This window comes from Magnolia sinica, chromosome 6 (assembly GCF_029962835.1).
Source record: "Magnolia sinica isolate HGM2019 chromosome 6, MsV1, whole genome shotgun sequence".
NCBI classification, from domain to species: domain Eukaryota; kingdom Viridiplantae; phylum Streptophyta; class Magnoliopsida; order Magnoliales; family Magnoliaceae; genus Magnolia; species Magnolia sinica.
Window position 1 is genome coordinate 810,437 of NC_080578.1, and position 69,653 is coordinate 880,089.

The 69,653-nt window shown below is 41.2% G+C and overlaps 3 protein-coding genes across 3 annotated transcripts; 1 reads left to right on the forward strand and 2 right to left on the reverse strand.

Annotated features, from left to right (window-relative positions):
- Nucleotides 1-26,210: 26,210 nt before the first annotated feature.
- LOC131247864 (benzyl alcohol O-benzoyltransferase-like) lies at nt 26,211-36,945 on the reverse strand. Its single transcript, XM_058247775.1, has 3 exons — nt 36,839-36,945; nt 28,518-28,947; nt 26,211-27,369 (listed from the first exon to the last, which is right to left on the reverse strand). Exons 1-3 carry the CDS (start codon nt 36,928-36,930, stop codon nt 26,428-26,430), a joined length of 1,464 nt encoding a protein of 487 aa, XP_058103758.1. The 5' UTR covers nt 36,931-36,945; the 3' UTR covers nt 26,211-26,427.
- Nucleotides 36,946-46,836: 9,891 nt separating this feature from the next.
- Nucleotides 46,837-47,880, forward strand: LOC131249447 (uncharacterized). The gene has a single exon (XM_058250257.1). The coding sequence runs from the start codon at nt 46,837-46,839 to the stop codon at nt 47,878-47,880; it is 1,044 nt and encodes a 347-aa protein (XP_058106240.1).
- A 7,429-nt stretch (nt 47,881-55,309) lies between these two features.
- Nucleotides 55,310-59,166, reverse strand: LOC131247865 (benzyl alcohol O-benzoyltransferase). The gene is made up of 2 exons (XM_058247776.1): nt 58,465-59,166; nt 55,310-56,390 (listed from the first exon to the last, which is right to left on the reverse strand). Exons 1-2 carry the CDS (start codon nt 58,900-58,902, stop codon nt 55,464-55,466), a joined length of 1,365 nt encoding a protein of 454 aa, XP_058103759.1. The 5' UTR covers nt 58,903-59,166; the 3' UTR covers nt 55,310-55,463.
- Between the last annotated feature and the right edge of the window lie 10,487 nt (nt 59,167-69,653).

The following is a 69,653-nucleotide window of genomic DNA, read 5'->3' on the forward strand; positions in this document are numbered from 1 at the left end:
AGCAGGCCACTGTTTCCAAATCGAGCATAGAAGCCGAGTATCGGGCGATATCCGCTGCGTGTAGTGAGTTCATCTGGTTATGTGGACTTCTTTCAGACTTGAGCATTCCTCTACAGAATCCTACTCCACTCCATATCGATTATCTCAGTACCATTCAAATTGCCTCTAACCCGATTTTTCATGAACAGGCGAAGTATATTGAAGTTAACTGTCACTTTATCCGCAAGAAATTTCAGTTTGGGCTCATTTCTCTTCCACATGTTGCATCCCATGATCAGATTGCCGACATTCTCACCAAGTCCCTCACTTCTGCACATCACTCTTTTCTAGTTGGCAAACTATTACTTGTCGATGACCAGCATTAGTTTGAGGGGGGATGTTAGACAGCTCACATACCTTGTATAACTAGCATACATTGTATAGTTTGTTTCCATAGGTAAATGATTCTGAGTTTATTATTTTCCTTGTATAGATGGTTGTAATCTCTATATATTCAACCCCATTGGGTTGTCTCAAATACAGAAAAACCTTTTGGCTTCACTGTTTTCAGATCAGCCAAACACAATTAAATTGCACTAATTGTCACTTGATCAAGTTCATTCCAATCTTCTTTTTTCACAGATTCTGGGTGATGCACTCTTACAATGAGTGCATACTACACCCATTGCTAAATTAAGATGGAATTCATCTTCAATCTTCATATTTCAAAGTTGCTTCTACCTGTGAATTTTTTTTCTCGAACTTCACATTCAATCCTCTTGACTCCATATCTAAAATCCAAGCTAACAAACCTTCCTCACTCTGATACTACTTGTTAGAGATCCGGCCATGCAGAAGCACCTTAATCGAACGAAAGAAATAAGAGAACAAAAATCCAAGCAAAGATAAAGAACACACAATTTTTATATGAAAAATCCTTGTAGGAGAAAACGACACAAACCAATGATTAATCTACCATTTAGAGAAGATAACATAGATGGAGAGAATTTACAGTCAAAACCCTAACTCTCTTTTGGAGGCTCTCAAAAACTCAAAAAAAAATAATAAATTAAAATAAAAATTAAAAAAAATTATAACTTATTCTTAACCCTAATATAACTAACACTAAAAGTCATCATTTCATGAAAAAAAAAAATTAAAAATATCCCACCAAAGATTCACTAACACTTGGGCCTTTTTAGTATGCATTTGAAACATAGATCATATGGGCTCAAAAAAGCGAATAGATCTGATAATAATTTTAGTGTCATGATTTTAACAATTGATATATGTTCTCATCAAAGAAATAAATGTTTCAAAAATTAATGCAAATGCCATTTGGCAAAAGTAACCCCATAAGGAGTACTCGAGTAGTAATATTTATAGTCAACTAGAGATAAAATTGATCTTTCCACAGATCCCATGACCTATATAAAATAGGTGGGCAGGTAAATAGTTTAAAAATAGTAGGTTTTTAGTCCATAGCTTGAAAGGCAGAGGTGTTGATATGGAAAAATCCCTATTTACAATCTAATAGCACAATGTCCTAGGGAAGATGTGTGTAGATTTTGGAAATATTAAGGATACCTGGACACCCACAGTAACCTTGTCACCCGATGGCTATGATGTTAGAGTACCTTCATTGATATACATTAATAAGCCATCCTTTACGGGCTCCAGTTTCTTAGAGCAAGCGGTCATTTGATGATCATATAATTTCAGGGTAAATGGTGAAGAGTTTGAATCCTAGGAGAGCAAATATGCCTCGAGGGTCTAGAAATATTGTTGGAAATTATATAGATTAATGTATTTCTCTATAATGTGGAAACTGAAAATTGCAAAATAATCAGAAATCAGGACAGGTTGAAGCACATTTGAACGCTGTCCTTAAAGTGTTATTTGCCCCTACTCAAGTGAATTGAGTATGTTGATAGGTTACAGGCAAATAGCTTCTAGGATATGACGAGCCTGGTGTGGGTCTGCGTTCAGCAAACATGAATGCCCACCAAATGGAACTCAATTACACACTTTCTGGTAGTATTACAGTATAAAGGAAAAAATCCTAAGAGAAGAAGAAAAGAAGAGAAAAAATAGTTTCGACTTCTGCACAGGTCAGTTCAAATCTTCAGCCACTGGTTCAGTTGAACCGTCCTAGACCACACCGCTGGTCTGTTCTTCAAGCTAAGGTTTAAGCCTTGCTACGTTGCTGGAAACACTAGAATATATGAGTGGAGAGTGGCTGGCTGTCTTAGTTCGTATGGGTTAGCTGGAGTGAGTTGAGATGGTTTGGAAACCCATCCAGGTCCTCCTTTTATAGGCTATGGTGGCTATGGGGTTTTAGTCCAGAGACTTAAATTCTATTAAGCCATTTCTGGCTGTTGTAAACTAGCCGTTTTATGGCCGTTTTCTGACTGTTGTGCATGGGCCATTAAGCTGCTGCATGCTGACTGTTGTGAGACAACAGCTAGCCATTTTCTAGCTGTTGGGCTAGCCATGCAGCAGTTACAGCTGACCCCTGCACTAATGGCTCAGCTGTTACAGTTTCTGCTGCAATAGCTCTTTTCAGTCCCTCTATTTATACTGAGAGATTTCTCTCCCAGTCCTTTAGTCTCTCTGCTAACCAGCCACCCGCCATAGCTACTTAGTCACACCGCAACTCGCACACGTCTCGCTCCGATTCGCTTAAGATCGCGAAGGAGCGACCCTCTGCGACACGATGCGAACGTGCGAAGTGTAAAGTACGCCACTAACGCCTCTACAGCCACACTGCCTCACATGCCCACGCCCTCGCACTGAGCTCGTGCCCAAGACCGAGATCGAGACCGAGCCCGATGCTACGTACTGGAACAAGCAAGGTCCATAGTCCATGGACTAGGTAGGTAAATATTATAATACTCCACATCCTTCATATAAACCACAGTTTTTTCTCTTCTCTTTTCCATGTGGGACTATTCCCAAAAACCCACAGAAAAGTGTTTTTCAAAATAACTTTTTATATTATATATTATTTTATTATTGGAATATATTTTATTAAAATCAATATTTTTTGCAACAATCCCCCACTTGATTTTATAAAATTATTTTCTCGGTTAAACAATACTGCCAGAATAATCAGCTTATATGCATAAAGAAAGATATCTTTCGATTTAATTTTTCATTAGTGTAAGTACTTCAAAACTCTGTCGAAATAACTGGCAGCCGCAGCTTTAAACCAGTTATTCCTAAATAACAGAATTGGAAGTACTACACACATATTCGCTATGTGTTTGTTAGAGTTCCAACAATCTTGCTCAGCATAATTAATGGTCATGTGCTTATCCTAATTCGTGAACGATCTCAAGAGAAAACTCCTACCTCTTATGAGAGACGGCACCATCTCTACGTTCATATAGGTGAAATCCTTCCAGTGTCTCCGTTACTATAAGATACTTATCCTTATAGACTAGATTTCATTAAGAGTTCTAAGACTCAACCCTCTATCGTAACGCTTAGCACTTATCTATTATGGATGAGGTTTTATAATTTAGTGCTGAAAACTTTTCACATTTCAGTGACTTGTTCTTGCCCATTAAATCCAAAATTAGAGATTTTCTGACTTTAGGTTGGGTTACCATCACTGGTGGAACTTTAATTGAAGAGTTTCAACCCCATCCCTCTAGATGTAGCCTTTACTATCTCTCTCGGTAGAGGTTTAGTGAAAGGATCTGCCAAGTTATTGCTTTATTTCATATAAGAAATAACAATGATTCCATCTCGAATCAATTGTCTGACATAATCATGTCGAAGACTAATATGTCTAGACTTACCATTATATGTGCTGCTATAGGCTCTAGCTAATGTGGCTTCACTATCACAATGTAGTGACACAGCCGATATAGGCTTAAAAAGAATTTCTAATAGAAGATCCCTTAGCCACTCAGCCTCTTTGCCTGTTGCAGTCAGAGCTATAAATTCAGACTCCATAGTCGAATGCGTTATCAAAATCTGTTTCTTGGATCTCCAAGATACAACTGTACCTCCTAGGGTGAATACCCACCCTGTAGTAGACTTGTTATCCCATGCACTCGATATCCAGCTCGCATCGGTAATCCTTCTAATACGGCAGGAAATTCTGAATAAAATAGTCTTAAGTCTTTGGTTGCTTTTAAGTAGCCAAGGACTCTACTTATTGCATTCCAGTATTTAGTACTGGGGTTGCTAGTAAACCTACTAAGTTTACTCGCAACATATGCGATATCAGGTCTAGTGCATTGCATATCATACATAAGACTCCCTATAGCACTCGCATATTCTAATTGTACAACTGTTTTTTCAATATTTTCTTTTAGCTTGATACTTGGATCAAATGGGGTCTTTGCTTCTTTTATATTTAGATGGTTAAACTTGTTTAGTATCTTCTCAATATAATGAGATTGACACAAAGTATAACCCCCACAATATTTTTTAACTTTGATACCAAGAATGATATCAACTTGTCCAAGATCCTTCATTTTAAATACGGAAGATAGAAACATATTTGTTTCAATCACACCATCCATTTTATTACTTATTACTAACATGTCATTAATATACAAACAAATAATAACGATGTAACTACCATCTACTTTAGAATATATGTATTTGTCAGCTACATTATGCATGAAATCATGAGATAGTATTTTGGAATCAAACTTCTCATGTCACTGTTTTGGTGCTTGTTTTAATCCATACAAAGATTTGACTAATCTACATACTTTGTTTTCATTTCCTGTTAGAAAGAATCCTTCAGGTTGTTCCATATATACCGCCTTGTTGAGGTCACCATTTAGGAATGCAGTCTTTACATCCATTTGGTGGATGTGAAGATGATGTATGGAAGCTAGCGGAAATAATATCCTAATGGATGTTATCCTAGCTACAGGAGAGTATGTGTCAAAGTAATCTATATCTTTTTTTTTGTTTAAAACCCTTAGTTACTAGTCGAGCTTTAAAGGTTTGAATAGTCCCGTCAGTGTGATATTTCTTCCTAAATACCCACTTACAACCTATGGGTGTAGAACTTGGAGGTGAGTTAAGTAGTTTCCATATTTTACTTGATAGTATAGATTTCATTTCATCGTTTATAGCTTCTTTCCAGAAAGCTGAGTCTCTAGAGGATATGGCCTCTTTATATGTTTTAGGATCATCTCCTATAGTCATTACTATAGGTATTTTTCTTATAACATTTTCTCTATCTCCTTCTACAAGATGGAAAATGACACATTATGAGTCTATATAGTCATCTCCTAGACTCTTCTCTATTTTTGTCCTTTGACTCCTACGAGGCTCAATAGGAGCTTCCACTATCTTTGGAGCTGTGCTATTTGGTTCTTTATTAGATGTGTGGATTTCATTATCCTTTGACTCCAAGGATAGTGAGTTCTCAAAGATCTCAACATATCTTGATTCTATTATTGTATTAAACTCTATGTCTAAAAGTTTATAAGCTTTTCTATTTTGTGCATATCCTACAAAGGCGCACTTAATAGCTCTTAATCCTAACTTAGTTCTTTTTGAATAAGGGGTTCTGCAATATGCAAGACACCCCCACACTTTTAGATATCCTAGGTTAGGTTTTCTACCTTTCCATGTTTCATATGGAGATATTTTATATTTTTTAGACGAAATTTTATTTATTATATGGCATGCTGCAAGCAGTGCCTCCCTATAGACTTAGTGACAACTTTGCTCTTATCAGTATTGAGTTGACCATTTCTATTAATGTTCTATTCTTCCTTTCAACTATTCCATTTTGTTAAGGTGTGTATGGTGCTGTACATTGATGTATCAGTCTATATTCTTCACAGAAGTTATCGAATTCATTGGAGAAGTATTCTCCTCCTCTATCGCTATGGAGAATTTTTATTTTCTTATTCAGTTGATTCTCTACTTCTGCTTTATATATTTTAAATATGTTTAATGCTTCATCTTTGCTCTTTAATAGGTACACATACACATACCTAGAGCAATCATCTATAAAGGTTATGAAGTACCATTTACCTCTACGAGTAAGAATGCCGTTTAACTCACAGATATCACTGTGCACAAGATCCAATACTTGAGACGATCTTTCAACACTTGGAAAAGGTTTCTTTACCATTTTGGATCTTATGCACACTTCACATTTTCTTGCTTCATTATCTGTGTATGAGATTAAACCATTCTTAGCTATAAACTTCAAGGTACTATACCCTATATGGGCTAGTCTATCATGCCACAGTCCAGCGGATTCAACCATATACGCAGAAGTGCTACTTTCATTCAGAGAAAACTTAACCATTCCATTACAAGCATATCCCTTTCCGACAAAATTTTCATTTTTAGATAGAATCAGTTTACCTGACTCATACACCACCCGTATTCCTGGTTTTCTCAGAAGATCCCTAGAAACTAAGTTTCGCTTCATGTCTGGGAAGTGCAGTACATTAGTTAGAATCACTTTCTTTCCAGAGGTGAATATCAGTTCGACAGTTCCTTTGTCGACGACCTTCGATCTAACTTCATTACCCATTTGGACTTCTTGACCATCGGTCAATTCCTCATAGGTTTTGAAGGCTGATTTGTTGTAGCACACATATACAGTAGCGGCAGTATCATACCACCAACCTGGAACTTTGCCTTGGATGGTATTCACCTTAGTGAACATAGCCACGATATTGCCTTCTTCTACTGCACTTGTCTCTTTTTTAGATTTGTGATAGCGGCATACTCGAGCATAGTGCCCGGTTTTTCCACAGACATGGCATGGGCCCTTGAACTTTCCGTTCTTCTTTTGGGTGTTCTTCTTGAATTTTCCTTTATTAGGTTTCAGGGAATCGTCCTTCTCGGGATATTTGTTATTAGTATTTTCTACAGCATATACCTTGGACGAGGTATTCCCATTATTATTTTTTCTATCGCGGTTACGAGATTCTTCCTCAATCCTGAGGTGTTTCTGAATTTGTTCCAGTGTGTAGTCCTCGATTTTATGCAGCAACTTCTTTCTGTAGTCTTTCCACATCGGTGACAATTTGACGATTATAGCCCCGACTTGGAATGATTCAGGAAGATCGATTTTTATCGCTTTGATTTTGTTTACTATTAGCTGTAGTTCTTGGATTTGGAGCAGCAGCGGTTTATTATTTACCATGCTGAAGTCAAAATACCTGGCGATGAGAAACTTGTTGGTACCTTCTTCTTCAGCCTTGTATTTGAATTCCAGAGTGGCCCAGATCTCCTTTGCTGATGACGTTTGTTGGTACAGATCGTACAGGCGGTCGGAGAGAGGGTTCAGAATGTGTCCTCGGCTCTTTTGGTGCGGGCAGCTACTTGTTCAGGTGTGTCTTTGTCAGATGCTTCAGGTAGTGCTTGCAAATTTGGATCTAATATATAATACATCTTCAGTACCGTCAGGAGAAATTTCAGCTTGTCTTGCCATCTTGTAAAATTGGTTCCATCGAACCGACCAAGACGTATCAAGTCCTGATTCATCAACTTGATGGATGAAACACTGTCGGCTTCCATCAGTGAAATAACGCTTTAAGATTGTTAGAAATTATACAGATTAATGTATTTCTATATAATTTGGAAACCGAAAATTATATAATAATCAGAAATCAGGACAGGCTGAAGCACGTCTGAAACGCTGTCCTTAAAGCGTTATTTGCCCCTACTCAAGTGAATTAAGTATGCTGATAGGTTACAGGCAAACAGCTTCTAAGATACGACGAGCCTGGTGCGGGTCTGCGTTCAGCAAACACGAAGGCCCACCAAATGGAACTCAATTACACACTTTCTGGTAGTATTACAGTATAAAGAAAAAAATCTCAAGAGAAGAAGAAAAGAAGAGAAAAAATAGTTTCGACTTCTGCACAGGTCAGTTCAAATCTTCAGCCACTAGTTCAGTTGAACCGTCCTAGACCACATCGCTGGTCTATTCTTCAAGTTAAAGTTTAAGCCTTGCCACGTTGCTGAAAACACTAGAATATATAAGTGGAGACGGGCTGGCTATCTTAGTTCTTATGGGTTAGCTGGAGTGAGTTGAGATGGTTTGGAAACCCATCCAGGTCTTCCTTTTATAGGCTATAGTGGCTAGGGGGTTAGGGTCCAGAGACTTAAATTCTATTAAGTCATTTCTGGCTGTTGTAAAACTAGTCGTTTTATAGCCGTTTTCTGACTGTTGTGCATGGGCCATTAAGCTGCTGCATGCTGACTGTTGTGAGACAACAGCTAGCCGTTTTCTAGTTGTTGGGCTAACCATGCAGTAGTTACAAATGGACCATGCACTAATGACTCAGCTGTTACAGTTTCTACTGCAACAGCTCTTTTCAGTCCCTCTATTTATACTGAGAGATTTCTCTCCCAGTCCTTTAGTCTCTCTGCTAACTAGCCACCCGCCATAACTACTTAGTCACACTACGACTCGCACACGTCTCGCTCCAGTTCGCTTAGGGTCGTGAATGAGCGACCCTCTATGACACGATGCGGACGTGCGAAGTACAAAGTGCGCCACTAGCGCCTCTACAGCCACACTGCCTCACATGCCCACGCCCTCGCATCGAGCCCGTGCCCGAGACCTAGACCGAGTCCGAGTCCGAGACCGAGCTCGAGCCCATGCCCGTGCCCGTGCCCGAGCCCGAGCGCAAGCACGCACGCGGGTGTTCCAGTGCTACACACTGGAACACACAAGGTCCATAGTCCACGGACTAGGTAGGTAAATATTATAATACTCCACATCCTTCATCTAAACCACAGTTTTTTCTCTTCTCTTTTCCATGTGGGACTATTCTCAAAAATCCACAGAAAAGTATTTTTAAAACAACTTTTTATATTATATATTATTTTATTATTGAAATATATTTTTATTAAAATCAATATTTTTTGCAACAAAAATCAGGTCCAGTCCTTTACGACTCAAGTGAATAGTACCTTCTTGTGGTCGTGCGCCACAGACAAGTCACATCTGAAAGAGACTTGCATGGCGAGTGACCCCAACCCCAAAACCAATTAGATTAGTGTACTCTTGTGTCCCCTCAGCCTTTGTTCATACGAATGTGAACGGTCCCAGTGTCTGTTGGCTTTACAAAGCCTTAGGAGATGATTCAAACACTCGTACAGGAAGGGAATAAAAAACCAAAAAACTCTGTATTGAAAAAGCTTTCAAGCTTAATTTTTCTTTTTTTTTTTGTTTTCTATTTTCTATTCACTTTGCTTGCTTAGAACGTACAACACCCAACTGTTAATATAGTAACTTGCTACCTTTTGAAATACCTAATATGCCCTCATTAACTACATTTATTCTACCAGTTTCATACGTTTGGAAATCCACTAGCCACAACACGTGCAAAATGTGGAAATTCCAATAACCACAACATGTTGCGTTTCAAATGCCATGAAAGCTTCTAGACGTTGCTAGAGCATCTGAACCGTCCATTTGGTTTGGACGTTCCAACACTCCCCTTCAAACCAAAACCGGATTTATTCTAAGCATTGACCTTAGTCGTCTGAATGTATCAGTCGATAATGCCTTAGTGAATATGTCTGCGACCTGTTCAGTGGTGTGACAGTACTCCAATTTCACCATTTTCTGCTTTACTTGATCTCTTAAGAAGTGATACCTAGTATCAATGTACTTACTCCTTCCATGCTGCACCGAATTTTTGAAAAGTTCGATTGCCGACTTGTTATCCACATATATAATGGTGGATTCATCTTGTGGATGTTTCAGCTCTTTTAGCAGGTTTCTCAACCATATTGCTTCACAGACTGTGGACGATGCTGCCACGTACTCTGCTTCACATGTGGACAAAGCAACAATACTTTGCTTCTTTAAGTTCCATGTGAAAGCAGTCAATCCAAGATAGAAAACATATCCCGTTGTGCTTTTTCTTTCATCTTGGTCACCTCACCAATCACTGTCTGAGTATTCATACAGTATTACTTCATCTTCATATGGATAGAAAAGATCAAATTCCATTGTTCCTTTGACATACCTGAGGATTCTTTTTGCAGCTAGCCAGTGTGATTCTTTTGGCGCTTCCATGTACCTACTTAGAAGTCCAACACTGTAGACGATATCCGGCCTTGTGATTGTGAGATACCTTAGGCTTCCAATCAGACTCTTGAATAAAGTCGAGTCCACACTTCTTCCTTCTCCTTCTTTTGTCAACTTCAGGCCTGTTGTTACAGGAGTGTTCACGGCATTACAGTTTGCCATCTTGAACTTTTAAGCAACTCTTTGGCATACTTTTTCTGTGATATATAAATGTCGCCGACTTGTTGTTTTGCTTCGATGCTCAAGAAGAAAGACATCAATCCACCATCAGTCATCTTGAATTCATAGAACATAGCATGGTTGAATTCTTCAAACATTACCTGACTGTTTCCTGTGAACAGCAGATCATCAACATATAGGCATGATATGAGGATGTCGCCATGAACATTTTTCTTGATGTAGACTGTATGCTCATATGGATAGTTGGCAAAGCCGTTCTCTTGAAGATAGTTGTCAATGCATGTATTCCAGGCACAAGGAGCCTGCTTTAACCCATAAAGGGCTTTCTTCAGTCGATACACTTTGTGTTCCTCCCCTTGAACAACAAAACCTTCAGGCTGGTCAACATAGACCTCTTCTTCCAAAATTCCATTCAGGAATGCAGATTTCACAACTAGTTAGTAGATCATCAAACTGTGATGGGCTGCAAGGGAGATAATCATCCTTACAATGTCAAGGCGAGCAACAAGAGCGAAAACTTCTTCATAATCCACCCCGTATTTCTGTTTGTAACCCTTTGCTACGAGCCTTGCCTTGTAGCGATCTATTTCACCATTAGCATGTCGCTTAATCTTGTATACCCATTTGACGCCAATAGTTCTTTAGCCTTGAGGAAGTAAAGTCAGATCCCATGTATTGTTCTTCTCAATGGCCTGGATCTCCTCTTCCATAGCCATCCTCCAGCATTCTTCTTCTACAGCCTTCTCAAATGTAAGAGGCTCGTGGTCCGCATACAAGCAGAACAAATTTACTTCCTCAGTTTCAGCGTATATATCGTTGAGGCTCCTCAATTTAATAGGCGCCAAGGGTGAAGGAGAACTGGATGATGATGTGCTGGCTAAATTTTGATTTGATGGAATACTTCTAAAGGAGATGGAATGTATTGCTGGACTTCTGTGTGCAGACGGTTCGGTGGAAGAGGGTGTCGCAAGTGTCTGCTCCTGGTTCTCATGCTTCTCTTCTTCATGTTTTTCAACCTCGACTTGATTTTTTTTGGCTGAATCTTCCTCGTTCTATTTCCAAGCTTCTTCCTCGCAAAATACAACATCTCTACTTACCACCACTTTCCTAGTTAGTGGGTTATAGAGCTTGTACGCCTTCGATACTTCACTGTAGCTGATGAAGATGCACTTCTCACCACGATCATCAAACTTTTTCCTTCTCGCTTCTGAAACTTGAGCATAGGCGACACACCCAAAGATCCTTAGGTGCGCCACGCTCGGTTTATAGCCACTCCATGCCTCCTGTGGTGTCATGTTTCTTACGCTCTTGGTTGGACACCGATTGAGTAAGTAGGCAGTACATGCAACTGCCTCTACCCAGAAGTTCTTTGGCAGGCCTTTCTCTTTGAGCATGGTTCTTGTCATGTCGAGTATAGTTCGGTTCTTTCATTCCGCAATGCTATTCTGCTGTGGCATGTAGGCTGCAGTGTGTTGTTGCTTAATGCATTATTCCCTGTAATACTCTCGAAAGGCATTTGAGGTGTACTCTCCACCTCTGTCAGATCTAAGGGTTTTGATTTTAAGACTACTTTCTTTTTCAACAAGGGCCTTAAAATTTTTAAAAATAGTAAAAGCAGCAGACTTTTCTTTGATTACATACACCCACAATTTTCTACTAAAATCGTCAATGAAGGTAGTAAAGTATTTATTACCTCCAAGAAAGATTAGCTCCAATGGTCCACAGATGTCAGTGTGAACTAACTGTAACGGTTCTCTTGCTCTTCGGGATACTCCAATCGAAAAGGAGTTCCTTTGTTGCTTACCGAGTGTGCACACCTCACACACATGTTCTGGAGCTTCAATAGCCAGCAAGCCATGCACCATACTTGATGAGGATAAGAGTTTAAGGCCACTGAAATGGAAATACCCAAAGCGAAGATGCCATCTCCATGAATCATTCTTCACGAGTCCATAGAGACACTTCTCAGCCTTTGTGTTAATATGGAGCGAAAACATGCGATTCTTTGCCATATGGACTTGAGCCACAAGTCTCCCGTGTGCATCTCTTATAGAGAGAGAATAGTTTTCCATGTGTATGACATACTCATTCTCAAAGAGTTGGCCGATACTGGGGATATTACTTTTCATGTTTGGTACGTAACACACATTGGAGATAAAATTCGTCACACCATTCTTCTGATTGATTTTAACTTTTCCTTTACCTTTCACAAGAACTTTTGATGAGTCTCCTAGACTCACATTGTCATGATCATTTTCCACCAGTTCCACGAACAATTCCTTCTTTCCACACATGTGGTTACTCGCACCAGAGTCGAGATACCACACGTCATGTTGATCACATGCTTCTTCTTATGCAAGAAGAAGTGTGGAGTCTTCTTTTTCATAATTTAATGCTTCTACATAATTAAAATGCTCATCTTGATCTACTGGTTTGATCCAGCAGTCTGAAGCATAATGACCGAACTTGTTGCAATTGTAACATTGAATATTTTTTGTATTTCCAAGTCCACGCATGGATCATCCTCTACCATTTCCTCTTCCACGGAAATTGGTAATCTTTTTGGTGATTTTGTGATTGGCTTGGATAATATCCACGCTCTCTACCTCTTACACGATTGCTAGTGCCACGGCCCCCTCGTTGTGTAGGACCATTCTTTAGAGTCAACGTAGACTCTAAGGCATGTTCAAGCATTGAACACGCATTTTTTTGCATTCGTTGCTCATGTACTTGCAACGAGCCCATTAATTCTTCAATGGACAGATTTTTCAAGTCTTTTAATTCTTCTATGGCAACAACCACATGCTCAAATTTGGTTGTGAGGGATCGAAGTAATTTTTCAACAACCCGTACACCTTCGATCTTTTCACTATTTCTTTTCAAGTTGTTAACAATAAAAAGTAACCTTGAAAAAAAATCAGAAATGGTCTCAACTTCCTTCATGCATGAGGTCTCGAATTCAGCTCTAAAAGTTTGGAGAGGAACCTTCTTCACACGATCAACTCCTTTGAAGATTGTGCTAAGAATCTCCCATCTTTGCTTGCATGTTGTCGCTTCAGCAATCCGTTCAAAGGTGGATTCATCCAACCCTTGATAGAAAAGAAACAGAGCCTTCTTATCCTTCTTTCTTTGATCTTTGAGGACCGCCCTTTGATCAGCGGTGTAGAGAGCTTCTTCTTGCGTTGTGGGTTCTACATACCCATCGGTAACAATTTCCCATAGATCTTTCGACCCGAATAGTGCTTTCATCTAGATGCACCAATTCTCATAGTTATCCTTATATAACTTTGGAATCTGCAGCTGGATCGAAGACGCCATCACTTCTTCACATTAGGGATCAACAATGCCTTTTTCTTGACGTAGCAGTGGCAACATCTTGATCACACGATCTGAACCTTCAAACTATACTTGGACCCACAGGATCGTCTCACTTTGATACCAATTTGTTGGCTTTACAAAGCCTTAGGAGATGATTCAAACACTTGTACAGGAAGGGAATAAAAAAAACAAAAAAACGTTGTGTTGAAAAAGCTTTCAAGCTTGATTTTTATTTTTTTTGTTTTCTATTTTCTATTCACTTTGCTTGCTTAGAACCTACAGCTACCTTTTGAAATACCTAATATGCCCTCATTAACTACATTTATTCTACCAGTTTCATACGTTTGGAAATCCACCAGCCACAACACGTGCAAAATGTGGAAATTCCAGTAACCACAACATGTGGCGTTTCAAATGCCATGAAAGCTTCTAGACGTTGCTAGAGCATCTGAACCGTCCATTTGGTTTGGACGTTCCAACAGTGTCATTGACACTGCGGTTAATTACAAGGACAAAGATGAAAAAAGACAAACAACGCACGACAGTTCACGGAATTCACAACTTGTACGACCGACTTTGAGAGGGAGACGATTAGGTGTTACCTAGGTGGGTGCTTCTGTGATCATGGGCCCACTTTAATGTATCTGCTGTATATCCACGCTGTCCATCAATATTTCTCAGTAATTTAAATTTTAAGGCATGGTCCTAAAATGAAGAAGATCCAAATCTCAAGCCGGTTAGTGTTTTTAGAATTTAATAGTCAACCAATTATGTGCACACCCTTATGTTGGCCTTAGTATCTAATTAGACAATTCATCTTTGATATTGGCTTCATCAACCTATTTATCTTCAATATAGGTGGAATTACACCGTTGATCTTTCATATCTGCTTAATCTGACCATTCATCATCAATATCAACCTCATCAAAGTATTCATCTTCAAATCTGCCTTTTCGCACGCCGTAGTAGGATTTCACCACATATGGGCAACAAACCCAAGACCTTGTGTTGAAACTCCTCGGAGTCTACCACAGAGGTAAGGACTAAGGACTCAAGCCCTCAAATCTGCCTAACTATACCAACATAGACTTCAACACGCTATAACAGATCAAGTTTTTAATAGACTTTGGCACGCTTTAATAGCCTCCATCATATTTTGATAGACTTGGGCAATTTTGACAAGCTTCTATAAACTCTAATACACTTCAGCACATTTCTACAGCCTATTGCTTTTTTGTGGTTTAAAAAATAATTTAAAAAATGAAAATTCAAATTTTCAAAATTTCGGGATTTTCCTGCCAAAATACCTTTTTGAATTTTTTAAATTAAAAAGTGCGGTGTGTGTGCTTTGTCCCACATCGGAAATACAGAGAAAAGTTTTGTGGTTTATATGAGATGTTGAGAAGGGTATTCTTACTTGGAGCTTTTTTGGAAGAGATGAAACCTGGTTGCGTGCACTGGAACACACGCACGCACGCACGCGCGCGCGCACTCGCGCTAGGGCTCGGGCACGGGCACGGGCACGAGCGAGGGCGTGGGCAGTGAGGCAGTGTGGCTGTAGTGACGCTAGATGGCGCACTTTGCACTTCGCACGTGTCGCAGAGTGGTCGCTCCCTCGCGACCTTACGTGAATCGGTGCGAACTTGATGCGAACTCGGTGCGACCTCGGTGCGATGGGTTTGGTCAGAGCCTTAAGGCGGCGTGGATCTGAAATGTTGAAAATGAGCCTGGGTTTTATAGGTGACTGAGAACGGTCAGATCTTAAATCCGAAACGTCCAGCTGTTTCTTAAACAGATAGCTACCTTAAAAGCCACAACAGTCCGAAAACGGACTGGTCAGGATAATCCAACGGTCAGATCTACAGATCTAATGACCAGAAATGTCTGAGATTAATGGACAACAGCCAGAAACGTTTTTCAAATGTTCTGGACCATTGAATACCACACAGCAACGGGTCTAAACCTGAGGCCTATATAAACTGGACCATTCTAGTCCGATTTTATCATCTCAACACACCATCTCCCCATCAAATCAAATATGATCCATAGCTTCATATTAGAATACTTTGTCATCTTCATAGTCTAAGTCTGCCAGAATAAATCGACTGCGTTAAAATTGTTCCATAGTGGACCTATCGTGATTGCTGCACGCTGGATCCAGATAAGGCTTGTCTTATCCTGGAAGCAATTCGCCTGTAACCCATCAGCAGTTGATAAGGGGGCGAATCACGCTTTAAGGACAGCGTATTTTATACGTGATTCAGCCTAGTCATAATTTTATTTTATTATTTATTTTTCGGTGTATCCAAAAGTAGTTTTCTTAACAATCTTAAAGCGTGATTATGGACACCGAAAGTGTTGCATCAATCAAACTGATGAACCAGGATCTGATCCGATTGGACCGATTCGATGGTTCAAATTTCACTAGATGGCAGGACAAGCTGAAATTCCTGCTGACCGCGCTGAAGATCTTCTACATCTTGGACCCGACTCTCCAACCTCTGCCTGAAGCAAAGGATACTGACACTCCAGAACAGATCGCTGCTAGGATCAAGCGACAAGAAGATGAACTGCTGTGTCGTGGCCACATCCTCAATGCTCTCTCTGATCGATTGTACGATTTATACACAGGGACCACATCAGTGAAAGAAATTTGGAGCGCACTGGAATACAAATACATGGCTGAAGAGGAAGGTACACAGAAATTTCTAATTGTCAGGTATTTCAACTTCACGATGGTAGACAATCTGCCGCTGCTTGCCCAAATCCAGGAACTGCAGCTTATTGTAAATAAAATAAAAGCCATAAAAATCGATCTTCCTGAATCCTTTCAAGTCGGAACTATAATCGCAAAGTTGCCTCCGAGCTGGAAAGATTAGAAGAAGAAACTACTGCATAAATCCGAAGAGTTCACTCTAGAAGAAATCCAGAAGCATCTTCGTATTGAAGAAGAATCTCGTAACCGAGACAAAAAGGATGACGCTAATGGTGCATCCTCATCCAAGGTGAACGCAGTAGAAAAGACATCTCAAAATAATACCTATGAGAAAGCTGATTCCCTTAAACCTAACAAAGATCAAGGGAAATTCAAGAAAACCCAAAAGAAGAAAAATGGCAAACCTAAGGGAGCTTGCTATGTCTGCGGCAAGACCGGGCATTTCGCCCGAGTCTGTAAGGACCGAAAAAAGCCTACGAAAGAGGCTAATGCAGTAGACGATGAAATTGTAGCCATGGTCACAGAAGTGAACCTAGTTCAAGAGAAAATCCCTGGTTGGTAGTACGATACAAGTGCCACAGTCCATGTATGCAATGATCGATCTGCTTTCAAAACCTATGAAAATGAGACCAATGGTCAAGAGGTTCAAATGGGAAATGAAGGACGATCGAAAGTTGTAGGCAAAGGAACCGTGGAATTAATCTTTACCTCTAGAAAGAAAGTAATCCTGACCAACGTACTGCATGTCCCAGACATAAGGAGGAATCTTGTCTCAGGGGATCTCTTGAGCAAGCCTGGGATTAGGGTTGTGTTTGAATCAGGCAAGCTGATCTTGTCTAAGAATGGGAACTTTGTGGGTAAGGGATACGCTTGTAATGGGATGATCAAACTCTCTTTAAATGAAAAGAATTCTTCTGCTTACACGATTGAGTCTGTAACGCTATGGCATGGTAGACTAGCCCATATTGGCTACAGTACCATAAAACTCATGGCTAAGAACGGTCTAATATCATACAATGATAGTGACAAAGATAAATGTGAAGTATGTATACGGTCTAAAATAATAAAGAAACCATTCCCTAGTGTTGAGAGATCCTCTCAAATATTAGACCTAGTGCATACTGACATATGTGAACTAAACGGTGTTCTTACCCGTGGAGGTAAAAGGTACTTTATAACATTTATAAATGATTGTTCAAGATATGTATATATATATATATATATATGTATATATATATCTGTTAAAATCGAAAGATGAAGCATTTAATGCATTCAAAATCTATAAAGTTGAAGTAGAAAATCAATTAGATAAAAATATTAAAATCCTTCGTAGTGATCGAGGAGGAGAATATCGAGGAGGAGAATATTTCTCTAATGAATTTTCTAACTATTGTGAAGAACACAGCATAATACATAGTGCACAGCACCTTATACACCACAACAAAATGGTGTAGTAGAGAGAAAAAATAGGACGTTAATAGAAATGGTCAACTCAATGCTAATACAAGCACAGTTGCCATTAAACCTATGGGGAGAAGCGCTGTTAGCTGCATGTCATGTTTTAAACCGAATTCCTTCTAAGAAAACCAAGACCTCTCCATACGAAATATGGAAAGGAAAAAAACCAAACATAGGGTATCTTAGAGTGTGGGGGTGTCTTGCATACTGCAAAACTCTAGAACCTAAAAGAACCAAATTAGGACCAAGAGCTATCAAGTGCATCCTTGTGGGATATGCACAACATAGTAAGGCCTATAGACTTCTAGACTTAGACTCCAATGTAATCATAGAGTCTAAAGATGTAGAGTTCTTTGAGAATTCTGTATTCACGGAGAAAAAGAATGCTGAGATTCAATCTCCTAATGAAAATATAAAAGAACCACAAATAGAAGAGAAAACTCCTAGTGAACCTCGTAGGAGTCAAAGAGCAAAAGTAGAAAAGAGTCTTGATCCTGATCAAATAGATTCTTAATGACTCTCTTTTCATCTAGTTGAGGGTGATAGAGGGAAGGTGATTAGGAAAATACCTATGGTTTTGACTATAGAAGATAAACCTAAAACCTTTAGTGAAGCTATGTCTTCAAGAGACTCCACTTTTTTAAAAGAAGCCATTAATGATGAAATGAATTCTATAACATCTAATCAAACATGAGAATTGGTAGATCTACCTCCAGGTTCTAAACCAATAGGTTGTAAGTGGGTATTTAAAAAAAATATCACACAGATGGTACAATTCAAACTTTTAAAGCAAGATTAGTTGCTAAGAGTTTTCGACAGAAAGATGGAATTGATTATTTTGACATTCACCAGTAGCTCGAATAACATCGATTAGGATCTTATTCGCTCTTGCTTCCATACATCATCTTCATATCCATCAAATGGACGTGAAGACAGCATTCCTGAATGGTGATCTCGATGAGGAGGTTTACATGGAGCAACCAGAAGGGTTTGTTCTACCAGGAAATGAAAGAAAAGTATGTAGACTTGTTAAGTCTTTGTATGGATTAAAACAAGCACCAAAACAGTGGCATGATAAATTTGATTCTAAAGTTCTGTCTTATGGTTTTGAACACAATATTGCTGATAAATGCATATATTCAAAAGTATGTAATGATTATGTTATAATCATATGCTTGTATGTAGATGATATGTTAATAATCAGTAATAAAATGGAAGGGGTAACTGAAACCAAGAAGTTTCTCTCTTCAGTTTTCAAAATGAAAGATCTTGGACAAGTGGATACCATATTAGGTATCAAAGTTAAAAAACGTAGTGGGGGTTTTGCATTATGCCAGTCTCATTATATTGAGAAAATAATAAACAAGTTTAATCACTTGAAAATTAAAGAGGCAAAGACCCCGTTTGATCCAAGTATCAAGTTAAAAGAAAACAGTGGAAGAGCAGTTGCACAACTAGAGTATGCTAGTGCTATAGGTAGTCTTATGTATGCAATGCAATGCACAAGACCGGATATAGCATACGTTGTGAGTAAACTAAGTAGGTTTACAAGTAATCCAAGTGTTGAACACTGGAAAGCAATTAGTAGAGTTCTAGGTTATCTTAAAGAAACCAAAGAACTAGGGCTATTTTACTCAGAATTTCTAGCAGTGTTAGAAGGATATACCAATGCAAGTTGGATATCGAGTGCAGGGGACAACAAGTCCACTACAGGGTGGATATTCACCCTAGGAGGTGCAGCTGTATCTTGGGGATCCAAGAAACAAACTTGCATAACGCACTCAACTATGGAATCTGAGTTCATAGCTTTAGCTGCTACAGGCAAAGAGGCTGAGTGGTTAAGGGATCTTCTTTTAGAAATCTCATTTTATGCGAAGCCTATACCGGCTGTTTCACTTCATTGTGATAGTGAAGCTACTCTAGCAAGAGCCTATAGTGGTACCTATAATGGGAAGTCCAGGCACATAAGTTTGCGACATGACTATGTAAGACAATTGATTCAAGATGGAATCATTGCGATCTCATATGTAAAATCAAGTAATAACTTGGCTGATCCTTTTACTAAACCTCTAACGAGAGAGGTAGTAAGGACAACATCTAGAGGGATGGGGTTGAAACTCTTTACTTAAAGTTTCACCAGTGAAAGAAACCCAACCCTAAATTAGAAAATCTCTAATATTGGATTTAATGGGTAACAACAATTCACTGATAAGTGAAAAGTTTCAGCACTAAATAAATTGATAACCTCATCCAGGATGATAGTGCTGGCCGTTATAAAGAGGGATGAGTATTGAACTCTTAATGAAATCCAGTCAAACAAGACAAGTATTTTAAATGGAAACACTGGAAGGATTTTACCTATATAAACGTATAAGTGGTGCCGCTTCTCATGAAACTTAGAGTTATCTCGGGATCGTTCATGAAACAGGATAAGCACATGGCCATTAAAAGTGCTAAGCGAGATTATAAAGGAACACCTAACGCATAAGTTATTATGTGTGTAATATTTTCGGTTATATCATAAAGGAATAACTGGTTCAATGCTGCGGCAACCAAAAATTTTGAAATAACTTTAAAATGCTTGCACTAAGGAAATATTCAAATCGCAAGATATCTTTCTTTATGCATAATAACTGTTATTCTGGCAGAATTTTTTCATTATTTTAAAAACCAGTGGGGGATTGTTGTTTTTTTGTGGTTTAAAAAATAATTAAAAAAATAAAATTTCAAATTTTCAAAATTTCAGAATTTTCCCGCCAAAATACCTTTTTGAATTTTTTAAATTAAAAAGTGCGGTGTGTGTGCTTTGTCCCACATTGGAAATACAGAGAAAAGTTTTGTGGTTTATATGAGATGTTGAGAAGGGTATTCTTACTTGGAGCTTTTTTGGAAGAGATGAAACCTGGTTGCGTGTTCCAGTGCGAAGCACTGGAACACACGCACGCACGCACGCGCGCGCGCTCGCGCTCGGGCTCGGGCTCGGGCACGGGCACGGGCGAGGGCGAGGGCGAGGGCGTGGGCAGTGAGGCAGTGTGGCTGTAGTGGCGCTAGATGGCGCACTTTGCACTTCGCACGTGCGCATCGTGTCGCAGAGTGGTCGCTTCCTCGTGACCTTACGCGAACTTGGTGCGAACTCGGTGCGATGGGTCTGGTCAGAGCCTTAAGGCGGTGTGGATCTGAAATGTTGGAAATGAGCCTGGGTTTTATAGGTGACTGAGAACGGTCGGATCTTAAATCCGAAACGTCCAGCCGTTTCTTAAACAGATAGCTACCTTAAAAGCCACAACAGTCCGAAAACGGACGGGCCAGGATGATCCAACGGTCAGATCTACAGATCTAATGACCAGAAACGTCTGAGATTAATGGACAACAGCCAGAAACATTTTTCAAACGTTCTGGACCATTGAATACCACACAGCAACGGGTCTAAACCTGAGGCCTATATAAACTGGACCATTCCAGTCCGATTTCATCATCTCAACACACCATCTCCCCATCAAATCAGATACAGTCCATAGCTTCATATTAGAATACTTTGTCATCTTCATAGTCTAAGTCTGCCAGAATAAATCGACTGCGTTAAAATTGTTCCATAGTGGACCTATCGTGATTGCTGCACGCTGGATCCAGATAAGGCTTGTCTTATCCTGGAAGCAATTCGCCTGTAACCCATTAGCAGTTGATAAGGGGGCGAATCACGCTTTAAGGACAGCGTATTTTATACGTGATTCAGCCTAGTGATAATTTTATTTTATTATTTATTTTTCGGTGTATCCAAAAGTAGTTTTCTTAACACAGCCTTGGGCAAACTTTATGCATCAAGTCTCTCAAATTAAGTTTTCTGAAATTTGTCATATGCCAAAGTGCATTGAGGTCCACCAAAGAATGCCAGATTTAGCAAAGGAGTCCACAGGTGTAGTGGGAAGCACAAACATGGATTGCATGGTGACCCTGCCACCATGTACAGAGTTAGAGTTGGGTACGGGACGACTCAACTCGTCCGATTTGTTTAGACTTGACTTGACCCAAACTGAGTGGGTGAGTCGATCCGAACTGAGTAGACTTCGAGTTTCGGTCACCCAGTAACTCGACTCGACATGAAATCTAACTTGGTACTGACTTGACTTGATCTGAAGCCTATCTCGTACATTAAAAAAGAAATCCAAATTTGACATTTCAGATTGAGATGTCGTGTGGCTGATGGAGAGGCTACGATTTTAGCAGGTGCACTTAGGTTTTGAGCTGTGATTTCATCTTGCGGATACCTGCCACACCTGACCGACTCGACCCGACTCGATATTTGTGATCTGGTCGAACTTAGTCCGAATTAGTTTAGGCCATACTCGGACTCGAATCGGGTCAAGCATGCTGGACTCGATACTGAGTGGAGACAAGTTTGGATCAGGTCTATTTCAAAATTGAGTTGAGTCCGGTTAGTCCTAAATCGGTCCAACTCGACTCTACGCCTAACACTTGATTGAGTGCGGATTTGGTGAGCATGTGACAGTGGGGCTACTTTGATTTTTGTGTTGTACATCCACACCATTTATCTATTTTGTTAACTCAATTTTTAGGGAATTAACTAAAAAAAGGAAGGATACGTAAGTTTTAAGTGACCCATGCCACAAGAAACAATGGCGTTGAACACCTTAAAAACCTATTGCTGCTCACCATTGTATTTATTTACCATCTAACCAGTGGAAAATGTCAAACAGATATAAATGAATAAATTAAAAACATAAAAATCAGCTTGATAAAAATGTTTTGTGGCTTACAAGAAGTCTTTAGCTGTAGCATTTTATCACTATGGTCCCACAAGGGATTGTCTGCTTCACGTTTAAGGCATTCCGTCATAACTATCCTTTGAAACAAAAATCAAGCCCGGTCATGAATGACTGACTTCTACTGACAACTATCAAACGTGTCAAGCCCGGTCATGAATGACTGGCTTGGACTGACAACTATCAAACGTGTTTTACGTGCTCATCTTTGGCAGCGTTGACGTGTACGTCACATCTACTTAATTAATTTGTTTCGACTTTTCACCCATTTCACCATACGGAGGAGAAAAAGGACAGTTGCTTGATACAGTTGGTGGTAATGAACGTAGTGGCGGATGAAGGATAAAGAGTAGCTGGATTAATGTTCAGCAGCTGGGCCATGACTCCCAATTTATATCAAATAATATCACCCGATTTGGCATTGCAATGGTAACTTATCAAATGTCTGCTGTTGAAACCTTCTCAGGTCTACCCTGATAATTTATATACCATTCAAAAACCACTAATAATATCATTCCCACTAGAATGAAGTGAAAAACAGAAATATTAGCTGATTCAAAACTTATATGGAGCCATGAATGTGTCAATGCTGGGTGTGACCCACTTGACCTTAACAGGGGATTTTCTCGTAAACATTGTGGTGATAACTTTGGCCCATAGGAACTTGCTGTGGGCGAGGGGCACAAATACCTTGGGTCACTTTCCTAAGCCAATGCATTTTATTAACAATCAAATATCCTAGTTACAATAGGAAATTGACAGCCACATCAGACTCAAAATTCAACAACTGAATTAAAATAAAATAAAAAATAAAAAAAAATAATCTAAATACGACTCTATTAATTGGAAGCAACAAAAAGAAAGAAATAATAGGCAAAGGGAACCCCAAGTATCTGCCAAATGGCTGAATTGTTGTAGACGAAAAGTATCGAAAGCTTCTCATAGCACTGTTACTGCCGATTTTAAAATTTTCTTATGTTGATCTTATTGTGGATTTTACAGAGGGTTTTATCCATTTGTGCCCTTTTCATAGACCTTTCTACCATGCATTTGCTGCTGTCACGTGGCATTTGTTCTTGTTGTCTCCAACAGACCAGTAGCATCATCTTTTTTTCGGAAGCGAATTGGCTGGTGTACCACACACCAGCTATATAGCAGCTGTACATACGCGTCGTGCGAAGACGACCACGACACCCCTCGAGCTCCGAGTTGTGCTAACGGTTCAAAGGAGAGCTGGTGTACCTACGTGTCGTGGGAAGACGACCACGACACTCCTCGAGCTCCCAATTGTACTAGCGGTTCAAAGGAAATCAAAGTTACATGGCCCCTCAATAATGTATTTATTATATCCGCACCATTCATTCATTTTTAGAGATTATTTTAGACTATAACCCAAAAAATGAATCATATCCAAAGCTCAAATGGGCCGCACCAAAAATAATAGCGTGGATAATGATTTTCACTGTTAAAAAATTCGTAGGCCCACCATAACATTCATTTTTCATCTAATATGTTCATAGGGTCACAAATATATCGATGAAAAGGAAAAACAAATTTCATATTGATCCGAAACTTATGTAACCCCAAAAGGGTTTCAATGGTAGGCGTTCAATCCTCCACTGCTTTTTTCGGTATTGTCCGGTTGATATTTAGATCTGCCTTATTTTTTCGCTCAGCCTTAAGATGAGCTCACAAAATGAATGGACGATTTGGATATAACACATACCTCATGTTGTGACCCACAAAACTTGCTGACGTCAATACACTAGATATATGGCCGGTGTGTGGTCCACCGGCCAATCTACTTCCCTTCAGATGCGGATTTATTCGAGAGCCCTTCGCGGGAAGTTCCTGCGCTGGGAACCAAGTGGGGCCCATTGTGATGTTTGTATGGATCCACCCTGTCCATCGGTTTTGTGAGCTCATTTTAAGCTATGATAATAAAATTGAGCATGATCCACGGCTGAAGTGGGTTGTACTAAAGGAAAAGGTGGTTAGGGAAATTCATACCGTTGAAACCTCCCTAAGTTCTATAGTGATGTTTACATGCTATCTATACTGTTAATAACGTCATTAATACTGGATGAACTGAAAAAAAATAAATATTAGAATGATTCAAAACTTCTGTGGCCCACGAATATTTCAACCGTCGGAGTTCAATTCTCACAATTTTAGTCCACTTGAGAATTAGGTACGGTTCATTTTTGTCCTCATGTTCTAAAATGAACTCACAATACGGATGGACGGAGAGGATTTCTTAAAATCGTCGTAGTAAGCCCCGCCTGGGTTCCCAGCGCAGGAACTTCCTGCGAAGGGCTTTCACGGGAAATCTGCGTCCGCTTCCCTTATCTTCTAATGCCATTTGTGTGGTTGAGACCGAAATGGATTGGCTACTCCCCCTGCCACCAGCCAATGGCTGATGGTCGGTGATCTGTGGGCCCCACCATTATGTATGTGTTTCATCCATCCCGTCCATCTATTTTTTCAGATCATTTTATGATATAAAGTAAAAAATAAAAAATAAAAAATGAGGCATATCCCAATCTCAAGTGGATCACATTACAAGGAAAAAGTGTTGAATGAGCATCCACCATTAAAAGCCTTTAGGGGGCCATAAAAGTTTTGGATCAAGCTGATTTTTGTTTTTTCCCATCATCTAGGCCTGTACGAGCTAATCAACAGATTAGATGTCAAATAAACAGTACAGTGGGCCTAAGGATGATTTTAATGATGGATATCTAATCAATATTGTTTTCCCGTGGTGTGGTTAACCTGAGATTTATATCCCTCTCACTTTTGCGATCAAGCCCTAAAATGATCTGTAAAAATGGATGAAACACATACATCATGGTGGAGCCCACAGAGCAACCTACCACCAGCTATGGGGCTGGTGGCGGGGGAGTAGCCAATCCGTTTCCGGTTGAGACAGTTGGGTATTGAATTGCATTAAATGCCATTAACATCAATAATTACATGTTTGAAAATATCATATTATTTTGACACTTCATTAATCTCAGGTTTAGGATCCAACTTTTCTACGGAGAAAAACACTATTAAGTGAAACCATTGTCTGGTTAATCATGAAATTGTAATCAACCAGAGTCACAACTGATGAAAACTCATGTTAGTCACCAATATGAACACGTAACTTGAATGTCATGTGTAACAAGTGCATGTGGATGGATAGCATGGATAAAACGCATGCATCAATTAATCCCATCCTACCTATTTTTGGAACCGGAAGAAATGATGCCTAAATTAATCGAATATTTTCAAAAATTTTAAAATGGAATTTGCATGGTACTAAATGTAATTCCATATTTCAAACATATGTTCAGTAAGTAGGGATAAGCTGTTGCTTTCATGACTAGACCATATGCCCGTACATCATTCAAAACATGTTTAAAAGTTCTTGCATGAGGTACATAATCGGCCACATCTCTGGTTATAGGTAAGAGGGCCCAATCGAATACTTATGTTTATTCACCATGTGGTGTCAGGGGCTATCAAGATTGCATGGCCACGTGGTGCTATCAAAGATGGTAACCTTGAAAAGTTGCTCCACCTGCTCATCTATCATAGTGGCCCAATAAATCCCGCCTCCATTAAGTCACCAGGGATCAATTCACTTTCCACTCAAGATGGAACCGCCACGTACCCTCTTAAAAAGAAAAGTTCATTTTGCATTCCTAGAAATTCATGGTCCACAAGGTGCTTGCTCTATAAATGAAATTAGGACAATGGAAGGAAGATTTTTCTGATAAGGACGAGATTAATCTTTTTTACTTTTTCTTATCACAAAGACAAACCAATTGCAAAAGCGTACGACAGATAAAACAAGCTTCACATCATGTGTGGAGAGAGAGAGAGAGAGAGAGAGAGAGAGAGAGAGAGAGATATAGAGAGAGAGAGGGAGTGTGTTTATTATTCGTCAGTCATCTGAGCTAAAGCCGTGATGTAGTGAATTTGGAGGTGATATAGAGCTGCTTGGGCTCCTCTTTAGGCTCACTGGTCATGCTTTGGATCTCGACCATGAATTTCTCCATAGCTGGTCTAGGCAAGCAAAACGGCACCACTATCCCATACTCCCCTTTGGCATTCTTAAAAGGGATATAAAAGCTCGTGAGGCCAGGGATGTTCCCCACACCTCCCCTAGCTGGCCCACCATAAACCGGCTTTCCCCACCCAAAATCCACGTTCATAAAACCAGCACGGGTCACATCTGACACCACGTAGCTGTGCTTTACCATGTAATGAGGCCTCCCTTTTAGCACCATTAGATCCGCCACCGACTGCATGTACTCTTGCGTCACCTCATTCTTAGCTTTTTTTACTTGTTCCAGCGCATACCCCAACGGACTATTACACAACTTCCCCGCCGGCGAGATCGCCACCGGGAGTGCAAACGCGTTTCCGTAGTAGCCTGTCGGTAGTGGCGGCCGGTACTTGCCACGTACGTTAAAGAGACCGATGATTCTCACTTCATCGTTCGGGTCTAGGCCCAGGGCGATCGTACGACAACGCCAGATACACGCGGTCAGCAGCTCAAATGTTGAGCACGTGCGCAGGTGATTCGGCACTTGCTTCCTAAGACCAGATATCTCGGCCGGACCGAAGAAAAAGGAGCGATGGATCATATCATCGAAGGGCAGTATAGCGCTTTTTATGTCTGCCAGTTGGTCGTACTCCCGGTGCACGCATGTCACGTGTGGTGGATCCCGTGCGCTGAGCAGCTCCCTTTTCCACACAGGCGGCACAGATATGGACCGCGCACCCTGTGCCAGCTCGCCCACTGCAGTCATGAATTGGACGAGTCCAGTTGCATCGCTCATGGTATGGTTGAGTCGAAGGGCAAAGATGAAACCGCCACACGTTAGACGGGTCACCTGCACATGTTTCACAGCGTTAGCTATAACAATATCATCTGATCAAAGATAGATAGATATGTTAAATGGAAGGGTTCTCCCATGAGGCACGTTTTCCGCATGTTACGAGAACAAGAGCTCAAAATCATTTTGCGGAAATAATCTCATCAGTGGAAGCTCCAACCCACCAGCCATGGTTGGGGCCATGAGAGCAATTATAACAATCTGCCAAATGAAACTTAAAATTTCACCTTGAGAATTCAAATACAGTTAATACTAAATCGGATCCAAGTGATTTGGAACTTTTAATTATGTTCGACAACTTATTATTGAAATATTGTGACATCCTAAAATTTTATATGGTAGCCGGAATTTTGAATAAAGAGGAATTCAGTCATATATTTGCTAAATAGGGCAGACCTAGATAGGCTATCGTCCAAATTGGAAGAGCTTTCTAGTTCAACTGTCTGCATCATCTCCACTTAGCCGTGGGTCCCACAAGATGGACTCTTTTATCTTTCTCCTTTTTCATTAATTTCTTTTCATGAGGGGGCGATGGACCAACATGCATATTCTTTCGATTTTGAGTCCTGACCTACAAACGGTGAGAGTGTCCGGATTTGGACAGTTTTTTTTGAGTAGCATGTATGATAGTTTTGGGATTGAGTAAGCAAATTAATAAATATATAATAGCCAATTAGCCGTTACTCTTTTCTCACTTCTGAATTTCTACAAATCCAAGCAGTCTACTTCTTGGTGTAGGTTGAGCGACTGCGAGTAGCTTGCCGCTACCATCTCTTAACTAAAGAAGTATACGATCCTCTGCCTCAGGATAGCTACCCTAACTTTGTACCAATGGGGCCATGTTGGTCTATACTATTGATTTAATAACACCCTACTCTAGGTGGACTGCTCAAAAATTCATTAGCTGGACATTCCCGACATTCAATCGGTGGCCTGAAACTAGGGACTGGGATTGCATGGTGGCCACAACGCCGTGGGATTTGAGGAATAGATTGGCAACGTGCGGCTTTTAGAAGTGATAAGCAAACCAATTGAACAGGGTAGATGCCGTACACCCATGATAGGTTGGAACTTATATTGATTGGGTGGACGATAGAGCAGTTGGGTGTGAACATTTCTATGATTATAAAACTCTAGCTGATCACCTGAATTAAAAGCAAAGGGGAGTTGATGACGTCTCCCGTGCCAGGAACGTCGTAGAGAAGCTCCTCAAAACATGGGAACGGAGGCTGCAGTGCATCCCCGAACTCCTTGAGGCTGACATCTGCGTCGGCCTCAATGAATACCACGCCTTCCCCGGTGCACTCTACCGTGAGCTTATGGTTGAGACCTTCTCTAATTCTACCAGCAAACGGGTAGTAGAAAACGAGCGCCTCTGCTATAGCGTCCCTTATCACCCCTGCTGGGTCTCGCCCTCCCAACGAAGGATTGTTTCGGTAGAACTGTATGATGGGGATCTGGAAACGGAGACTTTCTTGGTCGTCTATGTCAGAGAGGTATTTGAATTCATAGGGTGTGCGCTTTGCAGGGGAAACTAGCACCGGCTGGCGCCTTGTGACGGAGAAGACTAGAGAAGTGGCCATCAGAAGTAATGGGTTGTTGTGAGGAGGGAAGAAGCCGATGGAAGAGGTTTGGGTGTAATGAGGTGAAGGCGAGGTGCGTGGATTTATATAGAAGTTTGTTTGGTCTTCTTTCCACGTTCTTTCTTCTTTTTTTTTTTAAAAAAAACGTTTTAAACAGTTTTTTTTTTTTCTTTCTCGCAAACAGAGGTTCCGGATTCCCACGCGGATTTCCTGCGCAGCTTAGTGGGTGTTTCCCTTATGTAGGGCCCACCTTGATGATATTTTGTATATCCACTCTGTCTACTCGTTATTCCATTTTAAGTCGTGGTTCGAAATATTAAGCACATACAAATCTCACGACAATACCATAAGAAAAAGTTATGACATACCACACCACAAAAAACAGTCATGATTGAACTATCACCATTAAAAACTACCCAAGGCCCACTATAAGCAGATCTGTAATGTTTATTTATCATCCAACCTGTTGATAAAGTCAACCAGAACTGAATGAAGGTAAAATACAAAGATTATCTTGATCGAAAACTTTTGTAGCTTAAAAAAGCTTTGTATCTGCTTATTTTTTGGTATAACTTCCTTAAATGAGTTTTAAAAACGTATGGGCAGCATGGATTTGAAACACATTCATCAAAGTGGGCCCCACACAGTAAGGGTAACACCCACACTATGTAACAGCCAATCCGCTCTATGCGCTAGAGTGCTAGGTGGGCCCACCGTAATGTTTGCCAGAAATTCACCATGTCCGTCTGTTTTCGGAGATCATTTCATGACATGCAACCAAAAATAAATAAAAAATGAGACAAATAAAAAATGAAGTCGACCAAGAGAGCAAACCATAGGGGATTCAATGGCCAAGGTTGAAATATTTATATAGCCACAAAAGTTTTGTATAGACTAAATTTTTAGTATTTTCACTTCATGTGAGTGATAATATCCTGATAAACAGTTTGAATGACATATAAACATCAAGATGGAGTCTAAAGTGTATGCTTTTCTTTTTCAAATTTTCTCCTCTCCTGTGGTCGACTTGAGTTTTGCAAACACCTCATTTCTAATTGCATGTCCTAAAATGAGCAGAACGGGTGAAAGAGTAGATTTCTAAAATCCATCTGGTGGCCCCACCTAGCATTAATCCAACGTAGGAAGGCTTCCGCAGGGAATCCGCGTCCCCCTTTACATGGGAAAGCGGATTGCAGCATGGCCTGCCATATACAAACGTGGTTTGGGTGGATCCCTTTATACACTGATGTGGGTGGGATCCCTAACGGTGGAACCCACTTAGATTTATGTGCTTTATATCTACACCCTCCATCCATTTTCAAAGCTCATTTTAGGATATAATCCAAAAGGAGTATACCACATAAAACATTCATTATTGAATCCCTTCCATAATGAACTAATTTATAGGGGCTACCGAAATGTTCAATATTTACCATCCAACCTGTTGATAAGGTCACAAATACCTAGATGAAAGTCTACACAGATATCAGCTTGATTGAAAATGTTTGTGGCTCACAACAAATTTTTAATGGTAGATTACCACTGTTTCCTATATCATGGTCCACTTGGCATTTGTCATCTGCTTTATTTGTAGGATTATACCCTAAAATGAGTTTTCAAAATGGATAGACGGCGTGGACATAGGACATATCACAGTATGTCCCGCGGTCAGGGATCCCACCCACCCCGAGTCCATTGAAGTCGGGCCAACCACACAGCACCGACTTCAATGGTGTGTTGACGTCACCATGTTCTGTGAGCTCCACCATTATGTATGTGTTATATCCCGACCTTCCATCCACATTACCGGATCATCTTAGGGCATGGCCCAAAAATGAAAAAGATCTAAAACTCATTTGGACCACACCATAAAAAACAGTGGTGACAATTAAACCTATTGTTGAAACCTTCATAGGGCCCAACATGTTGCTTATTTGTCATGCAACCTGTTCACAAGGTCATGATGAAGGAAAACACAAGTATCAACCTGTCCAGGGCTCTATGTGGTCCACCATAGTTTATATGTTTAATCCATGCTTTCTGTCTATTTTGATCAACCAATTTAGGGCATTAGCCTAAAAAGGAGGCATATTGAAGGCTCATGTGGACAACACCATATTAAGCTGTGGGGAATGAACTCTTACCATTGAAAACTTCTTAGGGCCCACTGTGATGTTTATGAAAGCAGATTGCATCCTACCGTGGATAATTTGGGCGGGCAGGAATCTATGGGGCTCATCATGATGTAAAGGATTTATCCATGCTGTCCATCCATATTTACATATCATTTTAAGATATGAACCCGAAAATGAGGGAGAACGAGGGCTTAAATGGACCATAAAGTGAGGATTGAATGCCCACCAATAAAAAATTATTGGGAGCTATAGAAGTTTCGGATCAAGCATATATTTGTATTTTCACTTCATCCAGATCTACAAGACCTTATAAATAAATTGGATGGTAAAAAAACATCATGGTGGCCCCTAGAAAGGTTTCAACAGTTGTTATATTATCACTGCTACTTCCTTTAGTGTGGTCCATTGGGCCTGTGAACCTACTTCAGTTTTTGGATCATGCCATAAAATAATTTCAGAGAATGGTTGAACTGCGTGGATAAAACCCTTACATCACGGTGGGCCCCACAGAGCCCTGCTTATATGGATTATCATCCAGGCGGGGTAGGGCGCAACCTGCTTCCCATGTTTTATTTAACCTACTCATAAGGTCTATGACCGGTATTATGTTGTGACATTTCTAACATTTATTTTTGTACACATGTGAGTTATATTTGATGACTTATATATGATTTGATGGTTTATTATATTTAACTCGATGCTTTATTATATTTGATTTAATGGTTTATATTTAACTTTTTGTTGTGTGTGTGTGTGTGTGTGTGTGTGTATATATATATATATATATATATATGAGTCACATTTGAGATAGTTTTGTTTGGTTTGTTTGCTTGTTTGCAAACATTGGTTGGTTTTATGGAAAGTGAATGAATGTGTTTTCTGGCTGTACATTTTTATTGGTATAGCAATTCCTAAAGCACCATTAATTTTATTTTTTTATATATAAAAATTCAATTTTGATGGCCATTGGTAAGTACACATTTTTTATGCTCGGAACAGCAGCTATAGACCATCAAACATATAAATCGTATCTATCGATCAAAAAGCCATCAAAATTTAATTGCAATTGACATTTGACAACCATATCTGGGCTGTTGAACTATAATTGACAGCTTCGAGCCATCGAAGATAAAAATTGACAAAGGCAACTGTGACAACTGTTTTCGGCGGCATGAACCATCAATTCAAACTAAATCCGATGGCTTAGGGCCATCGAATTAGGCACTTTTTCAGGTAGTTGTGGCATGCATCCACATCCATTTGGACTATTAAATGAATCCTGATGCCACATACATATGTGCATAGCTCATTGGATATGTCAACATGCTCTAACAATGGCCTGTTGTTTAGTCAAATCTTATCAAGCGACGGTGTAACAATATCTATTTCTTAATGAATTTGGAGGTGGTATCGACTGTGGGCTCCTTGAGCATGTTTTCAACCTCCACCACAAATCTCTCCATGGCTGGCTCAGGCAAGCAAATCGGCATTACAATCCCGTCCTCCCCTTTTGCATTCCTAATCGGTATATAAAAGCTTGACACTCCAGGTATAGCCCCAACACCTCCCTTAGCTACCCCACCATAAACAGGCTTTCCCCACCCGAAATCCACATCTCCAAACCCAACACGCGACAGATCCGATACGAGGTACGTGCCCACTACTGTAAAGTGGGGCCGCCCCTTGATCACCATCAGGTCTACCAAAGACTGCATGTACTCTTGTGTCACGTCAGATTTCACCTTACGCACTTGTTCCAACGCATACCCCAGCGGATTCTGACACAACTTCGCCGCCGGTGAGATCGCCACCGGTAGTGCAATAGCATTGCCATAGTAACCCGTCGGCAGTGGAGGCTGGTACTTGGGGCGTGCCTTAGGGCGTGTTTGGACTGTCACGCTGGGTGAGAATAGGCGGTATTACGTCGGCAATGGAAAGAGGACCCATCCCATCGCCTATTTGGAAATGAAGGGCTATCTCATCCCAACTCAGGGGGCTGGTTTGAAAGGGGTAGCCAAGACATTTTGGACTAGTCAAATCCGTACAGTCCACTGACAGACAAAGGTGGTTCTGCATGGGACGACTTGGGAAATGGATTGGCTATGGTTGATGCTCTGTGGGCCCCACCATGCTGTATGTGTTTCATCCATGCCATCCATCTATTTTTTTTTTATCATTTTATGTTATGGGAAAAAAAATTGAAATAAATATCAATCTCAAGTATACCACATTACAGGAAACCGTGTTGAATGAATTTTGACCCCCAAAAATGTTTTGGGGGCCATAAAAGTTTTGGATCAAGCTAATATTTGATTTTTCCCTTCATTTGGGTCTTTATGACCAAATCAACAGATTCGATGTCAAATAAACAGTACAGTGGGCCTTAGGAGGATTTTAACGGTGAATATCCTTTCATTATTTTTGTCATGTGGTGTGGCCCACCTAAGACTTATATCCCTATCGTTTTTTGAATCAAGCCCTAAAATCATCTTTAAAAATGGATGAACAGAATGGATGAAACACGTACATCATAGTGGGGCATAGGGTGGAGTGCGTGAATGGGTTTAGTCCAATCCCACGTGCATCCAAACGGGTTCACTTTACTCGTCCCATGATGCAATTCAGTATTCAAACAAGTGGACGTTGTAGGTCGCGGGATATAAGGATCCCATGGGATGTCTGACCATCCACTAACATCGCCATCATTACCTTAAAACCGATCCCATCCCTCCTAATCCCATGGGATCGGTCCGGCCAAACACGCCCTTAACGGCGCAGATGATCCTCACTTGCTCATCTAGGTCGGGCTCCAAAGCGAGTGTGCGGTAGCGCCAGAGGCATGCGGTCAGCAGCTCAAACTTAGAGCACGTGCAGAGGTGGTGCAGCAAGTGCTTCCCGAGGGCATTATTGAGAGCCGGTATTATGGTGCCTTCTGTATCGGCCACTTGGTCGTACTGTTGCAAAAAATATTGATTTTATAAATATATATTTTAAAATAAAAATAATATAATATATAAAAAGTGTTTGAAAAACACCTTTTTGTGGGTTTTGAGAATAGTCTCATATTGGAGAAAGAAAAGAAGTAAAAATGGTTTATATGAGAATGGTGGAGTATTATAATACTTATCCATATGGTCCAAAGGAGAATGGAACTTGCATGTTCCAAAACACCCACGCTCGTGATTGGGCTCGGTCACGGGCTCAATGCGAGGGCGTGGGCAAGTGAGGCAGTGTGGCTGTAGAGGCGCTAGTAGCGTACTTTGCACTTGCAATTAGTGCAGGGTCCAGCTGTAACTACTACATAGCTAGCCCAACAGCTAGAAAACGGTTAGCTACTGTCTCACAACAGTCAGCATGTAGCAGCTTAATGTCCCATGCACAACAGTCAGAAAACAACCATAAAATGACTAGTTTTCTTCAACAGCTAGAAAACGGTCATGGGATTTATTTCCCTGGACCATAACCCCCAGCCACCACAGCCTATATAAATAAGGCCTGGGTGGGTTTCCAAACTATCTCATCATACTTCAGCAATACCAATACGAATCAAAGCATCTCATCTCTTACAGACCAAAATATCAGCAATATAGCAAGGTCAATCAGAGCCATTGCTTGAAGAACAGACCAACGGTGTGATTTAAAACGATTCAACTAAACCAGTGGCTGAAGAATTGATCAATGCAGTGGTCTAAAATCACATATTCTCTTCTCTTTTCTCGTTTGGGATTTTTCTTTATTGTAATTCTGCCAAATAGTATGTAACAAAGTTTCATTTTATGAGCCTTCGTATTTGCTGAACGCAGACCCACACCAGGCACGTCGTATCCTAAAAGTAGTTTGCCTATAACCTATTAGCATACTCAATCTTTTGAGTAGGGGGCAAATAACACTTTACGGATAGTGTCTCAGACATCCTTCAGCCAGTCCTTTGTGCGGATCATTTTGATTTGTCGGGTTCCATATTTTATAGAAATATTATTATTCTGTATAATTTCCAACGCGTTACTCCTGGTGCACGCATGTCATGCCTGGCGGGTCCCGTGCGCTGAGAAGCTTCCTTTGTCACACGGGCAGCACAGATGAGGCCCGTGCACCGCGTGCCAACTCCCCGACGGCGGTCATGAATTGAATGATCCCAATCCCATCGCTCATGGTGTGGTTGAATCGTAGGGCAAAGATAAAACCCCCACATGTGAGACACGTCACCTGTGCATGTTTCACAACGTTAGTATATAATATATAACAATATCATATATGATGAATGATAGGTGAGTAAGGAGCATGAGTCACGATTTCTGCCTGAAACTGCAAAGTTCTCTTCGCAGCGAGCAATCAGCATGAAAATTAGGCCCACGATGCACAAATAATCTCGTCAGCCACCATAATAGCAATTATATCCATGTGCCGATTGACAGCAATTACAATAAATGATGGTTATCTGCTCATACTAATAAGTGGATAAAGAGGAATTTTATAATATATTTACCAGAATTTGAGTTTGATTGAGTAATTTGGACTGCTAATTTTATAATTGAAATTTCTCCCAGACACCTTGATGGGCCAAGTAGCTTGATCACCGGAACTTCCTGTGGGGGCTCACGCGGCTCGTGTACCAAAGCAACCATGGCTGTCAGTGCCCCGGGTACATTAGTTTGAAGCTATGTGGGACCCACATAGATGTCCATGATAAATCCACTCCGTCCATCAGTTTTGAAAGATCACAATAGGAAAGGATTCTAAAACCAGGCAGATCCAAAACTCACTGGACCATACCGTATGATATTTTTGCCTACTTTTTATCTGAATGGTAGTAAACACATGAATGGTTTGGATGGCATATGTTGTTATTTCGTCTTGTATGGTTTGCATGACTTTGGATCTGCCTAATTTTTAAATTCAAGTCTAATATTATGGTCTTACAAAACTGATGGACGGAGTGGATTTATCAGAGGCATTTCTACGGGCGCCACACACGAACTTGGTGTGCCCATGGCACACAGGCAATCTGCATTCAGGATTATATGGTTGGACGATATATTACAAGCACCCGGCAGATAACTTTCAGTGTCTCCAGTGCCTACCACATACAACCTGTCGAATATGATGAACCCCGTCACAGAAATCACTTTCTGCCAAAATCAGCTTCCTCCACTTATCATTACAGTAGTAGGTTGTTACTTATCAGGCTATACATTATGTTCTATGGTGTGGCCCACCTGATGATTGTATGACCATCAATCTTATCTAAGGTGATACTCATGGTGGGGTGAATCAATTGAACCCGGTGGATGATAAGGCAGTTTGAACATCTCTTTAAAAGTAGTTGGGCTGTAATCACCTGAACTAAAAGCAATGGGCAGTTGACGATGTCTCCTGTGCCAGGGACGTCGTAGGGTAGCTCCTCAAAATATGGAAACGGAGGCTTGAGGCTGACATTTGCGTCGGCCTCTATGAACACCACGCCTTCTCCGGTGCACTCTACCATCAGCTTACAGCCAGGCCCTTCTCTAAGTCTGCCCACAAATGGGTAGTAGAAAACAAGCGCCTATGCTAAAGCGTCTCTGATCACCCTTGCCGGATCCAGCCCTCCCAAAAAAGGATTGTTTGGGTAGAACAGTATGATAGGGACCTGGAAACGGAGGTCTTGTTGGTCGTAGATATCAGACAGGTATTTGAATTCATAGGGTGTGGGCTTAGTAGGGGAAACTAACACTGGCTCGCGTCTTGTGACAGAGGTGACTAGAGAAGAGGCCATTCGAGGAAATGGGTTGTTGTGAGGAAGGAAGAAGTTGATGGATGAGGTATTTGAGTGTAATGAGGAAATGGGTTGGTTTGGCCATCTTTGCACGATCTTGATGGCCGCGTTTAGAGAAAGAGAAAGAAAGACGCAGCATTGCAGCACATAATATCATCCAGCAAATCTGTGCAGAGGATCCGGACTCAAAAGACTTTTATACTAGAAAGGTAATTATTATTATTATTATTATATAATTTTTATTTTTTTTAATAACTTTGAAGGTATATTCATGTGTGGAGAAAGATATATAATTAGTTGATACACATTGAATGTGACAATATCATCCGTATGTTAAAAAAGTAATTGAAATTAAACCATTTACCAAACATTCATCCGTTTTATCAGCTCATTATAGGGCATGAGTCCGAAAATGAGGCAAATCTAAAGCCCATGTAGACCACACTACACACTTATGAGGAATTGAACATCTACCATTGAAAACTTCTTGAGTTTCTTGAGTTTTATATCAAGCTGATATTAGTGTTCATGATTCATCCACGTCTCTTTGAACTTATGAACAGGTTGGATGACAGATACATATCACCATATATGAATAACTCAGTAGGCAATCCGATTTCTCACAAAATTCCTGAGGTAAGGATTTGCCAGTGGACGACCGCTTGAACAAGCTACTAACGCATAACACAGATAAAAGTAAGAAGATTCTAGAGGCCGAAAAATATCACCTGCATGTGTACGTTTCACAAGGTTAGCAATAACAATACAACAATACAACGTGATCAATGATAGATGAATCAAGCCAATGAGTTGCGTTTTCCGCCTGAAACGACCTGGTTCTCTTGGCAGCACGTCATGGGCACGAGAGATCGGCCTCATGTTGCGAAAAAAAATTTATCAGTTGGAAGCTCGGAGCGACAAGCCATGGATGGGCCATCAGAGCAATTATAACCATGTGAATTCGTGTTTTTTTTTTTCTTCAGATTGAGGTTAGGTTTGGAATTTGGATCGAGTCATGTTGATTATAGATATAGGAGGAGAATGAATTTTTGAGTGGCGTGTTATCGTAGATTTGGGGCTTTGTTGGAAATTGATATTGGTGGTGTGGGGTTTGATTTGAATTTGTAGCGTTTGGGGATTGGGTTACTATAAACCAATTTTTCTTTGGCGGTGTAGTGTGTTGGATTTAGTTATTTTGTTTTGTTTTGTTTTTGTTTTTGTTTTTTTTTTTTTTTTTTTTTTTTTGCATCTCGTAAGGGCCCGGATTTTGATTGAACACGGGATTCATATATATGTTGAATGCAATTGTTTATAAGTATTTCATTATTTTGAAAAAAAAAAAAAGAAGAAAAAAAAAAAAAAAAACTAGACTAAAAATTAGTCATTATTCTGCAATTGTTGGTCACCGCGAATTATGTTTATTTATTTATCATCGACAAGTAAATGTCATCGTAAAAATTCTAAATTATTATGGTGAAAATAGAAATACAAGTATTCAGGATGAGGATTGTTAGTTCTTTATCCAGTAAAAATTTTGAACAATTGCAATCAACACAGGTTGGATTTAGGAGTTATTTACCATCTGATTCTAAACTTTTGTACAATTGTAAGGTGTGAGCCCTCTAAACTTTAATTTGTTCCCTAATTCAAAGTAATAAGCAACTCAAAATCCCAAATGGTTGTCAAAAACTTTATGCTATGTGAGACATTCATTCATGGATTCAAGTAGAGTCTGAGTCTAATTGGAGCTTTAAAAACCTGGATATTATTTATCTTGCACGTATATTATGCCAAATTTTACATAATTACCTCATCCATCTTTAATCAAAGGGTTTCTCAACGTAATCTTTAGTTTGGGTTATTATGACTGTTGCAAAATATTGATTTTAAAAATATATTTTAAAATAATAAAAATAATATATAATATATAAAAAGTGTTTGAAAAAACACCTTTTTGTGGGTTTTGGGAATAGTCCCGTATTGGAAAAAGAGAAGAACTTTTTGTGGTTTAAATGAAAACAGTGGAGTATTATAATATTTGTCTACCTAGTCCAAGGACTACGTACTGGAACACCCGCACGCTCAGGCTCGGTCTCGGGCAAGGGCACGGTGCAAGGGCGTGGGCATGTGAGGCAGTGTGGCAATATGGCTGTAGAGGCGCTAGTGGCGCACTTTTCACTTCTGCATAGCTAACCCAATAGCTAGAAAACGGCTAGATGCTGTCTCACAACAGTCAACATGTAGCAGCTTAATAGCCCATGCACAACAGTTATGGCTAGTTTTCTCCAACAGCTAGAAAACAGTCATGTGATTTAATTCCCTAGACCATAACCCCCAGCCACCATAGCCTATAAAAGGAGGGCCTGGATGGGTTTCCAAACCATCTCTCAACCCACTCCAGCAGACCCATACGAACTGAGAAAGCCCACTACTCCTCTCCTATACTCCACTCCAGTGATTCCAGCAAGACAGTAAGGGTTGAACCTTTGCTTGAAGAACAGACCAACGGTGTGGTCTAGAATAGTTCAATTGAACCAGCGGCTGAAGAACTAACCAAGTGCGGTGGTCTAAAACAAATATTCTTCTTCTCTCTTTTCTTCTGAGATTTTTCTTTTGTATTTCTGCCAAATTGTGTAACAGAGTTCCATTTTGTGGGCCTTCGTGTTTGCTGAACACAAACCCACACCAGGCTCATCGTATCCTAGAAGCGGTTTGCTTGTAACCTATCAATATGCTCAATTTATTTGAGTAGGGGCAAATAACGCTTTAAGGACAGCATTTCACACGTGCTTCAGCCTGTCCATATTTCAAGTTAATTTTTTATTTTTCAGTTTCCACATTATACAGAAATTATATTAATATGTATAATTTCCAATAGTGACGAGTTATTATGTTGAACACAATGATTTCTTGATTCCTTGTGTTACTGTTAGTGCAGGTATTTAGATCCTTTGGACGTTGCTTGTTCCCGACAATCATCGTATCAACTCTTCTCACAACAGGGCCCAAAGCTTTCTCCGTGGCCCTAACACTTCCTCTTGGACAATCAACACTTTTAATGACCATTGACAATGTGTGGGGGAAAGATGGAAGACGGCCCAAAACGGAAGTCTAAGACTAGGAACAAGCCATTTGCTAATGTTGCCAAGCAATGCCAAGACGAAAGAGAACAAAGAAAGTTGCACTAATTGTCAGGCATGTAAGAATCAATCTTGGGTGGCAACTAACGATGATGGGGTTGAGAAGGGTACGTAGTAGGCAACACCAACCCAGCTTTGGTGGATGGGCTAAGTTGGACAAGCATGGGGAGTTTAATAACAGGCGAAGAAGGTAGCCTGCTCACTAGGGGTGCACATCGGGCCGAACCGAGTCGAACTGGGCTCAACCCAGCCCGGCCCGGTCACCAGCCAAACCCAGCCCGAACCCGGCCCGGCCCGGTCATCAGGCCAACATGTTTAGCCCGAACTCAACTCAGTAAGCAATTGGGCGAGTTCGGGCAGAGTTCAGACCTTACAACAAGTTCATGGGAAGGGCTTTGGCAGGTAATCCGCATCCCATTATAAGTCCCTCGATTAACAGTTTAGATAGTTGAACTATAGACTCCACAAAAAATCTAACTAGTCAGGACATTATAATTCTTTTTTGCATTTGAGTGAATATAGGCCGTTCAAGTTACACGTCGCATTGTGGACAGTGCATAACTTGAAACATGTCAAACTATCCAAGTTATCCAGTTAGCAGCTATCAAATGAATGGTTAAAATGTATATGTAAATGGCCAAGTTGGACCGGGTCGGGCCAGGTCGAGTCGGGTTTCAAACCAAGTTGGGCCGAACTGGGACCTGTTCGAACTCAGCCCGAACTCAGTTTCGAGCCGAAGAAAATAGCCCATCCCGGATCGAACTTAGTTCCAGGTCGGGCTGAGTCGGGCGAATTAACTGGGCTAGCCCGGTTCGTGTACAGCCCTACTGCTCGCACAATTAATAAACAAACCAACCAGCCCAACCAAAGAAAAAAAAAAAAGGAAATCTGACTAGTATATGGGTGAAATAGTAAATGTTAAATAGTGGATATGTAATTGTGGGTGAAATAATATATACTTAATAGTGATGATTAAGAATAAATGCTTAATCATTAAAGCAGTTATATTTTATGGGCAAAATTTCGATCATTCATTCGTGTCCACCCCTACAAGCTCATTACTGTAATTTCGGCATTGTGCATTAATAGGGTCCTTCAGGGATGCAGATTGCCTACCGATGCTACAGGCACCGAGTCTTACAGATGGACGGTGTGGATATACAGTAGACATCCAAATGGGCCCCTGGTCAGGGCTGCACTGTGTTGGCCAAGGCCTTTCCCATGACGTCTACAGTTTTTCTTTCTTAACATTGAATCCAAAGAAAATAGCTGAAAGCAAAGTGGGCTCTTGGGTGGGCCACGTCTTGATGTCCATTGCAAAATCCACTTCGACCGCACGGTGCCGCATACCTAAATAACCATATGAGTTAAAAATCATATGTTTAACTGTAGTGAAAATAGTCTTCATCCACACGTGTCTCACCCACACTAACGTCCTTCCTCATGACCAGGACCCACCACATCCTCAGTTTGGATCGGAAGCGGATTGGCCGGTGTACCACACACCAGCTATATATCCGGTGTATTGACGTCAGCAAGTTATGTGGGTCACATCATGAGGTATGTGTTATATCCAAACCGTTCATACATTTGGTAAGCTCGTCTTAAGGCTTGAATCGAAAAATAAGACAGATCTAAAAATCAATTGGACCGCTCTGCAAAAAGCAGTGGGGGATTGAACGTTTACCATTGAAACCTTTTTGGGGGTCATAAGAGTTTCAAATCAATATGAAATTTGTTTTTCCTCTTCATGCATGTATTTTTTACCTTATTAACAGATTGGATGTAAAATAAATGTTATGGTGGGCCCTACAATATTTTTGACGGTGAAAATCATTGTTCTTGCGGCTATGTTTGGTGTGGTCCATCTGAGCTTTAGATATGATTCACTTTTTGGCTAACGCTCTAAAATGATTAGGAAAAATGGATTTACAGTGTGAATATAATAAATACATCATTGTAGGGTCCATGTAACTTTGATTTCTATTGAACCGTTCATACAACTCAGAGATGGAGGAGAGTCGCCGACACGCATCTACAGCAGCTATATAGCTGATGTGTAGTACACCGGCCAATCCGGTTCCGTATGGATCATGGGACAGACGGAAGCGGATTGGATGGTGTACCATACACCACCGATCTCGCTTGTGTGCTAACGTCACTAGGGTATATGGGTCTCACCATGAGCTATTTGTTATATACCAACCATCCTTTCAATTGGCGAGCTCCTTAATAAGGTTTAACTTAGAAAATAAGGCAGATCCACATATCAAGCAGACCACACTGAAAAAAAACAAAAAAATAGGAGATTGGACGTCTACCATTGAAGCCCTTATGGGGGTTACAGAAGTTTTGGATCGATACGAGAATTGTTTTGCCTCTTCATCGAGGTCTGTGTGACCTCATGAATCGATTGGATGGAAAATAAACGTTATGGTGGGCCTTAAGAATGTTTTAATGGTGATAATCATTATCACCGCTCCTATTTGTGATGTGGTCCACTTAATCTTTGGATATGGTAGTTTTTAGGTTGATAAGCTAAAATGATATGGAAAAGTTGATGAACGGTATGGATATAATAAATACATCATTTTGGATGCCAGGTAACTTTGATCTCCTTTGAACCGTTCATACAACTCAGAACTCTAGGACCGGCAGCGATCATCTTGACATCGACACGTATCCACAGCTGCCAGATCGGTGGTGTGTGGTACACCAGCCAATCCGCTTCCGGGACAGACATACCACCTATGAACCTGAGGAAACAATTTAAAGTGCGACAAAACCATCCCATGCATCAAGTACACGCCTTGTTTGGCGTTGATCCCAATCAAGCTGACTCAACACTCATCACTTTAAAATCTTACCAAAACCTCTCAATTTTCACCATATGGTCCAACTTAGAGTTTTTAATAATTTTTTGAGTTTTGAACTCCCATGCAACTATAGAGTTTTTAATGCACCATTTTGCACTATTCCAAATGTTGTGGGCCCACTAAAGTTGCGGATCTGGATGATACATGGGGGGCCTCTGATGCATTATTTGAATGTTTGACACACATCATGATGGGCCCTACATGCTGTCAATTTATGGTGTAGTGGACTACATGAGATCATTACAAGGTTGTCATATCTACACAAGAAGACAATTAATTAAGAGCATGTTTAGTTGCCACTTAAAAATGAGTTCATTTTATTTTTGTTTGCCTCTTTGGGATTAAAATTCATAGTAAAATTTAAATAAATAAATAAAGAGTTCTTTACCACATAAGTATGATTAATTTAATAGAGATTAACTTATTTTTAAGTAGTGAGCAACCTAATATTATAGTGTACGATGAGTATCCGAATGTACATTGTATAATGAGTTCATTTGATTTTTAGTTTGTCTGTTTGGTATTAAAAATCATAGTTTATGTAAGTTGTTTGTAAAAAATAAAAAAGATCTCTAGTACATAAGTATGATTAATTTAATAAGAGATGAACTTATTTTTAAGTAGCAACCAACCTAATATTATAGTACACAATGAGTATCCAAATGGACATTTTATAATATACTCACCTATTTGTGTAGGGCCCATGCCATTTATTGGTTTCACCGCACAAGGTAAATGTCCTGTCCCAATAAAGGGTGGGTCCACATGTGAGGCATGCCTCAATTATATAGCTAGAAGTGGATGGTTAATGAAGTTGACAAACGGTTCACATTCATCGCTGCATGTGAAAGAGAAGACTTTGATACCAGAGAAAACGTACATGTATGATACACAGGTGTATAGAAATTGATGCCTGCAAAATAAGTCATATTCAACTGTCCAAAGTATGGTCTGACTCTAGATGTATTATAACAACAAAAATTACTCCGGTTTGATCATCTGATTATGTGATTGAGAAACATTTATTAAACAGTTAAAAATGAAATATATCTTGTGATTTTATTTCAACAAATAAGAATATATACCAGAGTCTCAAGCATGGTAAGCTGCCTTGAGTATTACAAATCATGGAGAGTAATTTGATACTTTGGCTGTGTACAATGGTTAAACCCAGTTTTTGACAGGATTCAATGCTGCAGAGCTTATGGTCCCAAATTCAAATTAGTTAAACAGTCTTAACCTTTGATCTGTGGACACTTATTTGTTGGTATATAAGGCCACTGGATTATCTTCATTTTTTGATAAATGGAGATGCATAATTTTTGGATTGTGATATATTAAAATGGGGACTGAGAATTTGAACCGCTTAATTTGAATTACTTTTATTCCATGTGCATAATCTATAAGTGATCTCGAAGTACTTGTGCATCGTCCATCACACAAGTAATCTCTAGGTGCATGATGGAGCACACTGCCACAGTATCAAAGCTCTTGTATTAAACATTGGTAACTTGGTATTATGGAAGTCATGGGCTCCCACTATGGCAAGGCCAGGACTAATTGCGACATCTAGTTTGTTCTATAGTGAAGCTCCTTAAACGGTTCCACTGACAGTGCTAGTCAACTTCAATGAATAATAGGTTTGGAATTCCACCGATCCTAATTCATCTCTTGATAGCTCCTCTCTTTCCAACCTCAGAAGGCTTGTCATTGAGAAGTTGACTAGTCTTTATTACAGCCTTCAGATCTTGTTGGCCGTTTCCTTCTTAACATCCAATGTATTCCTCAGAATGCCGGTTTGGCCTTGAGTGATGGGTTTTCCAACCTCTAATTTCAGGTGGAGATCATTCATGAGGTTTTTCACATCGGGAGATGCGCATGTGTGCATGCCATTTGGATTGTTCAATAACGAGTACCAACGTGAATATGTAAATAGTTCATTGGATACGTCAACATGGCTCAATATCTAACAAAGGCATAAAATCCAATCACGTCCTAGTTAGGAGGCACTCAATCGAAGTCATAAAGTAGCAGGATTTAATTGAATGGTATGTAGATTGTTGTACCAGTCTAATTAAACAGCATTCAAATTAATTTGTGTTGGGGAAAAAACACCAAGTCTGGAGACCCGGTTATGGAATGGACCAACTCTATCGACACCGCCTGAGAATCCGAGGTAATGTGTTGGATCGAGACGAGACAAAGCCTAGAGGAGAGACTTAGCTCGGATTTTTAGGAAACGAATCCCGACCGAGACCTTAAGAGTCAGGAGCCATAGGCAAAATAAGACACATAAAGTTGGCTCGGTTAATGAGGCAACAATGTCTAAAGAGGCCGATTGAGGCCCTGAAGCTAAAAGCAATCTGACCGACCATAAAATCGACCCATACGAGGCCGGATACAGTGTCGGGTATCGGATTAAGAAAGAACGTCAGCCATAAGCCGATCATGTTTCGTCCGACAGGGGGCAGAAAGTTTTATCCTTACAGTCAGCCGAGACTCGTCTGTTACTTGAGTCGGTCAAGGTCGAGCCAAGCAAGGAAGAAACGTTGTAAGCTTAAATACCGTTCCGGAAATCACGGGAAAGGATTCTCGATCCCGAGGATCTCGGGATCGGGAAGCATCCGTAAGAAGGTTACGGCTAAATCAAATCTCCTAAAAATCAGGGAGAGAATCCCCGTACGGCGGGATCATCCCTCTCCTATAAATGAGAGACACTTAAAGGGTGAAAGGTACGCAAAAACTCTCTCTCAAACCCCCTCAATACTAGAAGACCCTTTTCCTAGCCTGACTTTGGCATCGGAGGGTCCCCTGCTCTAGCCAGGGTCTCCTTTGTTTTCTTCCTGTGTAGGTACTCGAAGGTCTAAAGAGGGCGGACCAGATTTTTGCATCAACAGTTTGGTGCCGTCTGAGGGAAACGATACAAAAAGTCGTGTTCCAGGCTCTATCCAAAAGTGTCAAACGAGCGTTAATGGTGAAAACCAGAAAAAATGGTCTTACCGAACCAAATGAGGTTGATGACGCTGGACCGTTAGGTCCAGACGGGACCCAAGGAGCTCAGAACCAACCTGACAATCAACAAGGTTCCGCAGCTCGTCCTGCAGCATCTACCGCAACTAGGAATACCCAGCAAAATCGAGGAAATGGACGGTTGGATCGGGAGGTCCAGGAGCTCAAAGTCGATATAAACGTTATGAAATAAATATTAGAGCAGATGCACCGTCAACAAACTTAGTAGCCTCAACGAGAACAGGCGATGAATGTTTCGCAACAAGTTGTCGACCTTCATCCTACTGCCCCGCAGTCGCTGGCGCAGCCGAATCAGCCCCATGGGCCGCCCGAGCCAGTGCCCGCTCATTCCACGACTGTCGTGCTACCTTCCACTAATCTTCGACACGAGATAAATCGGAGGAGCAACCGACCTCCGGTTGAAGGGATGGCAAAAAGCAACGAGCATTGGAAAGCTGACCTTCAGGACTTTAAAAAAGAAGTGCTAGAAGAGATGGCGGATATGAAGCATAGTCGGGATGCATATTCAACCAGGACAGGAACAAAAGCGTCCTCATTCGTCGATGAAGTGATGCAAGCCCGGCTGCCGGAAAGATTTCGCCTCCCGCAGATTACACCTTTCATAGGCAAAACCGACCCAACGGAACACATCGAATGATTCTGAACGTACATGGAACTGCATGATGCCTCGGATGTCGTGATGTGTCAAACTTTCTCCCTCACCTTAACCGACGTGACCCGACTTTGGTTCAAGCAGCTGAAACCAAAATCCGTTAGCACGTTTGCAGAACTCAATGATGTCTTTCTCACCAATTTCATTGTTGAAAAGAAGAAGTTGAACCCCCTACGCATCTGAATAACATAGTTCAGAAAGAGGGAGAGCTACTAAAAGACTACATTAAACGTTTCAACTTTGAATCACTCCAAGTTTAGAAACATTCAGAGAAGACGGCACTCAATTCCATCATGCAAGGCGTTAGGGATAAGTCGTTTCTGGCATCCTTGGACAAGAATCCCCTTGAGACTTTGGCTAAATTCATGACTCGGTCAGATAAATACGCGAATGCCGAGGAAACAAAAAACTTGCGTGAGGCCGCCCAGAACGTAAAAATCTCAGTCAAAGAATCAACCAAAAAGGAAGTTGACTCTGCTGGAGGAAAGAAGCGTAAGGAAGACCGAACACGCGATGAACGAAAGTCGGGCAAGCGACCCGACCGAAGGTTTTCTACATACACCTCGCTTAATAAACCTCAAGAGCAGGTGCTGATGGAAATCAAGAGTGAAGGATTTGTTAGCTGGCCGAATAAGCTTCGGAGTAATCCAAACCGGTGGAATAATGATAAATATTGTCACTACCATCGCGATCATGGCCACAGTACGAGTGATTGCTATCACTTGCAGGAAGAGATCGAAAGGCTTACCCGAGAAGGCCGGCTCAGAGAACACGTCGAAAGAACCGGGACAGTGGAAGAACGCTCGGGGGACAACCGACCCACGGAAGAAATTCGGACTATTGTCGATGGTCCCCGCGGCAGAGGCGACTCAAATAATGCTTGGAAAAGTCATGTCAAGAGCATCAGTCGACCCGAGTCCGAGATCCTGATCATAGCTCGGCCTTCGAAGGAAAAGAAGAAAGAAAAATATTGCATCTCGTTTACCGATGAAGATGCTCGACGCATTCATCATCCTCATGATGACGCATTAGTTATCACTCTAACCATCGCAAACCGAAGGGTGTTCCACATAATCATCGACACAGGATCATCTACTGACGTACTGTTCACTCACGCATTCAACAAAATGAGTATTGAACGATCGACCTTACGGCCGGTGCGTACCCCATTGATCAGATTCTCGGGAGGACAGATACTCCCAGAAGGTATCATTTCGCTGTCACTTACTGCTGGAAGCCCTCCGCAACAGGCGACAGTAATGGTCGACTTTTTGATAATCGATCAGTCGTCCGTTTATAATGCGATACTTGGCCGACCCTCTCTGAGTCTCCTCTAAGCCGTGGTATCTACATACCATCTCTCTATGAAATTCCCGACTAAGTCGGGAGTAGGAATCGTTAAAGGAGATCAGCGAGACGCAAGACGCTGCTATACAACAGCCATAAAAGTCTCGACCGAGGTATCAATGATCGATTCACTAGATTTTCTAAGCCGAAACTCACGAGCAAGGGCAACCGGTGGAAGACTTTGTTTCAGTACCTTTGGTCGAGACCGACGGATCTACAATGGTACAAATTGGCTCGTCTTGGTGATCACCACTGAAAAATAATCTGATAACTCTACTCTGGCGATACACCGACGTATTTTCATGGAGCCATGAAGACATGCCGGGAATTGACCCATCTGTTATCACACATTGACTTAACATCGATCTGACCTACCGGCCGATCCGACAGAAGCGACGTCCACTCGGTCGTGAAAGGTACGCAATCATTAAAAAAGAGGTTACCAAGCTCCTCAATGTCAAATTCATAGAAGAGATATACTACCCGGAATAGGTAGTCAACATCGTACTTGTGAAAAAAGTCAATGGGAAGTGGCGTGTCTGTATTGACTATACCGACCTGAATAAAGCCTGCCCGAAGGATAGTTTTCCTTTTCCGAGGATCAATCAGTGTTGGTGGATAGCACTGCGGGGCACGAACTTCTTAGTTTTATACATGCTTATTCAGGGTACAATCAAATTATAATGCATCAGTCTGAAAAATCTAAGACCACCTTTGTCACCAACAAAGGTCTTTATAGTTACCGAGTGATGCCATTTGGTTTGAAAAATGCTGGAGCGACTTATCAAAGATTAGTAAACAAAATCTTTACTCGGTTGATCGGCCGAACCATGGAAGTGTATATTGACGACATGCTCGTCAAAAGTGTACACGCAGCCGACCATATAGCCGACCTAGAAGAAATGTTCCTGATCTTACGCAAGTTCCAAATGAAGTTGAACCCGAGCAAGTGTGCCTTTGGTGTGAGCTCTGAAAAGTTTCTCGAATTCCTAGTAGGCCAGCGAGGAATCGAGGCAAATTCGGAGAAAATTAAGGCATTGCTCGACATGGAGTCTCGGAAAACTATAAAAGACATACAAAGATTGACCGGACAAGTAGCGGCACTCAACCGTTTCCTCTCCTGAGCCACTAATAAATGTCCCCCGTTTTTTAAACAATTGAAGGGACGACAAACGATGGATTGGACAAAAGAGTGCGGAGCAGCGTTCCAGCAATTAAAGTCTTACCTCGGGTCTCCACCCCTCTTATCGAAACCCAAGCCAGGAGAAGCCCTGCTATTGTATCTTACGGTGTCCGAGGCAGCGGTTGGCTTGGCACTGATACGGGAGCATGAAGGGAAACAACTGCCAGTTTATTACGTCAGCAAAGCACTACTACCGGCAGAGACGAGATACCCACTCCTGGAAAAAGTGGCCCTAGTGTTGGTTGTCTCCTCGCGACGACTTCGGCCATATTTTCAAGCTCATACAATTATTGTCATGACTGATCTCCCACTACGTCAGGTCCTACAGAAATCAGAAGCTTCAGGCCCCCTCACGAAGTGGGCGATTGAACTCAGTGAACTCGATATCTAATTCAAGCCGAGAGTAGCAGTTAAGGGGCAAGTCGTGGCCGACTTCATTGCTGAAGTGACACCACGAGCAGATTCAATGGCTTGGAATACTGAGCCTACTGAAGAATTGACCACCGCTTCTTCCGAGTCAACGCCCGACCCAATCGCTTGGAAGCTGTTTGTCAATGACTCCTCCAACTCTAAGGCAAGTGGGGCAGGAGTAGTGCTGAAAACTCCTTATCAAACCTACATGCAGTATGCCTTAAGACTTGGATTTCAAGTCTCGAACAACACAGCAGAATATGAAGCTTTATTGCTCGGCCTCCGACTCGCGGCCAGTTTGGGCGTTACGCATCTTAATGTTTTCAGCGATTCACAATTGGTTGTCGATCAAGTCGCTGGTGTGTATCAAACACGTAAAAAGTAATTAAAAATATATGTGGAGAAAGCCAAAGAGTTAATCGACGGATTCCAACAGTGTAGTTACTCGGATCCCTCGAACAGAAAACACCAAAGCCAATCTGTTGGCAAGACTTGTCTCAGCCGACGAGGACGACATACCTAGGTCCATTCCAATCGAGTACGTTGTCAAGCTGAGTATCGGTGAACCAGTTAGCTCGACCATTCATACAATCGATTCGGAACCCACTTGGCTCGCCGAGGCTCGATAATTAAAAATCCAAGCTTCTCGCTACACCACACTCAATGGGGTGCTGTACAAGAAAGGTTATTACACTCCATTACTACGATGCGTAAACCCCAGTGAAGCCGACTATGTACTACGAGAAATACATGAAGGAATATATGAAAACCATTCAGGACGACGATCACTCGCACATAAGGTTCTACGTCAGGGGTACTAATGGTCAACCATCCAGCACGACGCTCGTAAACTTGTCCAAAGATGCGACAAATGTCAACGGTTTGCAGTCATTTCGAGGCAACCCCCGGAGGAGCTGACTCCAATGATCGGTCCTTGGCCCTTCGCGCAGTGGGGAATCGATATTATCGGTTCACTACCCATGGGAAAAGGACAGACCAAGTTCACTGTCGTAGTAGTGGACTACTTCACAAAGTGGGCCGAGGCTGAGCCACTGGCAAAAATAACCAAGTAGAAGATCACAAATTTCGTATGGAAGAATATTGTCTGCCGTTTCGGGGTACCCCGGACCATTGTTACCGACAATGGGAAGTAGTTTGACAATAAGAGCTTTAGTGAAATGTGCGGTAATCTCGAAATCAGAAATGTATACGCATCACCCCATCATCCTCAGACGAACGGACAAGTTGAGGCAGTCAATAAGATCATCAAACGACATCTCTGAACTAAGCTTGACCGAGCCAAAGGAGCGTGGGCTGAAGAACTCCCAAACATACTGTGGGCATACCGAACTACGGTTCGAACCGCTATAGGATAAACCCCTTTCTCCCTCGCTTATGGCTCGAAAGCCGTTACCCCAGTCGAGATTGGGCTGCCCTCAGCCCAAATCAGTTCATTTAACGAAGAGGATAATGAAGAACTCTTGGCCCTTGGACTTGACCTTGTGGACAAACAAAGAGAAAAAGCTCGGTTACGAACTATGGGTCGATAGCAACAAGTAGCTCGATTTTATAATGCCCGAGTTAAGGTCAGGCAATTTCGAGTCAGGGACATGGTTCTCTGAAAAATGTTCCTCAACACTAAGGAAGTTGGTGCGGGCACACTGGGACCCAACTGGGAAGGACCCTATGTCATCTCAAGCACCATCCGACCAGAAACGTATTGATTGGAAAACTTAACTGGACAGTTGCTACCCCATTCGTAGAATACCGAGCATCTAAAAATCTACTATCCCTAGGTCAGCCCAGCGAAGCGTTCAGAAAAATTCAAAACCAACAAGCATATAAACTGAATTAAGATGAATAAAAGAAAACTAAGTATATTCATTTATCAGTACGTTTGTTATATTGAGCTACATCTTGTTGCGACATTACATTGATAAAGCAAAAGGCTTAAAAGCAAAAGGAAAGGTCGGCTGTGACACGCAAGCATCTTCCTTGGCCGTGGATATTCTCGAGCCTGCCCTGGAGCTTGGTCTATTTGAAGAGCTAGTTTGAGTGCCAAAAATGGAGCTGATGATGGTACCAAAAGAAGTGGTTCAAACTCAGCTACCACCACTAGGAGCAACCTCAGTAACTTCAGGAGCTGCCTCGACCTCGACACCAGCCACAGCATCAGTAGACTCGGCGGCTTCGGCCTCCACGCCTTCAGGACCAAAGACATCATCATCAAATCCCGACAGATCAAGGTTGGAAAAAGATTGCTTCATCAGTTGGATGCAAGCTGTATATCCACTCTGATACAAGCGATCACTTTCTTCCTCAAACTCTTGGGATTCGAGAAAGGCCTGCACAGTCCGATCCTTGGCTTCCTTGGCCTCTGTAGCCTCTTCGACGGCCTTCCGAATGGCTACCTCAGCATCCCCTTTGGTCCGAGACAACTTATTAGCGTAAGAGGCATGAGCTTGACGGATTCTCCGATTCTCTTCTTGAGCCTCTGTTAGTAGCGAAGCCATGCGAGTACACTCAGCTTTGGCGTCAGCAGTGGCCTTCCGAGCAAGTCCCAACTCGCCTGACAGAATTCCAGCCCGAGCCAAGGAAGCCTCGACTTTTGCTCCCGCTTCAGCTGTCTGCTTTTGAGCGGCAGTTAGATCCGAGCAGGCTTTAACCAAACAAGGAGCCAACTGCAGAAGGAAAATGATAGGCTGGACTGAGTCACCAATAGAAAAAATCATAAACAAAAAAGAGAGAAATCACCGACGTTACCTCAAGAAGTATCTTCGTCGCATGACCAAGAGTTTGCAACGAAGAGGCATTGTAAAGACTAGTGAAATCTCTCTTGCTCTCATGAGCGATGGCCCAAGGGATCATCCCCGATACTACCTGCTGGAAAGACGAAGGCTCCTGTTGAGTCATTCCCCCTCCTAAAGTCTCCCATCTCTGCTCCTCTCTTAGTTCCGAGACTCGCTCTGCAACGGGTCCCGGCTCAGAAGCTACTTGAGACTCTACAGGAGCCGCTCCTGCCTCTTTCGCCCTCTCTTCGGGGTCAGAAAGCATGACAACGGTCGGGACGACCGGAGCAGGGGCGACTGGGGCGGATGGCTCCTTAGCCTTGGAGCCGTCTTCGCCTTCTTTGAAGGCCGAGGCTCCAATAGAAGCACCAACCTCAGAGGAGCCTTTATTTTTTACGCCAGTTTAAGAAAGGGTCGAGCTTAAGCCATCTCTGTATCAGATAAGGTAAAGAGTTAGATAAAATCCAAGAGAAACACGTCAGAATAAATCGAGGATACCTATCACGGCAGAGTCTAAGCCCGAGAGAAGGAGACGCTCCGGTTGAAGAAGAGTCTTCCAAGACCGATCTTCCGGACTTAGTCCCCTCAGATCCTTGATCCGAGCTAGAGCACCAGCTCCTAGCTTCAGCCTTCTTTTGGGGATATCTGCAAAACACGTTCAGTCAGACTCAGGAATGTCAAGACAAAAAAGATACGGAGAAAGAAAATGTCGAGTCACCTGCTTCAGAAAACTCCCGGAAAATATGAGACTCGAAGAGCCCAGGCTCGGCAGTCTCCCAGTGACCGCATGCCCAGAGCCATCTCTCTCTCCAGTGTTTGTTGGAGGTAGGACGGTCGGTTATCAAAGGACCGCCCTTGTTCTACCAAGCACACAAGAAGTACTAGCCGGGTTGTTGAGGGTTTGGCCGTATTTGGTACAGATAAAGGAATTCATCCATAATCAGTGGAGGTTGCTCTGTCTCGGCCCACAACACTGAACATCCGAACAAGTTCCTACACCCATTCGGCACTATCTGCTCAGGTGCAATTCGGAGTCCGGACAGAAAATCCCGAGCAACGGGTTGGAGGGGCAGATGTAAGCCACATTGCATTGTGACTTGGAAAATTATGACCATCCCAGCAGGAGGATGGGGAAGACGAATAATAACAGAGTCGAGGACATGATACCTGATTCAAATCCTATTTAAATCCGCCTCAGTTAAAATTGATGGGATTGGACCTTTCTGATCGTCTCTAACTTCTCCCTCGACAGCATCTCCCTCTTCGTCTGCAGACTCAACGGCCCTGGCCGACCTTCTTAGGGGAACCGAGTCAGTGGTTTCCTCTAACTCCTCATCCTCTTCTTCTAAGTCATCCCCAGGAAAACGGGGGTCAGGACTCCCAGGGGCAGTCACCAGAGACGCCCCTCCACAAGAAGGACCCGCCGAAGCAAGACGTTCCGCTGAAGTTTCAGACGTTCTTTCAGAGAACCGGAAAGCTTCATTGACACTAGTCATCATCTCCGCCAGCAATGAGGGTGATTCCGAGACATTCCAAAGATGTCCCGTTTTGTCTTCATCACCGAAAATCCCTTCCCGGGGACTTAAAGAATGCGCTGCTATTAAAGAATAGAAAAGGAAAGGGAGGGAAAGAAAACTCACCGGAGAGGCGAAAAGCGCACAGTTGGAGAAGTAAAAAGAAGAAGGGCGAAAATAATAGAGGAAGTAGCGAAACACGAAGACAAGCAGAGAGGAGGAGAAAGGAAGAAGAGAAAACAGGAAAGGAAAGCTCGCGCGAAAAATGGAAAACAAATCCCGCTCTCCCCTTTTATACCCGAGCCACGTGGCAACAACATTTAAGAAGGAGTCAAATCAACGCCTGCTTCAACTCCCCCGCCCGACACGTGGCGCATGCCGACTGATGCAAGTAACACCCTCGCCACGAGTTCGATGCTCATAAGCGGACGAAACATTATGACGGCTGTCCGCACGTGCGACCTCGAGGACCGAACCGACGCCAGTTAAGAACGACACATGAAGCATTAAATGCTTCATCATAACCTCGGTTTTCAGGGCACACCAACTCAAAAAACTAGTTACTCCTTAGTGTCGGCCTAACTAACACAAGGAGTAGGGGGCTTACTGTTGGAAAAAAAACACCAAGTCCGGAAACCCGGTTATGGAATGGACCAACTCTATTGGCACCGCCCGAGAATCCGAGACAATGTGTTGGATCGAGACGAGACAAAGCCTAAAGGAGAGACTTAGCTCAGATTTTTGGGAAACGAATCCCGACAGAGACCTTAAGAGTCAGGAGCCATAGGCAAAGTAAGACACATAAAGTTGGCTCGGTTAACGAGGTAGCAATGTCTAAAGAGGCCGATTGAGGCCCTGAAACTAAAAGCAACCTGACCGACCATAAAACCGACCCATACGAGGCCGGATACAGTGTCGGGTATCGGATTAAGGAAGAACGTCGGCCATAAGCCAATCCTGTTCCGTCCGACAGGGGGTAGAAAGCTTTATCCATGCAGCCAGCCGAGACTCGTCTGTTACTTAAGTCGGTCAAGGCCGAGCCGAGCGAGGAAGAAACGGTGTAAGCTTAAATACCGTTCAGGAAATCACGAGAAAGGATTTTTCGATCCCAAGGATCTCGGGATCGGGAAGCATCCGTAAGAAGGTTACGGCTAAATCAAATCTCCTAGAAATCAGGAAGAGAATCCCCGTACGGCGGGATCATCCCTCTCCTATAAATGAGATACACTTGAAGGGTGAAAGGTACGCAAAAACTCTCTCCTAAACCCCATCAATACTATAAGACCCAGATTCCTAGCCTGACTTTGGCATCGGAGGGTCCCCTGCTCTAACCAGGGTCTCCTTTGTTTTCTTCCTGTGCAGGTACTCGAAGGTCTAAAGATTTTTACATCAACAGTTTGCATGACTCTCTTTTCTTACATTGCCCTACCATTTAATTAAATTCCTCATTACCATTCATTTTTGCTTAGCCCAATACAAATAGGAGCTATACCGAATTTAAGTCCAATGCTTTGTGGAGCACGTTACAATGCCAAGTTTCCAAACGCTCAATCTATTTTCTCCCTTTCTTTCTAAATACAAAGACCAGTTGCTGAAAAGCGCACACAAAACAATACAATGAACCTAACATGTCTTGTGGATTTTATGTCATGTTAGGTTTATTATTCCTTAATTATCTAGAGCGCCGATACAATGAATTTGGAAGTGCTACTGAGTGTGGGCTCCTTGATCATGCTTTCAATCTCAACCACAAATCTCTCCATTGCCGGCCCAGGCAAGCAAGTCGGCACCACAATCCCATCCTCCCCCTTGGCATTTCTAAACGGTATGTAAAAGCTTGCCACCCCAGGGATGGCCCCCACACCCCCCTTGGCTGGCCCACCATAAACAGGTTTTCCCCACCCGAAATCAACGTCCCCAAATCCAGCACGTGTCACATCCGACACGAGGTACGTGCGCACTACCGTGAAGTGGGGCCGGCCCTTGATCACCATCAGGTCCGCTAGAGACTGCATGTACTCTTGTGTGACATCAGATTTTGCTTTATGCACTAGTTCTAGTGCATATCCCAACGGATTCTGACACAACTTCCCAGCCGGCGAGATCGCCACCGGAAATGCGAACGCATTCCCGTAGTAGCCCTCGGGCAGGGGCGGCTGATACTTGGCACGTGCGTTAACGATGCAGATGATCCTGACTTGCTCATCCGGGTCGGGCCCCACGGCGATGGTGCGGCAGCGCCAGAGGCACGCAGTCAGCAACTCGAAAGTGGAGCACTTGCGGAGGTGGTGCGGAACATGCTTCCTGAGGGCAGATATCTCGGTGGGACCGAAGAAAAAGGAACGGTGGGCCATGTCATCGAGTGGTATTATGGTGCCTTTTGTGTCGGCCACTTGCTCGTATTCCTGGTGCACACAAGTCACATGAGGTGGGTCCCGTGCGTTTAGCAACTCCCTCCGCCACACGGGTGAAACTGATGGGGCCCGTGCCCCTCGTGCCAGCTCACCCACCGCGGTCATGAATTGCACGAGCCCAGCCGCATCGCTCATGGTGTGGTTGAGTCGAAGAGCGAAGATGAAACCTCCACATGTGAGCCGAGTCACCTGCGCGTGTTTCACAACGATAGCAGCAGTAAAGAACAACATTAGATCATTCTGAATTGACCATTTCAACAACTTTAATTTATTTTTATTTTAAAAAAAAGAAAAAAAACGGTATCATGTTGTACATGGCACATTTCCATCCTGGATTGCAACTGAAATGATGATCACGACTATTACTACTCTAACTTTGGATGTATTTTTTAATGCATACATTCTAAACATAATATTATTAAAAATATATATGCATTTATTATAACTTTTATAATTCCATCCACTTTAATTCCACCTAATGCATCTGGCCAAACATGTAGTTCTATCGGTTTGGTAAGATCTCTTGAGGAGACAGCTCAATCACATCACAAAAATCAGTGGGAATTATATACCCACCATTGGAATCTTTTTAGCCCAAGAGCTGAGGTTAGGTTAAAGTACTTTGGTGAGGAAGCGGATTGCCTGTGTGCCTGTTGACGTCACCAAGTTGTGTGAACCCCACCCTGATGTATGTGTTATATCCACACCGTCCATCCATTTAACGAGATCATTTTAGACGATGAGCTCCAAAACAAGACAGATACAAAGGTCAAGTGGCCACACTACAAAGTAGCAAGGACAATGATTCCGACCGTTGAATCCCTCCTAATGCCCATCACGATGTTTATTTGTCATCCAACCTATTCATGAGGTCACACAGACCTGGATGAAGGAAGAAAAACATGAGATTGATCCAAAACTTCTGTAACCCCTGTGAAGTTTTCAATTGTAGTCCTTCAATTCCTATTTCTTTCTGTGATGCGGTCCACTTGAGCTTAGGATCTGCTCGTTTGTTGGACCATGCCATAAAATAATTTAGTAAAATGGATGAACGATATGTACATAACAAATACATCAGGGTAGGTCCCACACAGAGGTTGGTGGTCTGTGTCACATCAGGCAATCCGTTTCCCTTTGGTGAAGCCCTGAGGTAAAGAGATTTAACTGAAGTAAGACAAGGAGATTAGACCATAATAGATATAGGTTAGATAACATATAAACATCAGGTATCCCTTAACAAGTTACATAGTCACTGTGTTTGTCGACTGGCTTCTTGAGTTTTAGATTTCCAATATGTTTGGGCTCATGTCCTAAAATCAGCTGAAGACGGCCATGTGTATCATGTCACTTGAGTAGTAAAAATTGTCGACGTCATGCGGAATCCTACTAATTATTATATAGAATTAATAAAGTTAGTAGTGGACGGAATTGAGACCAGTGGTAGAAACCTGAAAATTACAGGTTTATGTATGCAGCATGTGAGGAGGATGAGAGCTGGGCTTTTGGGGATATTGGTTGGAAGCTCAGAACCGCGAGTCATAGGTGGGGCCGAACAGACCAATTGTAAATATAGAAAACCCAGTAGACTTGTGGATGTCCTGTTTCCGGATATGTAATTCTCAGGGTTGGTGGAGTTACTGCTGCTGTTGCCAGCTAGCGATAGCCTTTGGTTAGAGTGAGGAAGTATACCATCCTCCGCCTCTGAACACGTGTCCTAAATTTGTACTGGTGGTCCATGGTTCTGTGGCTTGTACCGTTGATTTAATCATACCTTATGATGGATGGCCCATGCCCAAAAACTCTTATTGATGGGACAATCATATCCGTTCAATCAGTGATCTGGAAGTAGATGCATGTATGGCAACGGTCACACGCAGCAGAAGAACAGACCATATATTGGATAGCTTGGATCTTATGATTTAAACGCTTTTTGGTAGGTGAGACATCAACAATAGCGTTCATCTGATCGAAGGTGTAGATGACGGATCTGCTGTTCTACCAGTAGAACTATCGAACTCAGGGCATGGTTCCTGAAGTTGTGAACTATTCTCTATTTGTGAGGAGTTTATCATCCTGAGATCTGATTTCCAACAACTGCAGGAGGTATCCATGGTTCAATAATCCTGAACGTTGATCACTACTCTACCCCACGGATCATGGATGGACCGTGCCTCAAAGGTACAGGACAATTCTAACCTTTCAACTTGTGAACAGTAAAAAAGGGCTACGAATTGGACGGTCAGGATTATAAAGCTCTAATCACCTGAATTAAAAGCAAAGGGCAGTTGAGGACTTCTCCCGTGCCAGGGACGTCGTAGAGAAGCTCCTCCCAGCATGGGAACGGAGGCTGGAGTGCATCCCCGAACTGCTTGAGACTGACATCAGCGTCGGCCTCGATGAATATCACACCTTCGCCGGTGCACTCCACCGTCAGCTTACGGCCGGGACCTTCTCTAAGCCTACCAGCAAACGGGTAGTAGAAAACGAGGGCGTCTGCTATAGCGTTCCTGATCACCTGTGCTGGGTCCCGCCCACCCATCGAAGGATCGTTGTGGTAGAACTGAATGACGGGGATCTGGAAACGGAGACCTTCCTGGTCATCGATGTCTGAGAGGTGTTTGAATTCATGAGGTGTGGGCTTAGCAGGGGAAATTAGCACTGGCTTGCGCCTTTTGACGGAGAAGACTAGAGAAGAGGCCATTGGAGGAAATGGGTTGTTGTGAGGAAGGGAGAAGGTGATGGAAGAGGTTTGGGTGTAGTGGAGTGAAGGTGGGGTGCATCGATTTATATAGAATCAGGTCTGGTCTTCTTTGAACGGTTTTTTGTATCGTTGATGAAGTTGCAAGTGAGTTTCATGGCTGCTATAAGACAAAGGTCTCTCTATCTCTCTTGAAATGAGCGACTTAGGCTTAGCCGATTAGCCGAGAGCAATAAGCTTTACTATGTTCAACATCAAGGGGGATTGAGTCCTGGAGCCCTTGCAATTAGTCTTGATCCCATTGGTTGGTTAAAAGGGCTGCGGATTGGGTAGCGAGTAAGCTTGCGTACTCTGTGGGGTCCACGTTGTTTATTTATTTTATTCACCTCGTCCATCCATTTTAAAATATGACTTTAGGGCCTGAGACTTAAAACGAAGCATATTCAAAGCTCAAGTGAACTATACCATAGGCCTACAGAAGTTTTTTTTATCAAGCTGATATTTGTGTTTTTCCTTCACCCATGTCTGTGTGATCTTGTGAATAAGGCCACCAAGCTTTGGCTTCAAATTATCATGAAATCTGACCTGGACAACTCCTCAATTTTAAATGACAATTATATGAAAATATATGTAATTACTTCAAACTAAATAGACCCTTAAATGACAATTCTCGCTTTGTTGGTGGAATGTCCATGTATGAAACCTCATATCCTTTGATGATTTGACTCTTATGCTCTTAAAACTTAGGTGACTTATTAGCCAACCCTATGTTTAATAAAAGGTTGAAATTTGAATCCCATAGTATTTTTCCTTCCCATCCAAGGGAGCTAAATCTAAGTAAAACTTGCATGTCTCAAGCAAAACCTCAAATCCGATAATCAGGGGTGGAAGCCTATCTTATTACAAAGAATGGCAGGATCGATCTGTTTAATACTTGGAGGTTTTGAACCTCCAAGGGGTGTTTGGTGCATGCAATTAAGTGGTATTAAGTGGGGTAGAATTGATATTTTGCAATGAGTTTTTGTAAATATATGTTATGTTTGGATTGTAAAAATTGAAAAGTTAAATCATTTGATTCATCTGAAATTATGTTTGATAGATGGGATCAGCAAATCCCACTGTCCACTTGCTTACACTATTTGGAAATGTCGCAGGCTTTCCTACTGTATTGATTTCAATAAGTTATTTCGACCCAACTGTGATGTATGTGTTATATCCACACCGTCCATCCATTTTCCATAATTGTTTTATGGCAAGGATAAAAAAAATAAAATCAAAAGCTTACATGGACCACACTAGAAAGTAATAGAGATAATGACGTTGATAGTTGAAACCTTCTTAGGGCTCACCATGATATATTTTTAACTATCAAACTTGTTCATAAAATCAAATAGACTTGGACGAAGGGAAAACACAAATATCAGCTTGATCCAAAACTTCTGTGACCCTCAAGAACTTTTCAACAGTAGGCGTTCAATCTGCATTGATTTATGTGGTGTGGTCCATGTGAGCATTCAATCTGCTTGATTTTTTTTGTTTATGCCCTAAAATGATCTTGAAAAATGAATGAATGATTTGGATATATTCCATATATCATGGTGAGGCCCACAGATCTTGCTGACATCAACGTACTCCTTAGTTGGATCGTCACATAGCAAGGGCTAGATAGCATGCTACATTTCAAATTCCAAATGTAATTTTCAAATGAATTTGAAAAGACTTCTATAATTCCATAGAATTCTTTATAATCCACTGCAATACATAGCTCATTTTTTTATGCATACATACCTAATAAAACATATATAGTTTGGGATTTAATTGATGGCATTATCAATTTCACCTCACTTAAATCCACGCACCAAACACCCCTAGGTATTAAATATATCCCAACTACTACCACCAACTACTACCACCGACATGTCTCATGACAAGTTCTTATGGATATAGATATGAGATTATTTAAATATGATGTTTTGAACAGTAAAAATTTGTTGCCGCAAGCCCTGCAGTGCACACGTGTGGACTGTTTTATTAACAACCAACACTTTTAGTAAGTATTTGACATGATTGATCATAAGATCATCAAATTCTTTTTTGCCTCTAGCATGTTTTACGTGTAATCTAACTGATGCATGGATCTGATTTTGAGTTGGATGGTCCAAATCTATAATAGAATACAGCCCCTCCTATATTTACTCTCCCTTCACACGTCTCGTCTTCCCAAATATTAGTATAAAGTTTGCATGGAGCATTGCTTTCGCAGACCTAGAATGAAAGAATTCGTGTGGAGTAGATCCATCCCGTCCATCATGTGGGTCACCTCATGTTTGGACAAAGGCTTAAAACTGAGGTAGATTCAACACTCGATTGGACAACACCATGGTAAATAGTTAAGATAGAAATTCTCACCATTAAAATCAACCAAATTGTGCATGTTTAGCCTACCGGCCTATATATACGGTTGTTGTAGTGTTTTACAAAAAGTAATGCTTGTAATGGACCAACCTATTAGACGGGTTGGATGTCATATTTACACGAAAGCTGGGATCATACGTGGTTGGACGTTAAACTTAACGGTACTCCAACTTGGACTTTTATTGGAAAAAAGAATTTCAGCGGACACTATATCTTGAATTTTTATGGGGCTCACCTTGATGTCTATGTGTGATCTACTCCAACCATTAGATGTGTAATCTTATGTGGGTAGATAATCTAGAAAAACAAGCCCACCCGTGAATCAGGTGGACCACACCGAGGAAAATAGTTGGAATAAAGACATCCACCCTTGATTTTTATAGAGCTCACCATAGAGATTATATAAAATCCACTCCAATCATTAGATGTCACACTAAAACTTAGGCCTAGGGCCAAAAGTCAAAGTCCATCTATCTTTCAAGTAGGCCACACAAACGTAAATGGTTTGGAAGGTGAGCTTTTCTTTATCAATTATTTCCAGGTGCGTGGTCCACCTGAAACAAGAATGGACCTGCTTTTTGAACCTTAGGTGTAAGGTGAGGTCACCCACCTGATGTTCGGGGTAGATTTAAAGTTAACACCATGGTGGGCTGACCCGAACGGGCCACTCTTTTCCAAAGTTAGTTTAAATCACTTCTCTACCGACATTACGAGGATTAATTACCAAAATAGCGCCACTTCTCTTCTCTGCCAAACATCATGAGCATTAATTATCATCTTAAATTACGCCAAGCGATAATGTATTGGTAACAGGTACCACACGGACTCCCACATCTGATTTTCTATGGGCCACTCTGACGTGTAAGTGAGATCCACTCCGACCATTATATGTATAATCTAGTTATAGACATGAAGCCAAGAAATTAGGCTAACCCGTTATTCAGATGGGCCACGCCAATGGAGGTGGGAGACATCCACCCTTGATTTTTACAGGGTCCATCATGATGAAACTGTGAAATCCAATCCATCCATTAGATGTCAAGCGAAGCCTAGGTTCCAAAAATCAGATCCAAACATGATTCATGTGAGCCACACCAAAGGAAATAGTTTAGTAGGTGAACCTTTCTATTTACAATGTTTCCAATTGTATAGTTGACCTAAACTAAAGATGGGGATGAAATTTGAAACCTTGATCTAATATGGGGTGACATACTTGGTGGCCGGGGTTGATTTTACATTAACACAAAGATGGGGCCCACCCAAGCCGTGGTCCCTTTTCCATGCCAAAATGAAATTAATACGCGGTGGAAGCATTCACTTTCATTAATTAAGAGGGATTGCTTTCATTAAATGCATGGCTAGTTGGACGAAAATGCAATGTCCAACTAGTTGTGTGAGAGCACTACTCTATACATATAATAGAGTATATATATATCCAAAAAAAAAAAAAAAAATCTATTTATCCCAAGATTCATGTAATAAAAACTCTCCCTCTTATCACTAATCCACAAAAATACTTTTACAAAGTTTTTATATAAACTATATTTATTTGCTTTTTAAAATAAAATATTATATTGAATAAACGCAACATAGAGTGTGTCAGAGATTCTTTGGGTAGGTAAGGAGACAAAAGGAAAGAAAGGAGAAGGATACTGTAGGATGAAAAAAACATATATATATATATATATATATATATATATATATATATATATATTCGTCCAACTTTCTTCCTTTTTATGGCTGGGGTTGCTTACAACCGGGAGTAAAAAGGAGTTGGCTATAATAAACTTAGAAGGGATGGTTCACGCCGAAAGGACGAGGATGGGACACCCGGCCTCCATATATATTTTACTCATGGACGTCCTCTCTTAATATATGTTATGTACGCCGTCTTTTTTATTTGTTTACTAGTAGATCCTTTCTTCATCAAACACGATGACTTAAGGTTTTTACATGCAAATAAAATTATTTTCTAATCCTTCCAATTTTTAGAAATTCTAAAGTCCTTTAAACTCTCTAACTTTCGAATTAACAAAAACTAGTTAAAAATAAAAAAAATGAAAACACAACCACGATAACCAAGATGAAAGCTCCGTAGAATACATAAAATGAATAACATGTATTATTGCTGTCTAATGATTGATGGCAAAAGATTTCAAAGATATGAAAAATGGTAGTCCACCTCACTACCTGATTGGTCCCTTGACTTCCCCATGAAAATATGGGAGCCGCACCCGTGCATTTCATGTGGTCGGTTTCCAAATTGAGGTTGGATGTGTCAGGCTCACTCGGCCTGTCCTTTCTACTCAGGGATAGAGGTGTACATGAGTTGAATGAGTCGAGCTATGCCACTAGCTGACCCTAGCTTGAACTTGGCTCAGCTCAGCTTGGCTTGGCTCAGTCCTTGATTTTAACTAGCCAGCTTAGCTCGATTCAATCAGCAGTCAAGCCAATTCAAGCCAAGTATAAGTTAAGATTGAGCCTACGCAGCATTTTCACAAACACATAAAGTGCACTTATAATTTATTATTATATGAAAAACAAAGATAGATATTTACACGTATTTCATCAAACACCTTGTAGGCAAGGTCAAAATTAAGAAAAAATGATATTTCTTTCATATACATACATTTATTGCCACCAACTAATACTTTGTTGAATCATTTCATCAAACACTTGGTGAGCAACATCAATATCAAAGTAATCGAGTCCCTGAATTAATTCGATCCAAGTTAAGTTTAAGTTAAGTCCAATCCAAGTTGAGTCAAGCTTGGGTAAGCTCGAGCACAGTTCGTAATTTTTTTGAGCTCAAAAAACCAGCTCAACTCTGCTCGTACTCAATTTCAAACCGAATCGAATCCAGCCTTCTTGAGTCGAGCTAACCCAGCTAACTCGGGTCGTGTACGGTCCTACTCACGGAGGAAACAAACATTCCCGAATTGATAATTACACTTGCACGTTTTGAGTAAATCTGTAGCTTTCCAATGGCACTGGTGCGCACTTTTATTTTTTGGTTTTCCAAAATGGGATTTGACCACATGACATGCCCCCGTACACATGTCAAGCTACCGTGGAATAGAGCCTATGATTTTATGTGGAAGACGCGCAGTGGATTTGGTACACCAGCCAAGTTAAGCCTAGATTCGAAATTTTAACTTGATCCACGGCTCAGGTGTGCGGCGCCAAAGGGAACAATGGACGATATTAGGAGGGTGTGGCCTAACGTAGAAACTTCAAAATAGGTCCAACAAGTTTCTTATTTACCATCCAAACCATTCATCATGTGAGAACTGCCAGGATAAAGGGAGATACCTAAAGGAAGGCCATTCAAAATTCAGGTACGCCCCACCACTGAATTATTATAGATTGTTCTCTGTGGGGGTGTCCCACCTGAATTTTTTATTAGGATATTTCTCGGAATGCACAGTGAGCATGACGTGTGTAGGCTCCACACACTCCAAGTTCTGCATGTGATCATGACCTTTTTTAAATTCTCTGTTTGGTGGTTTGTTTTCTTTCCCTCGTAGCTTTCACAACCACATCTTTCCCAACAGGAGTTAGATACTAGTTAAATTTGGCTAATATCAGACCACATAGATTGTTGGTCCCAGATCGAACAATCTTAACCATTTGATTTCGACTATGGATGGTTAGGATCGTTCTATCAATTTGATTTTTTTGGATATTGCCTATCCACAGTGGCACTCATGAATGGTCCAGATTTGATACCAGAGTCTACGCCCTCTTCTCCTTTCATCTTCACCTGCGAAGATGGATGATAAATGTCGACCATCTTATCTTGGTTTTTATGCAGTCAGTTTTAAAACTACTGATCCAATGGTTAGGATTGGCCCATCCATGTGGCTTTTGGACCATGGGCCATTCATGTCTTCGGATAAAGTCTGCAATAGACCAAACTGCACCCCTCACTGGTTGACTGGTCGTATCATTTTGGAAGTGTGATTTTTTGTATACAGCCCATACCGAAAGGCCAATCAGATGAGTGGTTCGGATTTTACACATCTTCTCACCTGAACACCAATAGACGACCAGAAATATATATATATATATATATATATATATACACACACACCACATAGAGAAACACCAATCCGTAATCTTCATTTCATGGCCCCACCCCACCCTTTTCCAATGCATTTGTTACCTTTTGAAAAGCTAAAGCCCGAGTCGAGCACAGCTCCATATCGGCTTCATCAGATAAGCTCCACTTGAGGGGTGGGGCTCACACAGGTCAAGTCGTCGCTCGGATGCTTTTTATTTGGAGGTATTTTCAAAGAAGCTAGTCAAAGTCAGGGTCATTAACAAATATCTTAGGGACAGGTATTTTCATGGTCTGTGGGGAGATTCCTCAATCCGAGGACGTGCAAGATATATTCTGATTCGAGGCCGTTGATATGATGGGGCCCACAGTGGAAGGATCATGCCCCAATCATCTTACCTATCAATCTTGCGCCTTTTTCTCATTTGAATGGGGATCTTTGATGTACTTCTCTTCTTAACCGTCAATTCTCTGGCAATAAAATTGAAAGGTCAGGATTAGACAATTGATGACATTTCCAGGGCATGTTCATATATGGTTGAGGCCCAACATACCAATTATCTGGATCGTTAAAAAGTAGGCCCCACTTGTCCAATTAGAAGATACGGTTACACTGCATATCCAATGGTCCAGGATCACATAATTCTTAGCCCTGAATTAGTGGCCGGTTTTTTATTTCCGTCTTCGCTCAAACGAGCGTCACGTTCTTAATAATTTCACCCTACTCGTACCGAACCTTCATGTTCTAACCTCCTCTTTTTTTTTTTCTTTTTTTTTGGAAGGGCTTGACTCATACTTCAGTTCGAACCTTTATTTTTTAAAGGGCGATTCTTCAACCGTACACATGGCAGAGTTCTACAGCAATCCAGACCATCCGAATCTCCTATCCATCAGGGATGGAGCACAGTCAAGAAATTGCCTTGAGAATATAAAACTAAAATTTTAATTTTCTTCCTTTGAATTTGGACTACTCATTGTGTAAGTTTTTAACTGTCTAGTTGATAGCGGATTATTTGATGGAGAGGATTGCTTGAAGAGTATGATTATGGACTTCGCTCTATCCACGGTGGGACCCATCAATTTAGTTGGTCCGGATGGCTGTACGTTAGTGCCATGTGTGAGAAGTATGAGTCACCACCATTTTCTATTCTTTGTTTTTTTCTTAAATACCAACAAACACGAGTTGCGCTAATTAATGGTAGTGGACTAGAATGTCATTTTGGTGGCTCTAACCTTTCTCACTCAACGGTCTGAACTTGAATCTGACCACCAATATGTAACACATGGTCCAGAGAAGTGGGGATCACTGACTGCCCGCTGGAAATCAATGGCAGAGAACCATCCCATCGCTGAAGAAGTTGATCATACTTACGGGCCTGTTTGGATGCCACTTATCATGTATTAGAGATCAACTTCCGTACTAGGATTAAAGTTAAAACCAACCATTTATATAAATTATATTATCTGTAACATCTAATCAAGAAACATAATGACCCAGTCCTCTACAAGACCTCATAGAATAAGCTTACTCTAGAAGGGTTGCAGGTGGTCCATCATCTTTCAGAGTCACTTTGAAAGTTGGATGCCCTGGTGATCTGGTTGATCCGCTGATTATGTGGGTTACCACGTGAGCTTGAAGACTTTTGGATGGTTGTCAATTATTTTCAAGCTTGGATCCTTTATTTGTCCCAAACAGGAATTTTCTAGTTGCCTGTATTGTGGTTGAGCTAATGCAATAGCTAATAATGGTGTGAATCAATCACAATACAGGCAAACAAAAAATCTCTATTTGTGCCAAACAGAAAATCTAAAGTCATTATTTTCTACCATGCATGCAGCCTATGATTTGAGAGATTTGACTCTTGGAGCATCCTGTAATTATTGTAGGGCTCATTCATTGCATGTGATCAGTGGACCCACAAAAGGATCATTAGGTGAATAGGCAAAGTAAAAAAGAAAATGTGATTTTCAAACCATCCAGGTCTCCTATCCATCAGGGATGGAGCCTAGCCAAAAAGTTGGCTCGAAAATATAAAAGTAAATGTTTGAATTTCTTCCTTTGAATTTGGACTACTTCGAATGTTAGTTTTTAACCTTTCAGCTGAGAGCTGCTAATTTAATAGAGAAGATTGCTTGAACAGGATGATTTTGGAGTACACTCCATCCATTGTAGGACCAGATGCAGGGAAGGATGTGATGAGGTCGATCACTGTCTTCCTCAAGGAATAACTATTCTAAATTTATAGGGTTCTTTGAATTCCTCACAAAGCTTCCTTGGATTCATGAGAAATAAAATTAGAAATAATTTTTAATAAATTTGAAATAAACTGATTGATGATAAATAAATATATAAATATATATATATATATATATATATATATATATATATATAATTTTTAAATAATCAGCTCATACCTAGAACAAAGTTTTAGACTCAAAACTCCTTAAAAACATGACTTGCTATAAATAGTAAAATTACTATTTATAGGCTATCTTCATTCCTATTATACTCCATGGTTTTTGGCAAAAAAATAGTACATATCTAATTTGGCCGAACACGTTGTTTTCCAAATTTTTCTAAGATCTTTTCATGTTGAGCATGACTCCTACAAATCAAAGGATCAAAAGTTATAATCGAATTAAAATTTACTATTTATAGTAAAAATAAAAATAAAATAGACTTTTAACCGTTAATACGATATGGATTCTCACATACATGATAGGTAGAAAAACTCATCATTTTAAGGTTTCGAGAGTCCGGATCATTTCCACCTTTGATCGATCCTTCTCTGGTCCATATTTGCCATACAAGTATTTGTGGCGCACTCTACATTAGGACCCAACAATGTGGATGGTCTTAGATAACTATACATTAGTGCCACATATGAGGAGCATGAGTCACCACCAATTTGGGATGGTACAAAATTGGGAGAGCGGTCTAGCCTTTTTATCTTTTCTTTTTTTCTTTACCTAAAAACACAAGTAGAAATAATATATGCTAGCAGGCTAGAGTGTCTGTTTAGTTAGTCTAACCTCTCTCACTAAACAGTCCCATCTTCTCTGATCACCATCGTGTAACACATGGACAAGGGAACTAGAGTATCGCTGATCGTCCACTAGGAATCAACGTCAGATGACCGTCCAACGCCCAAAGTGGATTGTAATTGCAGGCCTGTTTGGATGCCACTTAAGATTGACTTCATCTCATTTTATGTATTAGAGATGAACTTGCTTTGTAAGGTTAAAGTCACAACCGGCCAACGTACAATTTATATAAACTATTATTTCCAACATGTAATTAAAACATCATTATAGGCCGGTTCTCTACAAGGGTTGCATATGAGTCCACTGGCCCATCTTTGAAGCCCATTCGAAAGTTAGATACCCTAAAGATCAAGTAGATCCATCCATTACATAGGTTATCACATAAGTTTAGAAGTTTTTGAATAGTTGTCAATTACTTTTATGGTGTAACTTACAATTAAATGGAATTAACTTTTGGAGCATCATGTTATCATTATGGGGCCACTTACTGCATGGGTTAACTAAAATCTACAACACTAAACCCACAAATAGAAAAAAAGTAACTTTTTGCAGTGAGGTGAAGCACTTGTAGACTAAATTAACAAAAAGACGATAAACTTAACTTTAAGTTATAAGACTCCTATCAAGTGGGTCACACATGATCATTGGTTCAGATCTGACTATTGGATTATTCAGATTAAATGATTCTATAGGCTTCATTACGATTGTGATCATTGTATATAGATTTGGAGCGGGACACTTGAACCATGTCCTTATATTCAGTTATTAAACCACATATGGAAACCTACGGTGTGAAGATCATAAAAGGAGAAGTGTGATAGGTAAGCTTCTAGCTCTTTTTCTTATATATAGATGTCTTGGCTCCCTCACCAACACAAGCGAGAAAACCATAGTCTCATTTAAAGTTTTTCTTTTAAGGGTACGGGGTACAGAAGATCAAGATTCCTGTGGAAACATTGAGGCATCAAGATATCTTCCCAATTAGGTATGCCTTAAGATTTATCATGTGTTGAATCTCCTTTATTGATGCACAAATGATCTATCAATTCCACAATTCATAAGTAACATAAGTGGCACCCAAACATAGCCTTCAAATAGATTGATTGATCATAAAATGTCATGAAATTCATGATATGTGGTGCAACCAAAGGCAAAGGCACTGAAGATTTATCATAGTATCTTTGACAAAATGAGAAGGGTTCTTTTTTACTCTGTTGATCTTTTCTGATTCAGG

Coding starts and splice junctions, on each gene's coding strand:
- LOC131247864 (XM_058247775.1), bottom strand. CDS start 36,930: ATGGCCAAACCAACCCATTTCCTCATTACACTCAAATACCTCATCCAT. Junction 28,948..36,838: donor CCCATTTCCTCGAATGGCCT/CTTCTCTAGTCA, acceptor TCTGATGGCCAC/TTCTCTAGTCTTCTCCGTCA. Junction 27,370..28,517: donor CCCCTTTGCTTTTAATTCAG/GTGATCAGCTAG, acceptor AAACATGTGCAG/GTGACCCGTCTAACGTGTGG.
- LOC131249447 (XM_058250257.1), top strand. CDS start 46,837: ATGCAAGGCGTTAGGGATAAGTCGTTTCTGGCATCCTTGGACAAGAAT.
- LOC131247865 (XM_058247776.1), bottom strand. CDS start 58,902: ATGGCCTCTTCTCTAGTCTTCTCCGTCAAAAGGCGCAAGCCAGTGCTA. Junction 56,391..58,464: donor GCCCTTTGCTTTTAATTCAG/GTGATTAGAGCT, acceptor AAACACGCGCAG/GTGACTCGGCTCACATGTGG.